The sequence below is a fragment of the Mustela erminea genome, chromosome 2 (genome assembly GCF_009829155.1).
Source record: "Mustela erminea isolate mMusErm1 chromosome 2, mMusErm1.Pri, whole genome shotgun sequence".
Lineage (NCBI taxonomy): Eukaryota > Metazoa > Chordata > Mammalia > Carnivora > Mustelidae > Mustela > Mustela erminea.
Window position 1 is genome coordinate 75879856 of NC_045615.1, and position 72089 is coordinate 75951944.

At 37.2% G+C, this 72089-nt stretch overlaps 2 protein-coding genes across 2 annotated transcripts; both read right to left on the minus strand.

Moving 5' to 3' along the window:
• Positions 1–1766: 1766 nt before the first annotated feature.
• Positions 1767–32161, minus strand: LOC116584651 (rho GTPase-activating protein 20-like). The gene is made up of 14 exons (XM_032333304.1): positions 32021–32161; positions 30714–30884; positions 24173–24322; positions 21895–21936; positions 21183–21267; positions 16704–16781; positions 14251–14317; positions 11539–11697; positions 8941–9116; positions 7433–7594; positions 5801–5910; positions 5074–5263; positions 3225–3336; positions 1767–2167 (listed from the first exon to the last, which is right to left on the minus strand). Exons 1-14 carry the CDS (start codon positions 32083–32085, stop codon positions 2037–2039), a joined length of 1698 nt encoding a protein of 565 aa, XP_032189195.1. The 5' UTR covers positions 32086–32161; the 3' UTR covers positions 1767–2036.
• A 15926-nt stretch (positions 32162–48087) lies between these two features.
• Positions 48088–55134, minus strand: MAD2L1 (mitotic arrest deficient 2 like 1). The gene is made up of 5 exons (XM_032333305.1): positions 54919–55134; positions 53841–53987; positions 50690–50810; positions 49609–49712; positions 48088–48915 (listed from the first exon to the last, which is right to left on the minus strand). Exons 1-5 carry the CDS (start codon positions 54989–54991, stop codon positions 48743–48745), a joined length of 618 nt encoding a protein of 205 aa, XP_032189196.1. The 5' UTR covers positions 54992–55134; the 3' UTR covers positions 48088–48742.
• Positions 55135–72089: the final 16955 nt, after the last annotated feature.

Below are 72089 nucleotides of genomic sequence, written 5' to 3' on the forward strand. Positions count from 1 at the left end.
TCAGAAAGGCTTTGTGAAATTTCTGGGAGTGGAGAACCCAAATGGCTACCTCATTAGTGTGTGGAAATGTAGAGACCAAGGAGAGGTGAGAATTATAGTTAGAAAAGTACATGTGACTTGTTCAGGGATGAGTGAGGTGTCTGACCTAGCTAAAGCAAAGGACCTACACTGGGAAAGAGGTGGACAAAATTGATTACTAGTGCAGGTTGCATTGTGGAGGTTCTTAAAAAGGACATTTTTTCCTGAAAAAAAGAAAAAAATCCAAAGATCTATTGAAATCCATTGATGGCTTCTTAGCAGGTGAGTGAAATGGTAAAATCTGTGACTTAATTCTTAATTTAAGAATAAATTAATCCAGAGCAATGTTTATTAGTGTATGTTCCCAGGATCCATTAATTAATGGGGTTACTCCAAAAGGGTTAAGTAATGTGGAAAAAACTGAGACATTTGACTTCCAGAAGGAAAATGCAGAATTTCCCAAACCTATTTGTCCAGGGAATGCTTTCTAGGAAAACCATGCATGGATCATATATTATATATGTATTGATACCAATCTCAGTCTATACATTGATATATTTAAGAAATGTCCAGTTCTGTATTTTTCAATAATTCACTTGATGTTTAGTTTCTCTGTTCTCAGATTGGTAGAAATTCAGGATCTCTTAATTTCCCCCACGAGAGTGTCTATGTTCTGGAGTCTTCTAGTACCGTGGAGTTAGGAAGCTGTGAAATGGTGAGGTGGCACTTATCTGGTGCTCTGTGTCATTGATGTATACTAGCATCTGCTGAGACGTCCTACTGCTCTCTGGTCCTGGGGAACTGGTCAGTACTACTGTTGCTGAAACATCTCTTTCAAACCCAGGGGCTCTCTTTATTTTTTTCCATACTATTCTGGGATTGATGAGCATACTTTTACTTACTGATCTGTTCCATGCTGAGGTATAAGAAACAGTGTATGGTTCCACAGGGCCCCCATCTTTCTTAGATGTGTCAGTTAGCTATTCTGTGAGGACTTTATTGCTTTCTTTTGATTTCTATCCAGCAAATGGTGCAGATGTCCCTTGTACCTAATGGTTTGGGGCTTTTCCCATGAGATTTCCACCTAAATCTTCTACTCTATGCCATGAATCATTTTTGTTTCCTAGAAAACTAAATTTTTAAAACTCATAAACAACAAAGAGCTCCCTTTCCCTCTTATTCTCCTATAGCTTCTATTCCCTGAGGAAGTGATTTAAGAAAGCTTAAGACAGGGAGAAGGAGGGGGCAAGGAATACCTGCTGTAAAAAATCAGTTATTATTTCAAAGATGTTTCCTACCACACTTGGAATGCCTTTTAGGAAATGCTGGTGTGCAGAACTGAGGATTAAAAGCTGATGAATAAAAGAATATGTATAGTATTGGTGGTGCCTTAAGTTTGGATTACCATGTATGGTCTCAATAAATAATGAATGCCTTGTCTTGTAAATCACTATCTTTGGCATAGTCCTTTGCAGTCCTCTCCCACACTAACTCTTGCAAAATCTTTCCTGTTTCTAAGAACTCTTCTTCCACCATATGAAGGTGGTCAGTCTAGCTTGTTGAAGACATGAAGACCAGTTGAGAGATAGCACCAACAGACACATAAGTTAGCTCTAGGTGAGCTGCATGCTGACTGCAAGGGTACAAGTGACCTCAGCTGAGACCAGAACTGCTCAGATGAACCTCCACTGAAGGTTTGATATGAATCATAAGCAAATAAAATGGTTGTCTAACCCACTGAGTTGTGGAATGATTTTTATTACATCATTATCAAAATATGCGGTACAATACAATACTAAAATATGTAATATGATATGCTAGGCATTGAAGACAGAGGAGATATTTTATGGATAGATTTCCTCAATATGGATATATGGGATGAGGGAAAAGAAAAATTCAAATAGGATGAGCTGGTACCTTGGAAGGGGCTCATTTTTTCATTCATTGGAAAAAGAGTTCTTATAGGAAATAAAAAGGAAGTGTCAAGTGTCATTATGGAGATTAGAGTCTTCAGTGACTTAGGTAACTGTAGACAGGTAGTTGGGTGGATCCATGCAAGATGGGGTCTTGGTATCATTCTGCAGTTGTGCCTTTTTGTAAATCACTATCACTCTCACTGGCTTGGATTCAAGAGGTTGTTCTTCTGTCACTGATGAAATGAAAAACAAACAGTTCTCTTATATAAGCATAGTCTCAGACATGACACTATACTCATCTTAATTACTGATGACAAGTATTTTCCTAAAGATTTCCTCAAAGCAATGAGGTAAATGTCATAAAACCAAGAAATACTAAAAATATGGAGGGATTGATAACACACATCTCCAGGTTCTGAATCTAAACTCTAGCTTATAAAATGGACTGCTGCCAGTTAGCTGTGATTAGTTAGGTTCAAATATTATTAGCTTTAGTCTCACGGAAACTTCTCCTAGTCCTACTAATAGCTTTTTTAGAAATTTATTTTACATTCATCATCTTATTTAATCTTTACAACAATTCTAAGATTTAGACATTATTTTTATCCACATTTTAGAGATGGATAAACTGATACTAAGCTAAAATAATTGGCCAAAGACAATATAGCTGGTCAATAGGGGTACAGGAGTTTACACTCTGGAGAGGTTCTTTGACTTCAAGTCAAATCCTTTTTTCTCAATGATGCCAGTTCTTTTCAACCATTTCAAAGAGCACCGGAATCCTGTGGTGCCTCAAGAGTCACTGAGCAAAAAGAGGAGGGAGGGGGAATAAAAACCCTTCACCGTGGTTTCAACCAGAGCACATCATTCATATATATATATATATATCTGTTTATGTATATATATATATATGTGTGTGTGTGTGTGTGTATATGTATAATATACACATACACACAGACACACAAACACATATATGTATATGGGACCCATTTAAAATTTTGTTAGAAAAAAATTCCCCAACACTGCATCAGACCATCATGACTCCTAATGCTGTTATGATCTACACTAGAAACTTCTTGAAGTCAGAGACCTCATCTTATCCTTTCTTTGGTCTCACAATGGTGGGAAACCTCCCTTGACCTGTAAGCCAGTCTTTGGAAGAAGGAGCCGATGGAAATCATTGCCCTGTGGATGCTCTGGGCTCCAGAACAGCGCAGTCTAAGCATCTCCCATGACCCCTGTCAGCCTTGCTGTCTGCTTCTCTAAAGCCAATTAAATTATTCACGGTACCTTCAGCCTTCTCGCTGTTATCACAGCTCACTGAGTTCTCTCCCAAGAGGGAAGTGATATCTTCTCCAAATATCTTGAGGCAATTTTCAATGAGAAATTCTACAAGAGAAACCTGTAACACAAAAAGACAAAAAATGGGGTGCTTTTTTCATAGGGCATAATTTCAAATCACATTTTGTATATAGAACTTGGACCTAACAAAAAAATGTGAAAGACTTCCAAGAAAAATTCATATATAAAAATATGATAAAAATATATAGAAATAAAAGTTCTCTAAGAAATAATCTAGAAAGAATGATACTTTCCAGTATACTTTGGGTACAGATTTTAAAATACTGTTCATCAGTGGAGCAAAGTTATATAATATATATAATATAATATATAATTTGTAGATAAGTTATAGCCTATTTAAATAGCAAACATTTTGATATTAATGGTTATGTCATTAAAACTGGAATAATTTTGGGGGTACCTGGGTGGCTCAGTCAGTTGAGCATCTGACTCTTGATTTCATCTCAGGTCATGATTTCATGGTGGTGAGATTGAGCCTCACATGGAGCCAGCACTGGGCTCCATGCTCAGTGGGGAATCTGCTTGGAATTCTCCCTCTCACTCTGCCCTGCTCACACTATCTCTCTCTCTCTCTCTCTCTCTCTCTCTCAAATAAATAAATATTAAAATAAAATAAAATAAAATAAAATAAAATAAAATAAAACTAGGATAATTTTCAAAGTAACCTACTTTATTAAATTTTACTTATTTTTGTTTGTAAATTTTGTCTCCAGTTTTATTGAGCTGTAACTGACATATAACATCTTATTAAAATTTATAAAGTATAAACAAAAACTTATGAAATCCATTTCTTAAATGAAGAAGTATCTTAAAATTGGAAAGCAGAGATTTTTGTGGGTTTTTTTGTGAGGGAAAACCCACACAGTTGGAGAAAAAAACATGTCTGTCTGTCTAACTTCAGTCCTTTCTCATGCATTGCTTTGCGGCATGCTGGCTTGGGGAAGAGCTGTCATCTTATTAGGCATGTTGCGGTTCCATTAGGATGTTCTCAAATCTTTTACTAGTTTACTAGATGTAGCAGAGGTGAAATAGTAGCCAGGTATTTTTCTAAATGAGCCACAACTTGCAGAGGAAGACCAATGTGTTGAGCCAATGAGCCATGGGTGCTCATACTGCCCAAGCCACCTAGGATGTGCCAGTAGATCGGAGGAGCTGGATGTTGTTGCCATTGTGTAATGAGGAAACCAGGGCTTTGCCCAAGATTACAAGTCCTTCAAGGATTAGGCTGAGAGGGACGCCTGGATGGCTCAGTTGGGTTAAGCAGCTGTCTTTGGCTCAGGTCATGATCCCAGCGTCCTGGGATCGAGTCCCACATTGGGCTCCTTGCTCGGCAGGGAGCCTGCTTCTCCCTCTGCCTCTGCCTGCCATTCTGTCTACCTGTGCTCACTCTCTCTCCCTCTCTCTCTCTCTGACAAATAAATAAAATCTTTAAAAAAAAAAAAAAAAAAAAGGATTAGGCTGAGAGTTGAACCTTGACTTGTCAAGCTCCAAAGCCCAGGTTCTTTTCTATTGTATCACATGATTTTTCTCTCTGTTTAGTCAAGTGTTTAGTTTCCCGGATGGGGAAGAAGTGACTCAACTGCTCTGAGTTTCCCGCCTAAAGACACCCCTTCCCAGACCCCACCAGAGTAGGATAAAGAATTCTGACACTCCAGTGGAGCCTAATGAAAATGTGCATTTTACAAAACAGATCCATCAGAGTTACTACTGCACATTTCAGGTTCAGAGCAGGGATTCTACAACCCCACCGGGGAACAAAAATGAGAGCCCTCATTACCTTTTTCATGACATTTTCTTCCAATTCCGAGCTGCAGGAATTAGGTGGACAAAGGATGCTTGGAGCTATACACACTGATAAATTATAAGCCGTCATCTGATTGGATGAGGATTGTTGCTGAATGTTGTATAACACTCCAAAAAGGTATCGCAAAAGAACAACATTCGCTTTTGGCAGCTGGGCTAAAAGTCTAAGGTAAAAAAAAAAAAAAATGCACTTTTAAATAAGACAAGTCATTCCACTTAGGAGGTTGGAAATACATAATACAGGGGACAGGATATATCTTTGTATATCTAGTACACAGTCTGCTGTAGCAGAGTTGCAGGCATGTGTATATACAAAAATATTTCACTGAATTCAGTTCCTAAACCAGATAAAAACTTCTCTGGTTAATTAAATGTTTGACAAACTTAAGGTCATAACCCTGTCAGTTGATGCTCTAGCATCTCCCTTAGATCAATGGATTTCATCTACCAGTTTCATACATCCAGAAGGTGTAAAATGGCCAAGGATTCCATATTAATAAAATCAGGAGAAGAACAATAATAGCCCTAAGGAATGCCTCTATTTTGAAGCTGGTCTCCATGGGTGTCAAGAATTGAAACTCTTTGGCATGGATCATTATTTTAGTGGACAAAGCTGTGAAATTTAAGCCAGTATTTTCCTAATAGTTTATTAGCTGTATTTTTGAGATGTGACCAGAGTAGAGTAACTGTTTCATCATTACCTCTGGGCTGCAGTTATTTTCTCCTCTTCATTCCCTTGATCAATAACACCAAGCCATTTGTCATAGAGATCAGATAAAAATATACTTCCTGGGATATTTCTAAGAAAATCCTTATGGAGATAAAAAAAAATATATATATATATAAAATAGAAAATATAGATTGGTAATATTACAGAGAAAATATTTAGTTAAAAAGTTCAGTCGCCCCCTCACTTCCTTCACAGATACCCAAACGATGACCCACACAGAGCTTGGCTCTCACTCTCCATTGATTTGCACATGCAGAAGCAGGTGCTTGGATTTTCTCCAACTAAAACTTAGAAACATAAAAGCAGAGCTCAGGCTGTGGTGTAAATTAAGATAAAGATCCCTTCTATCATCTGGAGCGTGTGTGTGTGTGTGTGTGTGTGTGTGTGTGTGTGTGTTTTGCAAACTACCACAAACTCTGAGTCTGGCTATAGACAATCCTAAATCCTATTAGTTTCTTGGACAGAAATACACATACTCATTTTGCTTCTTTTAGACACAGTACTAGCTCTTAATTCTAGCAAGAAAAGTTCTGAAACAGAATATAAATAGGTGTGCTCTTGCACACATATTAGGAAAGAACTAGGTCTTCTGACTTGGGGTGTATGTGCTCCTTGGAAGAAAGCTACTCTCATAATTGCTTCATTCTTCCTTTTCTTAACTGTTTAAAAGTCAAGATTCTATGGCAAACTCATGTGGTCCTGAGGATATATTCATTTCTAGCTTAGGCCAATTCTCCAGTTAGTTTGACATGATATTATCAAGTCCAAGTTTGCAGAGTCTGATTCTCCATCAAGAACAGTTAACTTTCAGAAGAGAAAACTTTAGAAATGTGTAAGAACTATACCCACAAGTGGTCACCCTCTTCCTAGTCTGTGCTTATAACATGGAAATAGGAAAGAATCCACTAACTCTTGCTAGAAAATCAATTCCACGTGTGCACTCTGTAAGAGGGTAACACTCATCTTGCTATTCACATACTTAGTGCATCATCATTCTTGATGCCTATATGTATATTACTAGTGTATGTTATTATGACCCCAGTGTAATAGTGGTTAACTAAGTCATTTCTGGACTATTGCTATTTATCATATCTTCCAGCACTGATGGGGGATAAGGAAAGACCGAATGTGACTGAGATTCTAAGATTGTAGTATTACTACATTAACCTAGGTTTGTTCAGAGCTGTTAATATGTGCTAAGATGAATGAATTAAATTCTTCCTCTCTTCCATTTCTTTTGGAAACTTTGCCTTCATTATGAAGGTGGTGAGGATGTTTGCTTTGATAAGCATTGTGTACATGTAAGTGCATATTTAGAAATTTGTTATCATTACTAGTAGTCATTTTAGTATTAGTATTTTGCATGGAGTCTTCAGGAGTGAAGGTAGGGAGGGCGGTATGTGGTGAAAACGGAAAGTATTTCTAACATATGGGGCTTTTAACTCCTAAAGTAGCTTCCTTAAATTTTGATTTTGTCAAGTGTTTTTCAGTTTGTTAGGTTCTTAATCTGTTATGCCCATTATTGTTCTTGGGCAGTCATGATGAAGGACACCAATCATAGTTTCAGTTACTTGTGTATGGATAATGCTAGAACTTTCCCTACCTTTAGGACGGATGCTACCACAAGAACTGATTCATCATCCAAGTTCACTTTGTCCCCAGAATTGAGTTTCTCCTTTAGGATTCTGCATGATTTCATATTGGCTGATTTTCTGAAGATGCCTTCAGTGAGTGGCCCTTGTTGATTGATAAAGCAAAGCATATCCTGTAGGAAGGAAAGAAAAGTGTATGACAATTCATATCCACAACCACAGAGCACAAGCTTGCCTCCTTTTTGAAGGAGCAAGAGAATATGAAGGTACACTGTTTAAGAGCTGGAAGAACTAAAGTCAGTTTAGATTTTTTTTCAGTGTGTCTATATATTTTCTACCCAAAAATCAATTTTACAGTCATACACTGAAACATTTTAAACACTTATTTTAATCAGATTTTCCTTTTCATTGAATTTACACTTTTAAATCAAACTTCTCTGCTTCAAGGCCTTTGTGGAACTACCATCTGTTTCCTTTTTACCATTCTTTTCTCATTATTCCCTTACATAGATGCTCTTTCCTAAATATGGAAATCTTTTGCCATACTCATTTCCCATTTGTTTATTTCTCTTTAAGTGACTGTGTATTTCATTCCTACTACTTCTATTTCTTTCCTTTTTGAAAAATCAGGCTCAAAAGCTCTCTTATCCTTCTCTGATTATATTCCCTTCTCATGAGTCTTTCATTGTCTTTTGTTCTATCTTCATGTCCTCTCCCTGCAGTGCAGAAAGATAATAAGGACTGGAGTCAGGTAATCCAAGGGATCTGAAATCTGTTACTTATCTATTGTGTGACCTGGGGCACACACATACTGTACTGAGGCCTTTCTAATTCATTTGTGAAAAGGGGGGGATGATAATCCTCGCTACCCCCTAAATTTGCTGTGATGCAAGGACTGGGGTGATAGCTAAGCATGTAACTAACATGATAAATTTCTTCATTATCTAGCAGAACATTCCCTACATTGAGTACAGTGCTCGCAGGGATACTGGACACTCAATTAATGTCAACCCTGACAATTCAATACACCAATTGGAGATAACATGGGCCAAACTGTGGCTTTTGTTTGACATATTCTGTTAGGGTTAACGGATTCATATTTGCCAGAGGATGAGTCTTTATGCTTGTGTGAGGTGTTTGTAGTTGTTAGATTGAGTAGATTCAGCTGAAGGAAACTTGAGACTAATGTGAGTTCAGGAAGGCAATGAAGGGGAGAGTGTGAAGATGATGTGGCCTCTCAGAGACTCATACATAGTGTCCATTTTGACTATTCTGAACAGGACTATGTGGGTCTTAGTGGAAACAAGAAACAAGTGGAATGGACAAGAATGTCTTTTCCTGTTGTATTTGCCTCATGACTCTGTATTACCTAACTCAGATTCTATTCTTTGAGATAACAGAGAGCTTCTCAGCCAAAGCCAGGAGCTATCTAATGACCTCTCCATTTGGGGATAGATTTGGATGAGAACACTTGACCTCTCTGAGCTTCCCCTCCTCCAGAGGGCTGTAGAAGACCTACCAGAATTGGAGAGGGCAAGTTGTCATTATCACACACATCCGTGAGGGTAACTCCAAAGAGTTGTCCAGGCTTTGCAGAAGGTGGGACTGTGCACTGGTTGTTGTGGCAAGTACTGGGGCGCCGCCAAAAGGCCCAGTTTCTGAAAGAATACCTTTTATCTTTCTTCTGGTCGGAGTCTAAGGAAGAAGTGAGATGATGATTATTATTATTAGTAGTAGTAGTAGTAGCAGTTTAATTAGCTTAACCTTATTTTCACAATTGCCATTTTACAGCATGTTCATTGCAATGGCTAGAAGAGGGCAAACTGAGTCACTCATTGTGTAGAATTCTCCATTATCTGATAATGGCTGATAGAATCCTTATGGTGTTAGTGTGTTCTTCCCCAGATCCTGCAAAGTAATGGTTAAGCCTAGAGACTTGATCAGATTCAGGGTCAATACTTTCAGTGCCATCTACTGCCTATTGAGCTGTATCATGAGGCATTCAACTTGTAGTTGTTTGCTTCCTATTGGTAAGTATGGTCAGTGGATTCATCAGGTGTCAGATCTGATTTTAAAAGCTAAAAAACAGGGGCACCTGGGTGGCTCAGCAGCGAAAAGCTGAGTTCAAAGTTTCTATTGGTCAACTATGAATATTTTCCTTGTAAGATACCTTAACATTTGCTTACATAATCTGCTTAAGTCACTAAATTCTTTAAAGGTCCACAGAGGAGCCAAGCTGCAGAAGGATAAAACAAATGAGCAACATTTCACCAAAAAATCCTTAAACACCTGACTGCTAGGCTTTTCTAGGATGTAATGAGTGTACCATCGTGTCCACTTACATGGGTGGCAACACTCACGGTGCTTGACTGGAGAGACCAAGTCCCAAGACCAGAAGCATCCTGAGTCTGCTACTTGGTTAGATTACTCAAAAATTTTTAAACGTTGGTTTGTTCAACTTCAGCGTAAATGCTCCTGCCTACAACTCATTGAACTAAATATAATGTACTACTCAGCACAAGACATGGTTCATGGCAGCCTTGATAAAAGTAATTTCCTTGCTCATAGGGCCTCAGGCAGTCTAGAGTCAATCTCTTAATCGCTTCTCCCCCAAAGCAGACATCACTCCCATTTTCTATTTGATTTTGCAACCTCTAGAAGGTAGGCAATCATGAAAGACTGCCACCATTTTGCTTAACTAAGGCTCTTTCTTCCTGCCCTGGAATTGATACCCTTACCATTTCAAAAGGAGAGAAGAAAGAAAGCAAATACATTCTTAAATCCAGGAGGAAATTTCTGTACATCAAAATGTACATATTTGCTTAAGTTAATACATAAATTGAGTTGCTGTATGCAACCTGGGTTCCCTACTTTTACCCTAGTTTTATTATTTCTAAAACTACCCAAATACATTTTATTATCCAACTTTAATAAGAAGAATGCTCTTAAGAAGAATGTTGTATCCCTTGATACAAAGCTGTATAGCTAACTACTCTAGGAGTACATACAGAAAGCAGGTAGACATAGAGCCCTATACTTTCTCAAAGGTATATTTAGACTTAGCCAGACGTTTTGTAATGTATGCTATTTGCTGTCAGAGTTCATGTTGCCTCTGTGACTAATAAAAATATACACTATAGCCACACAAATACAAGAATGATTAAATAATGTATGTATGCTATTTGCTGTCAGAGTTCATGTTGCCTCTGTGACTAATAAAAATATACACTATAGCCACGCAAATACAAGAATGATTAAATAATCATTCTAAGTTTCTAACTTTATAGAAACCTATCCTTTCTTAAACAGCACTGGCAAGATTTAGGTTAATGTTTCCTAATGCTCAAATTAGGGTATGGATATTAAAAAGTAAAATTGTTAAACTTTGTGCTTATAGAATAACAATCATAGCAATAAAATACTTTCTTTTTTGGCCCCATTTCTTCTTAGATTAACAACATATTTTCATTAGAGAAAGAACTATCAATGGGAATACTGGAATGGTAGGACAAAAGATAGCAAGAAGGATGATTAAAACACTCTGATCATAAACATTCAGTCTAGCTCCAGGCTTAACCTGGGTCTGAAGCAGACATGGAAAGTGGGGGGCAGAATTGAGAGTTGAATTCTAACTGGAACCCCAAGACCTCTTCACCCTAAGCTCAGAATAAAACAAATTCAGTTCCATAACTCTCTACTCCACTGGAGTTCTTCCATTCCAGGTGTGTCTAAGCCATGCAGTCATTTGATCCCACCCTGTGATGGCCTGAGATACTAGACAAAACCCTGGAATGGAGAACACCTGTTTCCAGGCCACAAACAGCTTGTGCTCTATTAAGTCACACATAATTACACGTAGAAAGTGCTCTGGGGATACACAGAAAGGAGTTACGGTCTACCTAGAAGAATTAAAACAAACAACCTTCTTAGAAGAGAGGTGGGTCTTGATTTCAGACCTTTGGGTTTCTCTAAGCTTGACTCTGCATAGTTTGTAGTTTTTGCCTATACTGTTCCTCCCCAGTCCCCACAGAGAGAGTCAGCTCTGTGTCATGAATTTGTGGTCAAGAGTGGAGACACAAATCAAGAGAAGGCACTTGAAGAAAGGGAGGGGACTCACCTCTCTCTTGCGGGTTCTGGGTTGGGTGTCTGGGCTTCAGGATGAACTGGTCTTGCACCTTTGTGAATTTCTGCTCCAGGAGGGACTCCTGGAGGGTGGAAGAAGAGGTGGAGTCCTCGGGTGTTTGTGGCAGCAGTGTAGTAGATGGATGTTCATGTCCTAAATGGAAAAAATATATATATAGATTCAGGTTGATGGTGATGGCTGTCATCAAACCCACCTTCACCATGAGTGTACGCATCACACTGGTATATGCTGTTATTCTTCTGGGGCTTCGGGATAAAAAAAGGCTGTGCCTCCTGAGTGAGCATCATATTTGCTCCTGTTGGGGACACGCTGCAAAAAGCAGGTGCCCAAGGGAAAGATTTTAAGAAGAGAAAAAAAAATTTAAAGCATGTTACTTTGCTTGGAATACATAGATTGTTCAGGGCATTGCACAGTGCTGACTTTTGCTGTGTTACCATCTGAGAATATTTAAGGCCTTCTAGTTTCTGCCTTGAAACTAATAAGATCTGTACATCTTAGGGAAATTACTTGACCCCTCTAATCCTTACATTCATCCTTTGAAATGCTTGCCCTCACACAAACTTACAAGGATCAGAGTAAATATATTAATAAGCATTAGTGGTTTAATATTTTTTAAATAATTGGACCATTTATATTAAGAAGTGCTATTCTCTCACACACAATGTCAGTTGAACAGATTTTTTTTTTTCCATTTCCTTTTGTCAGTTCTAGAGCCAGAGCTACGCATGGGTGGTGGGATCGGTAGACTTTATGCTTTATGCTTCCCTCCCACAGGCTGCCCTTCCTCCAAAAGGAGTCCTGCCAGGCGATGATCAGAGGGAAGGCTGCACAGTATTGGGAACCCAGAAGCAAAGGGCAAAGCGATGTTTACAGAGTGGAAAACTGCACCCAGCCACAGTCAGTGAGAATTGCCTGGCAAGTGATTTGTTTTGTTCTTGGATGCTTTACATTGTTTCCTCTCCATAGAATTATCAAAGACCCTGTGCTATATGATATGGATTTCATTTTTGAGAATAGAATGAAAGTTCTCTTTCTGTCATTTCTGTTTATTATTGAATGTAACTTGGGGAGCTTTTGCTGTTTCTTTTCATCTGTCAGAGATGCAATGTCAGTGCTCTGTTCACAAGAATCACAGTGATTTCCCTCTTTTAAGGAAAAAGAAGTTTCTATGACAGCAACACAACCAAGTCACCAAGATAACCAGGAGATAATCTGCAACTGAGAATTGAGAGCATTGTTTAAAATGGAATGCATGTGGAATGCTGCTAATGGATCAGCGTGAATGACAGGCTCTCCAGATTCCTCAGAGATGCCTTTATGTGTGAAACTGCTCAGTCTGAAAAGTTATCATCTACATTGTTTTACCTAAATTAATGCAATTTATTAAAATAAATATATTTCAGTATCTTTTTTCCTTTTTATTGTTGACCAACTTTTACAAAGATGTCAACATTAACACAGAACATGAAATGGGGTGTAGGCTTTGTCCTCAGCTATGCGCTTGGTGACTTTCTGTATTCTAAGTGTGGGAATATACATTCCACAGAAAGAAACTGGTTGTTTAGATTTCCAGATCATTGGAAAATATCCTTTAGATAACTTTAAAAAGAGTAATACCCTCAAAGGATTATTTTCTTTTTAAGACTCTATTTATTTGTCAGAGAGAGAGGGTACGCACAAGCAGAGGGAGTGGCAGGTAGAGGGAGAAGCCCGCTGAGCAGAGAGTCCTAACTCAGGACTCGATCCCAGGACCCTGGGATCATGGCCTAAGCCGAAGGCAGACACTTAACTGACTGAGCCACCCAGACATCCCACCTCACAGGATTATTAGAAAGATAAAAAAAATTGCATATAAGAAGGAATGCTATAAGATTTCTAGCAAAAATCATTGTTGCCTTTACCATATGTTACTACTTCAAGGTCTGCTACATATCCTGTCCTCTTTCTCTTGTTTTTTATTCCTTTTATTTCTAGTAAGCACTGAACAATTTTGTTAATCCAAAGATCTATTTTTTTTTTTTAAGAAAACTTGTGCTAATAACTATCTTAGGAGAGGTATAAAAGGTTTATCAATAAACTTAAGACTGATGGAAAAAGCCTGAGAAACAGCAAAGTGTAGGTAGTTTAGTCAGTGAAGACTTGAGGAGTTTAAGCGTGATTATCTCATTTTCTTTATGATGCTGAGAAGACTTCTGGGCACATGGCAGGTGTTAAATAGATACCTATACCTAGATTCACAGCCATGACTGGATTTTAGAGGATTTTCACAAAATAGAGGCTATTTAGTAGTTAGGAACTGGAATTCAAGACTGGAATATGAAAAATGAATGTATGGGAAAAGAAATTCCAATCCATTTTGTTTTCATACCTAAGTGGGTAAATAAGTAAGCAAATAATAAATAAACAAAAATTTTTCAAGACAGCTCTGTTTGTTGGGTAAAAAGTAGTAGAAAAGAAAAATTTACTAGGCCTAACTAGGCCATAAGCTGCTGAATGAGGAGATGTCATCAGTGCCTGGGAAAAAGTAAGTACCTGGCAATTATTTAATAAATGTGTGAGTGAATATTGCATGTGATTTTTACTTTTAAGGGTATTTAAGCTTAAGACAGAACAAGCATTACTTTGAGATGTAGGGTTACAATTTTGAACCTAATCAATCCCATCTTAGGTTTTCCTGACACTTACCACTGAGTGGGTGCGGGGCCGCTTTCTTGCCAGAACTCACCCACAGCTGGTAGTCTTTCTCAGAGCCCTTGGAGACAAAAAGAACGATGCATCATAACAAATCTTTAACAGTACTTGAAGAACACATTTCCTTAGCATTTCTGTGTTTCCAGAAAGAAAGAATTGGCACCAGTATAAATGCTGTTTGGTCCATGGAGGTAGCTATAGTACTTGTTCACTTGATTCCCTCACAGCCACCAGTAGACCATCCCACATTCTTGCCATTTTTTACAAAGGCCAGGAGACCACAGTACAATCAGCTCCTCACTGTATAGGTGGCCTATAGCATAAGAAATCACAGTTGTGCCCCCTCACTAAGGAGGAAAGGGCTTATCTCAGAGTGCTGCCTTCTGTTGTCTCTAGACTCCTTGGGTATGTTAGCTTTTGCCTTCAAATGTCTTGCCCAGACATGCATATTGTCCAGAGAGACCTATACCCTGCTATGACTATTTCTGAGCAAAGTAACTTGAAAGGCATCAATAGGTCAGCAGCCCTGAGCAAAAGGAGATGAATGCCCAAGGGGCCTTCAGGAGATAGTGGACTGAAGTTAGCCACTGGTGGCGGCAAGCCCCACTTCAGGGAGAGAAAGGAAAAGGAGTCTACCTTAGACAACATGTCAGATGCAGAAAACAATTACTCCCCAGCAGAATTACTGCCTAGTAATACTGGAAATCCCACTTGAAACAAACAAGTCTAAATTATAAAGATTGCTGAACTTAAAGAGCCATCCAGGAGACTAAAGCAAAAAATGTTTGAAATGGTTGTTGGTGATAGGTACTATGCTTGTCCTTGACTCCTGATTAAAAATCATGGCCTTGCCCTTATGAAGGAAGGTCATAGGTACAGACACAGATACAGAGCTAAATTTGCTCAAAATTGTATTGCAAATAAGAAATGAGAGCTAATAAGGTAGGTAGGGTTTGGAAAAATTATTCTGTAATCCTTTTAAATCAGGTATACATAAAGCCAAACAACCCCAGTTCTTCATTAAAACAGCAATTCTTTGTCTAGTGAGATTGATCACTTTGTGCAAAGGAAAATCACAAACATGCCATAAAATGAGATATATCATTAATTGATCTCCCCAAATTTATCCCTAAAACCACTCACTCTCTTTCCAAGATTTAGTTCTTATTTAGAGTATATATATCATACAGGTTAGAAATCAATGTAGAGATGTGCTTTACCCAGTACATATAAATACAATTTTATTTTGGATGTATTATTAAATTTTGTTTGTTCAGAAATCATTGATTTCTTATGCCAAATTCTGGTTGCTCTGAGTTTTTAAGGGGCTTAATTACACCATTGGGTCAGATAGAATTTAAGTAGGAATCTTGTAATTATGTCATGTCATGATAGCAAGACATTTTCAAATTTATAGAGGATTTTTAAATTTTATTTTTCTAAAGGTTTTATTTATTTATTTGACAGAGAGAGGAAAAAAGAGAGAGAGAGAGAGAGAGCACAAGCAGGAGTAGTAGCAGAGGGAGGGGGAGAAGCAGGCTGTCTACTGAGGAGGGAGCCCAATGAGAGGCTCAATTCCAGGACCCTGAGATTATGACCTGAGCCAAAGGCAGATACTTAATGACTAAGCCACCCAGGCACCCCTACAGAGGATTTTATATAAGAAGTTGTGCTTTACAAATGCTCCCTTCAGTTCTGTCCAACCATTATCACTCTCCCTCTGTTTTTCCTCAGAAAACCTCATCATCAAATATGTCCATATCTTTCATAAAAAAAAAAAAAAAACCCAGCAACTCACACCAGTACCATCAAAACATAAAGGAAAAGGTAGTTAAAACCAAAACAAGATGAAAACGATATGTTCTCATGGTCTTATTCAGAACTTGTCTTCTTCCTTACCAGTTCAAAATGGGCGTGACCCACCTCATCCCAAGGAACCGCATCAAGAGGAGGTAGCTTCTAGCCACGTGGTGTTTATGTCAAAATGTACAACCAAACATGTAATTCAGGGTTCATCAAACTGGGATTGACTCCTTGGGTGAGAACCAGGGTAAATAGGGATGGGAAGGAATCCGAAATGAAGACACAGAAAGAAGAGTCCAATAGAGGAGGAAATATTTAGAAACTTAGAAATATTTTATTGTCTATGTATAAAATAAATAAAATAAACTGCATGTTGTTATTAGCACTCTAAAATTATAGCCCAATTTTATTCTATGACTTTGAATTTGCAGAAAATTAAAAATGGGAATGCAAGAATAGCACCACGTATAGGTTAATAATATAGCTTTGCTGCCTTCAATTTCTAAATTTGGAGGACGAAATAGGACTATGATATCTATAATAATCAGCTGTTTTATAATGGGAGGTACACAACACATGCACATGCATGAATTTCTAAAGTCAAAGTTGGTTTTTAAACTAAAAATAGTTTGCAGGCAACTTACAGTTATTCCTAGCATTCGTAGTGACATGTTGATAATGTCATTCACTGTGTCTGAATTTGTTGCTGTTACAGTTACAGACTGGAAAAAAGAAATAAGAAAGATTGCTATAAATTTTTAAAAATTTAAAGCAGGTGACCAAATTATTATTGCCAAATTATTATCCATACTCTAAAGGCAAAGCTTGTTCAGGTAATGACAAAGTAAAACATAAGTAGAGCACACACCCATAATTATATTTTCATTTCTTTATATAACATGAAACTAGTAGGAAACATTTCAGTAAAACATATATTTCCCTTCAAGGATTTGTGGCACACAAAATATAGGAGCTTAAACAAGAAAGAGAAAAACTGAGAATTCCAAAAGGGGACATGGCCTGACCCTCGGCTCCTAAGGCTATTTCCAAAATGGAGGGGGAAGATAGTTTAAAAAGGAGGAGCTCTTCCTGAGTTATGTTTTTTTTTCGTATGGCTTTCTTTCTTTGTAATTATATAATCAGTATCAGCAAAATCAGAATAAGAACTGGCTATGAAAGACGTTTTTTTAAAAACTACTATTTAGTCACTACTTTCTCTGTATCAGGCATCATGGTTACTAAGCTTTCCATTGTTGAAATCTGTTGAGACAAATAAAACCAACAAGTCTAGGAAATGAGACTGAAAATGTTAGAAGTTTATATTCTATTCGCAACTCTGACAGTGAGTAGTTACTTATAATAGCTCTACCTTACACTGAGAAACTGCCTCATACAACTAGGAAAATAGTTTACAGAAAATTACCTGAAAGAGATTGATAGAAATCTGAGGTGATACCTGTAAAACTATCTGAATTCCAAAAGACATTTTAAAATAAGACAATATGTAACCAACTATGCATACAGGTTTTATAACATTATTAGGCAAGGAGGCCTCTGTCCTTTGAGAAACAGTGCATAAAGAAGACAAACAGTACAAGTGGACACCCACAGGCCTTAAAAAATATTAAAAACAAAGTTAAAAGAAACTTGTCCTTTCATTGTATTTTTCTTCTTTTGAATTGAATGCAATTGTTTGATATGACAGATGCCTCGAAAGTTGTTTGAAAATTGGACTTTTTAAAAAATTTTTTTATTTTTATAAACATATAATGTATTATTAGCCCCAGGGGTACAGGTCTGTGAATCGCCAAGTTTACACATTTCACAGCACTCACCATAGCACATACCCTCCTCAATGTCTATAACCCTGCCACCCTCTCCCTACCCCCCTTCTCCTGGCCACCCTCAGTTTGTTTTGTGAGATTAAGAGTCTCTTATGGTTTGTCTCCCTCCCGATCCCATCTTGTTTCATTTATTCTTTTCCTACCCCCCAAACACCCCACACTGCATCTCCACTTCCTCATATCAGGGAGATCATATGATAGTTCTCTTTCTCTGATTGATGTATTTCGCTAATACCCTCTAGTTCTCTGATTGATTTATTTCGCATAATACCCTCTAGTTCTATCCATGTTGATGCAAATGGCAAGATTTCATTTCTTTTGATGGCTGCATAGTATTCCATTGTATATATATACCACCTCTTCTTTATCCATTTATCTGTGGATGGACATCTAGGTTCTTTTCACAGTTTGGCTATTGTGGACATTGCTGCTGTAAACATTTGGGTGCATGTGCCCCTTCAGATCACTATGTTTGTATCTTTAGTGCAATTGCTGGGTCATAGGGTAGCTCTATTTTCAACTTTTTGAGGAACCTCCATGCTGTTTTCCAGAGTGGTTGCACCAGCTTGCATTGCCACCAACAGTGTAGGAGGGTTCCCCTTTCTCCACATCCTCACCAGTATCTGTCATTTCATGACTTGTTAACTATAGCCATTCTGACTGGTGTGAGGTGGTATCTCATTGTGGTTTTGTGAAAATCGGACTTTTATAAACAAAATTGTTCATTAATTTCAAACTACTTGAGCTTCAGGGATTATTAAAAAAAAAAAAAAGTGTTCAGAACTCAGCATTAGGACTCAGAGCACCCAAATTCAAGGATATCCTATGTTAAATTGTCTAGAGGATTCAAGACAGGGTCTTAGCTTGAAATTTAGTTAGAAGTAATGGCTCTGCTATTTTTTTTTTAATGGTGTCTGAAAGCCTTTCAATACAACTTAAAAACTCTCCCATGAAATATCTATTTATTTATTTATTTATTTATTTATTTATTTATCAGAATGAGAGAGAGAGAGCGAGCGCACAAGCAAGGGTAGCGGCAGGCAGAGCAGGTAGAGGGAGAAGCAGGCTCCGTGGTGAACAGGGAACCTGATGTGGGACTCCATCCAGGACCTTGGGATCATGACTGAGCCAAATGCAGAAGCTTAACTTACTGAGCCACCCAGGCATCCCTCCCATGAAATCTTTTTGAAGTAAAAATGGAAAAGAAGGGGTGCCTGAGTGGCTCATTGGTTTAAAGCCTCTGTCTTCAGCTCAGGTCATGATCTCAGGGTCCTGGGATTGAGCCGCATATCAGGCTCCCTGCTCAGTGAAAAGCCTGCTTCTCCCTCTCTCTCTGCCTGCCTCTCTGCCTACTTGTGACCTCTGTCAAATAAATAAATAAAATCTTTAAAAAAAAAAAAAAGGAAAAGAAAAAAATCTCTTTTGAAATACTAATAATCACTCCTTAAATTTATCTGGTCTGCAAGATAATAGTTTTCATGGCATAAGGAACACACTGTGGTTAAAATAATAATTTCAAGGATGTTGTAGGTTCTCCAAAACAGATAAATTCCAGTAGATAGAGCTCTTTCTAAACAAATAACTTCAGAAAAATAAGCTGTTTTCTGAAATAATTTAAAAGAAATGTTACTTTCTTTTTTTCCTTTGAGTCAAAGTTTTACTTAATATATGAAGCAGGAAAATATGATCAATTCTCAAGAGCTGAAACCAACCCTGAGATGATCTAGATGTTCAGACTGTTAGCCAAAAAAAGCTATTATAATAATTCTTTATGATCCAAGTGAAAATATGCTCATAATAAACAAAATAGAGGCATCTTAGCATAGAAATTAAAAATATTTAAAAATAGATTTTTTTTGAAAATATCTGAAAAATATCTTAAAGGATAAATTTACTGACTAGGCTACATTGCATAATGGAGATGACAAAATGAGGTCTTATCTAACAGGAAAAAAATGCCATTTAAAGATACCCAAAGTATCTTGTAAATGTCTTACCTACTGCACTACAATTTCAGAAATCAAATTTCACACAAATAACTGGAGCAACTGGCTTGATTTTTTTCCCCTAAGAACATAAAGAAATGAGATAGAAATAGGGTGTTCCCTTAAAAGTGTCATCCCTCTCAGCTCAATTTAACCCTGATTTTCCTTGGAACAAAAGATTGTTTAAAATTCCTCTGCATGGGGCTCTTGGGTGGCTCAGTCGTTAAGTATCTGCCTTCTGCTCAGGCCATGATCCCAGGGTCCTGGGATCAAGCCCCAGATTGGACTCCCTTCTCCATGGGATCCCTACTTCTCCCTCTCCCACTCCCCCTGCTTGTGTTCCCTCTCTTGCTGTGTCTCTCTGTCAAATAAATAAATCTTAAAACAAACAAACAAACAAACAAAAAAACCTCCTCTGCAGCTGACCTAACTAGTAAGTGAAATACGTGATCCTTGAGTAGATCCCGTACTAGAAAGGAGGCATTATTGAGGTCTACTGACAACAGATGGCAGAGTCAAGTATTATACTGGTGTTAGGTTTACTGAATGATAACTGTATGTTGGTGATATAAGAGAACATTTTATTCTTAGGAAATACTTAGGTTTAAGGATAAAGGGCCACGGCATATGTATGACCCTCAAAAATAAATATACACATACACTTACTAGAGACAGAGAAAGAAAACTAATGATAAAGTAAAATGGAGTAAAAATGTTACTAATTGGTGAATCTAGGTAATCTAGGTGAATCTAGGTGAATCTATAGGTGAATCTAGGTAAAGGGTGCATGAGGCATAAATTTTTATATTTACAACTTTTCTGTGAGTTTACAGTTATACCAAAGAAAACATCATGAGGGAGGGGAGTGGGGAAGAACTGTGGTGTGGAAACAATCCAGACCATTCTGTTTTTAAGTAGTGACCACTGGGGAAAAGTTTTAATTCTAATAAGAAATACCTGCATGTGTAAATCACTTTATTACAAGCCAGTATAATTGCTATTAGAAGGATCCAGAGAAATATTATGGACATTTAACATGCAATATACTCCTTCCATGCTTAAGTACTGCAGCATGGGTTCCTCTCGTGTCATATGACCTAGGATTCACTTTTTAAGTATACCTGTGGATGGGAAAAATGGTACTTTTCTAAATTCTCTCTTCTTATCTTTTGCTCTCTTTTTCTTACGTACCCATCTCCCCCTCCCCCCATCTATGTCCACCGCTATCTCCATCTCTTTAATTTTATCTGAATCAGGAACATGGAATTTAATTTTTGGTCTTAAAAACACTTACAGAGGCACAGTTCTTGATGTTCTCAGTGAAGATTTTTAGAGGAATGCCTTCTGGTTCGTCCTTCTCTTTGGCTAGATTGATGTACCTAATCAAATTCAATGACAACCCAAAATAGAGGAGGATGAATTAGCTATTAGCTCACTTTCAAATCGATCTACGTGGCTAAAATTTTCAACATACTCTGTTATTTTTAAATTCATATAAATAAACTCAGCAAAATCAAATTATGGGTTGGAAGAAAGCATGCAATACTATTTCAGGAAAATAAGACTCTGAAAACAACAGGTTGCTCTTGTCCTGTGAGATCTGAGTAGCCCATCCAGTCCTCAGAGCTTTCCTGCCAAGACGGGAGGGCCAGCACCCTCAAGGGTAGGAATGAGCAGTTGCTTTGAGCATCACTCAGGAGAGTAAGCTGCACTTAACAAAATCTAATATATGTTTTGAGAATGATGTTAGCTCCAATCACTGGGTCAGAGAGAAGGGCAAGATGAGAGTGATAACCAGAATTTCATAAAAAATAAGCAATATATGCATGTAAATAAGGGCGGATTATTTGCAGTAGCAGCCAGGGTGCATCTAAAGAAGAAATTATTTGAGGGTAGTCTAACAATTCCTACTCAGGAGAGGGAGCATAGTGTGGGGGCACTGCTTTGAAGAGATTTATTCTTTTGTCATGGGTTAAAGATTTATACTATGTATAGTGACAAAATACCTTTGAAGGAAAGAATGCCATTTTTCCTTTATTTCCGAAGAGCTGCAATTTAAAAAAAATGGGGAAAAAATTAAGATATATACAATATTTATACTAACAAAATAAGGTCACCTTTCCAGTAAAAAAATATATATATATATATTTTATTTATTTATTTATTTATTTATTTGTTTGTTTGTTTATATATATATATATATTTTTTTTTATATCAGCAGCCTGTTGAGAAGGATGAGGATGCATGTGTTAAATCATCCTCTCCTCATGGTTGGGCTTTTGAGGGAATCCAGTCTTTTATGAGAGGTATTAAAGCCATTGGAAGTGGATCCTAAAGTGGAAGAAAATTTGGGTTCAAATATGAACACTTAATTGTGACTAGGTGATGCAAGCTATGTGACCATGGGCAGTCACATTGCTTAACCGCTCTGATCTTCAGTTTCCAGAAGAGGAAAAGGGTTAATTATACCCCAGAGTGTTCCTGCAGCTGCTAGTGTTATTCATGTTATTATTCAAATTAAATCATACATAAGAAATTTGGCATTTGGATGAAACTACCCTGGCTCAGAAACAAGAATATCTTTTAGGAACAAACACCTGTAATATTTTTATTTCTTTATACACATAACTGATTGTAATACGTTAAATTAGTTCCTAGAAAACATATGTGATCCTCTGAGCAAGAACAATGCAGCCAGGACTAAACTACTGCAGATTAGTATTTTCTCTGCTGAAGTTTTCACAGCATTTAATAGCCAAAATTGTGACTGTTTTAATTCTCTTCCATACATGGCTTTATCACTTACTAGCATTTTGTATTGTGGTAAATTACACAAAATAAAATTGACCACTCATGCCCTTTAGTACATTCACAGTTTTGTTCAACCATTGTGACTGTGTCGTTCCATGTCTGAACATTTTTATCACCCAAAAGTGAACCTGTGTCCATGAAGTCATCACTCTCCCTTCCTTCCTGTTCCTAGCTCCTGTACAACACATTTTGTGTGTTTGTTGAGAAACACTTGGGTTGTTTCCACCTTTTTTGGGGCGGGGTGGGTGGGTGGGTATTGTCAACAGTGCTGCTATAAACATCTGTGTTGTTTGGACGTATGTTTCTCTTGAGTATATATCTGGAGGTGGCGTTGCTGGATCATTTGGTAACTCTTTTTAACTTACTGAGGAACCACCAAACCGTCCACAGTGGCTGACACATTTCATACTTCTCCCAGTAGCACTGCTCCCCTCACCCCCCCGCCATCACCATTTTAGGGTCCCAGCCTGCCTTTGTGTATGGACACAGCTTCTAGTTAGCCATACCCATCAGAACAGTAATAAACAAATAGCAAATCTAGGCACAGGTGTTGTTAGAAATGTTTTCTCTATGTTTACACAGCTTTTTAGCTTTATAACATATATAAACCTGGCTTCCACATTTTCCTCCTCATTAGGGAAAAGAAGTTTCTTGGAAACTCCCCTGTCAAAGGCTTTTTACATTTCCAACTGAAACGGTTTCTTTCCATTTGGGTGTGGCTGTTTCAAACAGCAGATATAAGTGTTGCATGAGCCCTGTAAACCCAGGAGTGTCTGCTCAGCATGTCCAGGGTAGAGCACCACATTCCCTGATCCTCATGTCTCTTCACGTCCATTTAAGAATGTGGAATACTATTCACTAACCTCTACTCAGTGGAATTATACTTATGATTTAGATGGTCACCTCTCTAGAGACACCAGCTAAGATAACTGGTACAAAAAAAAAAAAAAAAAAGATAATCGGTACACAGCAATTCAGGCCACCTCCTATTTATTGACATGATTAATTTATTTGCCTACTTATGTACTACTTTTAAAGGAATGAACTTGGGAGTATAAAAGCAATTTCTCAAAATTTAATTGGACTCTTTAATAGTACTTGCTCAAGAAAAATATGCCAGTGATTTAGAAACACAGATCCCTCCTGGGAATTAGGAGGCAGGATATTGGAGAGGGGATCTAGAACGTCACTCTCTTGATTCTCCTTCCACATATCTGGAACACCCAACTCCTCAAGTGGCTCCTAGAGCCCATTTGGGAAACCACTGACCAAAACCAAAGGAAATTACTCCAATAGTTTCCACTCTATGTTATCTACTTGCTCACATTTGTACATACATTTTTGGGGAAAGTACAAGCAAACAAGTGTCATTACGGGAGGTCAAAAAGTGTGTCACTGGCTTTGATATACAATCAGATTAAAATGTTTTTCTTTTTAACCCGTGTAAATACAAGACAAAGTGGTAGGTCTTACCCAAAGGTGGCCACAAAGTTTTCCGTGGACCAGCCCATGACAAAGGACCTTTCAGTGTGGACGTTGGCATGTCCCTCTTTGTCCATACAGTTGGCAGTCCACATGGTATGCAGTGGTATTTTATTTTCTATCTTGAAGTTTTTTTCGTACCTAGAAAGATACCCAAGCAAGACCTCTGTTAGTTTATTTCATAAATGTTATGGGAGCAGCTGTGCTCATAAGAGACCAGTTCTCACAGCTCCAGGGCAAAGCATGCCTCCCTCGTCGCTATCACCCTCTGTCCACAGCACAGCAAATGGTGACATGGGGTTTACAAAGTGCATGTTGAGCAAGGTCTGGCCTAGGAAGGTCCAGAAAATACTTCCTCGAATGGCAGCATGTAGACATTTTTCTGAATGTTGAGTGCTGAGTAAAGACTGTATCTTTTAGAGCTTTTTAAGAAAACCATTAATTTACTTATTACTGTAGGTTTGTTGCTTATTATATATATTTTTATGGTTATTATTATAGTGAATTATTCATTTATGATTTGCTTACTTCAAAAAGTATTTGAGGAGCTAACAAAGGTACCTGATACATGATTTCTAAAAAGACTAATACAATTTTTTTCTTAAGAGAGACAAACCAGGTGAGTGCCTGGGTGGCTCAGTCGGTTAAGTGTCCAGCTCTTGGTTTCAGTTCACGTGGTGATCTCAGGGTCTTGAGACTGAGTTCCCCTGTAAGGCTCCCCTCTCAGTAGGGAATCTGTTTCCTCTCTCCTTCTGCCCCTCCCCCTGCTAATGCTCACTCTCTCTAAATAAATAAATCTTTAAAGAGAGAGAGAGACAAACTGAAAACAAAAAATAAACTTGGATCAGAAGGATTTAAAAGTTACTTTCAACCTTAATTAAAAAAAAATTTTTTTTTCTAGCCTTTAAAGCATAGGTTATTTTCTAATTTCCCTTTCTTAAAATTTTGTCCATATCATTTTCCCACAGATTTTGGCTAAAATCTGTTAGCTTAGATTGAGGCCAATTTAAAAATCATCAGTCCATTAATCAGTCAATCCCAGATCAGTGGTCAGGAGGTCTTATATGTGAGTGATGGATACTTCCCATTTCTCTGAGGAGTCAGAAGGTAATCAACTTTGTCAGTGGTGAAATTGCTTTTTTATAATTTCTGCCTAATCTTCTTTGACCTCTAACATGAAAACCACCATATTGATTAAGTTGGTTAATTCACAACTTTAACTCTCAGGTGGGCTTGAGAATTAAATAGTTATAAGCCCTGTGAGGAATGCTTAGGGAACTTGGGACACACCACTCTGGAATTCCTTACTGTTCAGAAACACACATGGAAACACTAAACTAAAATGAGATCAAAGACACCTCATGTGCAAAAATCCCTATGACTTCACTGATTCATGGAACAATTAAAGCTATAACTCTCCAATGGGATGTATGAAATAAAAATAATTTTGCCGGAAGCCCACTTGAAGGATAATTAAGAGTCAAAGCTTATGACACAATAGATCTAAATTATCAGGTATCTGACTATCAGATAAAATCCTTATTCTAGATAATAACTCCAAAGGCACTGTCAAGCTAAAAATATATGGCCAATGGGAAAGATAGACATGTATCTGTTGGTTTTTACAGGGTTTTTTTTTTTTCTAATGTAGATATAGACACCTAAGGTACTATGTGGAAACTTCCAAATACATTCACCTGGAAAAAGCCATTTCAGCAATTCTGTCCTGAGTTCAAGAAAGCCCTAAGATTATCTACTCCAAACCAAGGAGTTATCCCAAAGCCCAGAACATGGTTTCTACTTTCCTATAACATTTGGACCACTTACCATATACCAAGCACTGTTCTAAGTATTTTATAAATACGAATATTAAAAATTTAATCCCCAAGCAACAACACTAGGTGGACTCTATTAGCTCCATTTTACAAATAAGGAAACTTACAGAAAGGTTAAATAGATTGCCAAAAGCAAGAGACAGGGTTTGAACCCTGACAGCCTAACTCATGAGCCCATGTTTATAACCACTTGGCCTCTGTGGTGCTGACCTATAATGGTTCCACGAAGTACCCTTCTCATCTTTCCTACCCTCAGCCTCACTTCGGTCCCCAGAGCCATCAAGCTTGCTCCTGGGATTTATCTGGGGAATAAGAGGATAAATCTCAAGACATTGTATTAACAAAGCTAGTTGCTTTCTTGGAAATATTTAAAATGTATTACAACAATTGAATTGCTTTATACAATTGAAGTTTTACACTTCAATGGATTCTTCTAGGGTCTTACTGTGTTTCTTCACTCTCAATCACTGACCCAACTAGATTAACTCAGTAAAAATTAAAAAGTACAAGTCTAGTGTAAACTGACTCGAGCAGAAGGAAGAGGAGAACTGCAGTTTTTACTTTTAAAAATAGTCCTTAATATTTTTATTTACATGATGGATATCACTCTTGCTTTCTGCTACCTCAACCTTTATGCTGGAAGGGAAGCCCCAGCATGCTATGGAAATTTACAGGAGTCTAAGGAGATTCTTTCTGTTCTAAGATAGGAGTGTTGTCTTACAGATATTGGGAGTAGAGAGCACGGTATATTCTGTAAGTAACTCTTTGTAATTTCATTGATATTGAGTTAATAGTCATTTTCAACTTTTGACCTAAAAAATTTCATTTTTTGTTTCATTTTACATTCTTCAATAACTAAATATGAGGGATGTGATGTCTAAAGAATTAAGTTCAGTCCCTTCCTTTATGTAAATTCTTCATGGGCCTCTACTAGTAATAATATTTTAATATTTATCAAGCAATGCTATTCTTTAAAAAAGTAATAATTTTATTTGAAAAATAACTTATTTGGTATTTTAATGAATATCAAAAGTTATAAGGAAGATTCCATCTAACTTCAATTCTTGAGAAATTTCTAAAGTCATGTGAAAAAAAATGAAAAAGTCCTAATTTTCACTACTATTGACATCTTGTACAAGTAGAGAAATAACATTTCTTTGTGAAGAAACAAACACTTAATTCTCTTTATTACTACACACAAACTAAATTCACTAATTTTGACTGAATAAACAGGTAGCAATTAGTCAAATACTTAGCCAATTCGTGTTAATTTCTATAGAATCAACCTAAAGATGAGAGAGTTTCCCGCTGAAGCCTGAAGTGAGCTGAGGTAAAATGGAACCCGGGTCACCCACCCCCTTCTTATGGCTAACTGGAAAAACTAGGCACCAAATCAGATTACTAATTTGAACAGATCAATTCAGGGCATAACAAAATCCTCCAACTAAGAGCAAGGCATGATAGCAATGAAATCAGTTTATTATTGCAGGTGTTTCTTCTTTTTAGTTGTTTCCCTCTAGGAAAAATATATATTTTTTCATATTAACAGTGATCATAAATATGCCCACATATTTACTATTGGAATGATCTCATAGTCCTTTTCTAAAAATTGTGAAAAAACTTGTACACCGCAGCAGCATGAAGTACCGCTCGTTACTGCGATGGACAGAATTGTGTCCCCTTCCCCACTGCTCGCCCGCATTCTTATCCTAAAGCCGTCTTTGCCAATATGATCATGTTTGGAGAGAGAGTTTTTAAGAGGTAACTAAGTGTAAGAGGAGTCATCGAGGTAAGGTCCTAATCCAGTAGGATTGGTGCCCTTGTCAGAAGAGTGAGAGATATCTCTGTGCGCATGTACATGCAGGCACTGAGGAAATGGCCCAGGCACAGGCGTGAGGGCAGCCGTGTGTAAGCAGAAACACAGCTCTCACCAGAACCTGACCCCAATGGTGTCCTGAACTTGGACTTTCAAAAATCTGTGTTCTCTCTGTATCAAGGGTCTTGGTTTTATAAATCAAATTCAAGTGTCTCAGATCACTTACATTTTCTAATATTCCTAATGGATGTAAAAAGTATATAAGATACCTTTCAGGAGCTGAAGCTCTTAAAAAAGAACATTATTAAATACACTGATGTAGATTTTGTCACATCATAAAAACCCATGAGTAGACACAAAAATCCATATCAAAAGCAGTATGTGGAAGAAGAAAAATGTTCCACTTCTTTTGTAATAGTGAACCAACCAAAATAAAATGTCAGCTTTTAAAAGGATGCAGATCTCTTGTGGAGAAAGAACACTTTATATAAATTTTTTTATATAAAAAATGTTTATATAAAATTTTTTTATATATAAATTTGTCTTTATATAAAGTTTTTAGCAGAACACCATAGGCTCTGTAAAACCCAATGAGAGATAAGCAGTATTCAGGACAATAAATGTCTCCAGTAAGAAAAGAGAAGTCTTCTTCTTTCCATACATACTGTAATCATTACAAAGATAAAAAACAAAGTAAAAGAGAACATGTTCCCCTTACAAATCGAATGTGAGGGGTCTGCAAGGTCCCAAGGAGCAGGAAAGGAGTTTGCTATTTGTTAGCATATCTCTTGGACTGAACATGGAAGAGTACATCACGGAGTGGCAGGAAGAGCGTGTTCTTGCCAGGAAGGCAGGCCTGGCTTGGAGTTTCTCCCTCCATTTCCCTGTGGATGACAGGCCTGAGACTTCCTCCACCCTCATTTTCATTTCTGCAGCCAGTGGGTGGAGAGGAAGTTACACGAGGCATCTGTAATGCTCCTCATGTGGCCCCAATGTGCATCCCGCGCATTTTTGCCTCCCATACTCACCTTGGTTAAACAAAGAGAATGATAACTAGCCTGAATTTTTAAAAATAATGACTTGGCCCTCTAAGGAGGAAGAGAGTGCTTCATATGGGCTGCATGCCAGGACTTGGACAGTCTTCTCTCTGTCCTCCTCATGGCATCGCCACCTCCAAGGCTACATCTGTAGGCAATTTCACTCATCTCAAATATATTTTACTATTTCTATCTTTGCCTCTGATTTTTTTGTTTGTTTTTTGGGTTTTTGTTTTGTTTTGTTTTGTTTTGTTTTGGACAGCTACACTTCATTTTTCAGTTCATTAAGCATTCTGACCTCTTACCAGGTACCAAACAGATTGGAGTTATTTGTTTTCTCAACATAAATGTTGATTTCAAAGAGTTCAATGATGAAAGAAAATCTAGGTGTTCGTGGAATGTTCAAAGAATTTCAGAAAAATAGAAAGACTAGAAAAAGCACCACATGTTGAATAAAAGCCTGTGCTTTGAAATAAATGGACCTAATTTCAAATGTAGACTCTACTAATTACTAATATGGTGCCCTGGGAAAAACCTTTAGACCTTTGAGTATCAAGGTCTTCTCTAAAACAAAAATAATCCCATCTGACAGGATAGTTATAAGGTTGGACAAGATTGGGTACATGAAGTTCTTGGTACAAAACCTGACATGTAGTAAGCCCCTGGTAAATTATCATTTACATCACTCAGATTGAGTATAGCATTTTGCCACATTAGTACTTGCATGTCTTGCCCCTGGTAGGGCATAACTGGGAGCTGGGTAAGGGCGGCAAAAAAAAAAAAAAAAAGAAAGAAAGAAAGAAAAGCGGGGGGTTAGTTTTTTTCTAGTGACCAACAAGCTTCTTGATATTTGGTTTGTTGGAATATTCTTCGGCTTTCATGATGTTTTGTGACATCAGAGACAGAATGGACATGATGTTTTGTGACATCAGAGACAGAATGGAAACAGAGATGGAGCAAGGAAACAGATGAACTCCCATCTACCTGCCTTCAGATATTTACTGAGCAATCATCAGGTTCCAGGCTGGGTTTGTGTTCAGGACTAAAAGGAAAGCGCGCACAGTTGGTTCTATCTCTAGCATATGTTCCAAATCTGTCTGCTGCCTCCTTGCTTTTACTGCACTCCCACGATGGAGCCCTTGAGAGCAGCCATCAGACTACCGCCCCCCCTAACCAGTTTCCCTGCTTGCACTCTTGTTTACGCATCCATCCATCATGTACCAACTGTCAGAAAAATTTGCTCGAGCTATAAGTCAAATTTGGTCAGTCCCCTAGTTAAAAATCCTTCTGCAAAATATTTCCTGTGAAGACTCTATGAGACTGGACCCCTGAGTACGTACCACATCTGATTGCATGCCCCACGCTTTCAGCCCTAGTCAGATCACCCTTCCCTGAGCCCCCCTCCCTCCAAGGGGTCAGACTGCACCTGCCGGTCCCTCAGCCTTGAAGGTTCAGGCACCTTGTCTACCAATGTGGCTGCTTCTCATCTCAGTTCTGCCACCTCAGAGAGGTCTTCCTAGACTACCCCTGCTACATTCCCATCTTCTCCCCCCAGTCTACGTTCTATCAGAAGCACTAATCACAATCTACAATTCCCTCTTTTATTTTTATGTCTTGTCTGTAAGCCCCTGGCAAGAGACACACTGCCTGTCACATTCTCAGTTGTATTCTCTGCAGGGCGGGCATGGCATAAAATAAGACCTCCATAGACACTTGTTGAATGAATGAAGGATCCAAACACTGGCAAAAAACAAAAGAAAAAAATGTCATGTCTTCCTATGGTAAGGGTTCATGGAAATGTAACTTCGTGATCCTCGCAAGAGCACGTAGCATAGCATACATACTTGGTGTTAGAGATCAGCAACACATCGCTGAACAAGAAGAGGTACCGCTTCTGCCTCCTCCAGCCTCTCTTGAGCTCCACGGGGCTGTGGATAATAAGCAGGGAACCGGCGGCAGCCTCAGATGATGTAGCGCTTTCGCTGTGGGTGTCCACCTCAACAGAAGAGACCTTCCTGCAACCCATCAAAGACCACAGAGCAGCCAGTTACTAGTTAAATATACAATAGAGTTGTATGCTAAATGTCAAGGTTCACACAGCACTAAAATTTAGTCTCCACCCCCAAAACAGGGCACCAGAGCTCACATTCAGGGATCACTGAGTTATAGAAAGCTATTGAAGGAGGTGAGGTGGGGGCGCCTGGGTGGCTTAGTTGGTTAAGTGTGTGCCTTCGGCTCAGGTCAGGATCCCAGGTCCAGGGATTGAGTCCTGCAACAGGGTCACTGCTCAGCTTCTGCCTCCCCTCTACCCCACTCCTCTGCTCCTGCTCTCTCTCTCTCTCTCTCATATATATTCACTCTTTCTAAAATAAATAAACAAATCTTAAAAGAGAGAGAGAGAGAGAGATGAGGTCACTTGGGGAATTGATGCAGATGGGGAACAGTTTCATGGACAAAGACCTTGGGCAGGCCAACACTTAGAGGTGGGGTAGAGAAAGCAGCAAAGCTAACCATAAGCTGTTAGGAAGGGGAGAACCAAGAGGTAAAGTGTATTACAAGAAGGCAAATAAACCACAACAACGAAAAGGAGAATTTGTGGCCTAATATAAAACAAAATGATATGGTGTTTGTGAAGGATTAATTACAACTTGCTTTCATGTTAAGATAAAAATGAAGACAACTGAAGATTCTGGAAATTGAACCCGGTCTTATCCAAATCAATAGTCACATTTGGGGGAAAAATTCTCAAAGTTCGACAAGAATACTGGAAACACCAAAAAGTTTCTGAACACAAGAGTTTGTTTAGCTATTACTTGGCTGAGCTCTAAGCTCTGATAGGACTTTCTGGTCATAACAGGTAAAACAACTCAATTGAACAGAACACAAAAATCCTTTCATAAATAGGACAGATATTTTCATAGACCTGGGAAAATTCTGTCTCGTGGAGCCAAGAAAGTGTCTCCCCCCAAGACTGTAGCACCTGCTCTCTTCTGCTCAGCAGCACTGAATCTTAGGAACCTGAGTAGCTTTTCATGAAGCTGGTGCTGAAGTTAATCACTAGTTTACAAGTATTAGAAGAAACAAAAGAGACAACACTTCCTGTTACCATCAGTCTGTTTGAGGCTCAAAAAGAGTAATATCAAAAGACTACCTTGTGCGGTGAAGCCTTGAAAGACCACCTATGAGTTCGGACGGCTTTCTGATTGACGTGAACATCGTTTTGTCTTCAGTTCTCGGGACTGAAAATCAAGTGAGTCTACAGCTCTTGGCAGAGTACTGTAAAGTGCCTGAAGCCTCAGGATTCCACAGTAGCCTGAGATCACTGCCATTATGACATCACGGATCTAAGGCTCATGTCATAACTGCCAAACTGACATACTTGTTTCCCAGTTTGGCCAGCATGTTTTGATTTTTTAAAAGTAAACCTCTTTAGTTTGAAATAACTATACATTTATGTGAGGCTATAAGAAAGAAGACAGAGAAATTACACCAATATATTACAGATAGAGACTTCCAGACACTTCTATCACCACAAGGATCCTTCCTTTTAACACCACACAAACTTCCTCCCACTTCCATGACCTCTTTAATCCCCGGCAGTCACAAATCTCTTCTCCATGTGTACAATTTTGCCATTTCAAGAATGGTATACAGATGGGATCATAGGGTATGTAAAATTTTTGTGATTTGCTTTTGTCCGTTCAGCATAACAGGAGGCACCTGGCTTGCTGCAGGTGCTTGTGGTTCATTTCTTTGTGTCTCTTAGTAGTATGCCAGAGTAATAGCGTATCACAGTTTGCTTCACCACCTGCTGAAAGGGTTCTGGATTATCCGCAGGCTTGGGCTGTCACTAATAAAGCTGCTGGAAACAGCTGTGTACAGGTTTTTGTGCCACCATTGGCACAAAACGCCCAGGACTCCAACTGCTAGGTCCTAGGGTTAGCTGCTCTGTTTTGTTTTGTTTTTAAGAAACTGTCCAACTGTTTTCCAGAATGGTTCTGCCAATTCACATTCGCACTGGTACTGTAGGAGTGATTCAGTTTCCCCACATCCACCCTAGCACTTGGTGTTGTCATTTTTTATTTTAGCTATTCTGGTAGCTGTGTAGTGATATCTCCCTGTGGATTTAACATGCATTTCCCTAATGGCTAGTGATGCTGAACATCTATTTCCCATCTGGACATCAACTTAGTGTTAGAGAACCTACAGTAGTCTGTTAAAAACATTTTCCATGAAGACGGTGTTCCTTGACCACTGGGAAACTGACGGTTTTACAGTTGAGGCAACTGCTGAACAGACACGTTAGACACTTTCAATCCAAGTGCTGTGATGTAAAATGAAAGATTCAAATCCAGCCTACTCAGGAGGTCACCCAGCTTCCCATGAGGACCCCCCACTCTTCTCACATGGACAGCATCTTTCCTTTGACAACTGTGGAGGACTGAAATTGGAGCCTACTAACAAAGTCTATGGTTTTCCTTGAAGACACCTATACCAGGTATGTAAATTCCCTTTTACTCTCAACTCAACTCTATGGACCTCAAGAAAAGAGTCTATGTCTGATTTATCATTTAATTCTCATAAACACTGGCACATTGGAGGAATTCAAAAATTCTAATGAATGGGTGAATGAAAGAGTTTTCTGGCATGGAAGGAGGGGAAAAGGCATGATTTAAAATAGTCTCTCTCATTTACTTCATCCATTCAACAGATAGTGTTTGAACCCATTCTAGGAGAAAGGCTCTTAATAGGTCTGAGCAACAGGGAGCCAGGCCCAACTCTTAGAAAACCAGGATTTAAATATGGGGGCAGGGGGCAGACATTAAACAGAGTGCCATAAATAACTGTAACACCACACTCTGGGAAGTACTGCAGAGAAAAATTAAAGAGTGAGATGAGAAATTAAAAGAGAGACCTGACATCTGATTTCAACTGTGGAGAGGAAGGTTCCATTGAAGAGCTCATTTGAGGGCGCCTGGGTGGCTCAGTGGGTTAAGCCGCTGCCTTCGGCTCAGGTCATGATCTCAGGGTCCTGGGATCGAGTCCCGCATCGGGCTCTCTGCTCAGCAGGGAGTCTGCTTCCTCCTCTTTCTCTCTCTGCCTGCCTCTCTGCCTACTTGTGATCTCTCTCTGTCAAATAAATAAATAAAATCTTTAAAAAAAAAAAAGAGCTCATTTGAAATAAGCTTTAAAGAGTAATTTGGGATTAATTAGAGAGAGGAGAGAAAAGAGGAAGGAAGAGGGAGGTGACAAGAAGAGAAGTGGGTTGGGAGGGAAGATAAATTTTTCAGGTGATGGGACAGAATGTAAATATGTGACATTTCAGAGACATGGAAGAGTTTGCTAGATTGGAGACACGGGCAGAAGGTACAGGAACATGAAATAAACCTGAAAAAGTAGGTAGAGATGAGAGCACAAGTTTGATAGTCCTTTTAGACTTTATTGAGGCCTCTCATCTTAAAACCAAACTAGCACAGAAGAGACATGTAGATAGTGGTCTTCAAGTCTGTAGATAGTGGTCTTCAGACTTCTTACCACTTTTTTTTTTTTTTTAGATTTTATTTATTTATTTGGGGTGGGGGGCACCAGAGAGAGAGAGAGAGAGACAAGCACAAATGGTGCTAAGCATGGAACCTGACCTAGGGCTCAGTCTCACGACCTTAAGATCATGACCTGAGCCAAAAACAAGAGTCAGAAGCTTAACTGACTAAGCCACCCAGGCACTCCTTCTCACCACTTTAAAAGGGGTAAGTGCTACTCTGGACATGCTTCACTGTATTATAACCATGGAGGCTCATTGCCAACACTTTCAGGCCTCCCATCAAGCATCTGTCAACATTTATTTAAGGTAAAAATGTAGGCAGACTTATCTCTGAACCTTCCCCAGTTCCCAGATTTTGTCCCATTCTCTGCCTCTTCCTTCAGAGAGGTTACAGATTTAGATGCCAGGAAAATTTCTCTCCTTCTAGAATCTAGTTCCTGCTTATCAATTCTGACGTGCATCAGACTTATTTGGGGGAAATTTTCAGGCGCTCCTCCTAAAACCTCCTCCCCCAGAGGTTCTGATTCATCAGACCCGGAAAAACCTGTATTTTAAAAAAGCTTTCTGAATGATTCTTATATGTAACCAGGATTGTGAGGAACTGGTTTCCAGGAATTAATTGAGAAAGATGTAGTGTTCTGATACTATCCTTCCCTTGTAGTAAAGCAAAGGAAAGTTTCTCTTAGAAAGATAAAGGGAGCTTTCCTTAGTCATGTAATAGTTACCTTTACAGTAATAGCTTAAGCTTCATTTCTTCCAAAATACCATTGCTATGTGTGTTAATTTGTTGAATGAGCCCTAAATAGAGTAATAGTGATAGGGTCTGTTTTCATCAATTTCACTGAACACTTAACTTTTCACCCTAAATATCAAATAGAAGAGAGAGTATAAGGTGGTCCTATGCCCATAATACCAACATTTTTAAGCATGTTGCAAAGACAAGACTATTTTCTTAATTCAGTTTTTTTCTTTTAAATTTCCTGTCTTTATTTTATTTTAATTCCAGTATAATTAACATACAGCATTATATTAGATTCAGGTCTACAATATAGTGTATACAACAATTCTTTTTTTAAAAAAATATATTATTTATTTATTTGGCAGAGAGAGACACAGCGAGAGAGGGAACACAAGCAGGGGCAGAGGGAGAGGAAGAAGCAGGTCTCCCGCTGAGCAGGGAGCCCCATGCTCGATCTCAGGACCCTAGGAACATGACCTGAGCCGAAGACAGACGCTTGACAACTGAGCCATCCAGGTACGATTCTGTACATTACTCACCACTCATCATGATAAGTGTACTCTTAATCCCCATCACCTATTTCACCCATTCCCCCCACCCACCTCCCTTCTGATAACCATCAGTTTGTTTTCTATAGTTAAGAGTCTGTTTTTTGGTTTGTCTCTTTTTCTTTATTCATATGTTTTGTTTCTTAAATTCCACATATAAGTGAAGTCATATGGTATTTGTCTTTCTCTGACTTATTTCACTTAGCATTATACCCTCTAGATCCATCCATGTTGTTGCAAATGGCAAGATTTTGGTTTTTTTAATGACTGAATAATATTCCATTATATATATATAGATATATATATATCTATATATATATCACATTTTCTTTATCCATTCATCTATCAGTGGACACTTGGGCTGACTCCATAATTTGGCTACTGTAAATAGGGACAGAGGAAGAGGGAGAAGGAATTACCAGCAGACTCTGTGCTGAGTGCAGAGCCCAATGTAGGGGTCAATCCCACAACCAGAGATTATGACCTGAGCCAAAATCATAAGCCAGACTCTTAACCAACGGAGCCACTCAGGTAGCCCATAAATTAGTGTTTTTCTATTTGGGGGGTAAATACTCAGTAGTGGATCATATAGCAATTCTATTTTTAATTTTTTGACTAACATCCATATTGTTTTCCACAGTGGCTGCACCAGTTTGCATTTCAACAGTGCATAAGAGCTCCTTTCTCCTCCACATTCTTGCCAAAACCTCTTGTTTCTTATGTTGTTGATTTTGGCCATTTGGACAGGTGTGAGGTGATAGCTCACTGTGGTTTTCATTTGCATTTCCCAGATGATGAGTAATGTTGAACATTTTTTAGTGTGTCTGTTGACCATCTGTATGTCTTCTTTGGAGAAATGTCTGTTCATGTCTTCTGCCCATTTTTTAAATTGTTTTATTTGTGGGTTTTGGTGCTGAGTTGTATAACTTCTTTATATTTTGGATACTAGCCTTTTATGTCACTTGCAAACATCTTCTCCCATGCAATAAGTTGTCAACTAGTTTTGTTGGTGGTTTTCTTTGCTGTGCAGAAGATTTTTATTCTGATGTAGTCCCAATAATTTATTTTTGCTCTTGTTTCCCTTGCCTCAGGGGACATATCTAGAAAGATATTGTTACAGTCAGTGTCAGAGAAATTATTGCCTGTGCTTTTTTCGAGGACTTTTTTGAATTCAGTTCTCATATTTAGGTCTTTAATCCATTCTGAATTTTATTTTTGTGTATAGTGTAAGAAAATGGTCCAGTTTCATTCTTTTGGATGTAGCTGTCCAGTTTTCCCAACATCAGTTTTTAAAGAGATTATCTTTTTTGCATTGTATATTCTTGTCTCCTTTGTTGTACATTAACTGACCATAAAATCGTGGGTTTATTTCTGTATTCTCTATTCTGTTCCACCCATCTATTGCCTATTCTTCTGTCAATACCATACTATTTTGTTTTATTACAGCTTTGTGATATATCTTGAAATCTAGGATTGTGATACCTCCAATTTTGTCCTTTTTCAAGATCGTTTTAGCTATTTGGGGCCTTTTGTGGTACCATGAATATTTTAAAATTATTTACTCTAGTTCTGTGAAAAATGCTATTCATATTTTGATATGGATTGCATTGAGTTTGCAGATTGCTGGTGTATGAGGCATTTTAAAGTATTTGTTCTTCCATCAATAAGCATGGGATATTTTTCCATTCATGTTGTCTTCAATTTTTTTCATCAGTGTTTTAAAGTGTTCAGAGAGAGTATAGATCTTTCACTTCCTTTTTCAAATTTATTCCTAGGTATTTTACTATTTTTCATGTAATTGTGAATGGGACTGTTTCTTAATTTTTCTTTCTGTTCCTTTATTATTCGTGTACAGAAATGCAGTGGATTTCTGTATATTGATTTTGTATTCTGTGACTTTCCTGAACTCATTTATCTGTTTTAGTTTATTTTTGGTGGAGTCTTGAGGGTTTTCTATATATAGTATCGTGTCACCTGCAAATAATGAAAGTTTTACTTCTTCCTTACCCATTTGGATTTTGCTTATCTCTTCTTCTTTTCTGATTGCTGGGGCTAGGACTTCCAGTACTATGCTGAATAAAAGAAGTGAGAGTGGACATCCTTGTCTTGTTCCTGATCTTGGGGAAAAGCTCTTAGTATCTCACCATTGAGTATATTTGTCATAGGTTTTTATATGATCTTTATTATGTTGAGGTATGTTCCTTCTAAAACTACTTTGTTAGCATTTTTATCATGAATGGATGTTGTACTTTGTCAAATGCTTTTATGCATTTATTAAAATGATCATGTGTTTTTCTCTTGATGTGATGTATGATGTTAATTGATTTGTGAAAATGAATCATGTTTGCATCCTAGGAATAAATGCCACTTGGTCATGGTGAATGATTTTTTAATGTATTGTTGGATTTGGTTGGCTAATATTTTGTTGAGGATTTTTGCATCTATGTTCATCAGAGATACTGGCCTGTAGTTCTTTCTCTCTCTCTCTCTCTCTCTTTTTTTTTTTTTTTGTAGTGTTTCTATCTGGTTTTGGTATCAGGGTAATGGTGGCCTCATAGGATGAATTTGGAAGCTTTTCTTCTTCTGTTTTTTGAATTGGTTTGAGAATAGGCATTAACTCTTCTTTAATGCTTGCTAAAATTCACCTGTGAAGCCATCTGGTCCTGGACTTCTGTTTGTTGGGAGTGTTTTGATTATTGGTTTAATTTCATTGCTGGTAATATGTCTGTTCAAGTTTTCTATTTCTTCCTGATTCAGTTCTGGGAGGTTATATGTTTCTAGGAATTTATCTATTTCTTCTACTTGTCCAATTTGTTTCCATACAATTTTTCATAATACTCTTACAATCCTTCATATTTCTGTGGTTTTGGTTGTCATTTCTCCTTTTCACTTCTGATCTCTTTTATGTGAGTCCCCCCACCCCCCAACGCTCCCATCTTGCTCTCTCTCTCTTAGAGTCTGGCTAAAGTTTCATCAATATGGTTGATATTTCTTAAAAAACCAGCTCCTGGTTTCATTGATCTGCTCTATTTTCCCCCTAAGTTTCTATTTCATTTATTTCTTCTCTAATCTTTATTATTTTTCTTCTGCTGGTTTTGGGTTTTGTTTGTGTTTTTTTTTTTTTTTTTAGCTTCTGTAGATATGAGTTTAGGTTGTTTATTTGATATTTTTCTTGCTTCCTGAGGTAGGCCTGGATTGCTATAAACTTCCCTTGTAGAACAGCTTTTGCTGGATTCCAAAGTCTTTTGCTGGATTCCAAAGTTTTTGGACTGTTGTGTTTTCATTTTCATTTGTCTCCATGTATTTTTTAATTTCTTCTTTGATTTCTTCCCTTAAAATGTTAAATCTTTGATTAAGTGTGCATACTGGAAAACATTCTTTAGTGTCAGGAGCATGAGCTCTAGAATCCAATTACCTAGTTGTAATCCTTGCTCATGATTTATTATCTACATGTCACTGGGTAAACCAGTTACACTTCTAAAGCCTGGATGTGCTCATCTATAAACTCAAGATGACAATGATAAAAGCACCTGGGTTTGTTATGCAAATTAAATGAGATTATACTGCAGAAATGTTAGAATGATACCACACAGAGTAATCCTTCAAATAATTTAGTTATGCTTATAGGAGACAATGAGACTTTTTATTCAAAAATAGCAACAATATCATGGGCATTTTCCCCAAGACCAAAGGCAGAGAAAAAGAACAGGTAGTAATGCCGATTGAGTAACAACAAATTGCCAAGTTCTTTGCCAGGCAGTTTATGGGTATCATCTCATTTCCTTGCAGCAGATTTGTGAGGTAAGGATCATTATTTCCATTTTATAGATGGAAAAACTGAAGCTTAGTAAAGTTAAGTAACTGAGAACAACATACCTGATATCTGTAGAGTCAAATATGTCAAATTTCAAAGTCATATAGTTTTTCCTCACCTAAACAATGTTTCCCTTCTGGGGGAGGAAAGATAATATATTTTAAGCCACATCCCATTTAGGTTGGCTCCCATGTTATTTAATTGACAAATGTGAGTGTTTTTACCAACTGTCAGTGTTTGTATATGGTGCCCATATCCCACTCTGTCTCTCCTCCCTGAAATGGCTGGTTGTGGAATCCTAAGCCGCTGTTGGTTCCATGTCCTAACTCTCAGATAGGAAGTTTGCATCAGCTCCCAAAGTGGACAGGAGACTCCTGTTATTTTACGGATCCAGATCTTAGGCTTTAGATAGGCGGGGAGTAGGAGTCAGGACTGTGAAAGTCTAATGATTCCCGTCCTGATGTCTAGTGGTTCACATCCCTATGATAGATACCAGGCTGTAAATTGTACTTCCTCAGCTTGATCCCCATCCTGGATCGGTATCCCTATGAGTAATTTCTCTCCTGAGTCTGGCACTCTGGACTTTCTCCTACCACGAATTGATTTTTATCTCTTTAAAGAGAGGGAAAAATGTATGCCCAGGCCTTGGCAGTGACTGCTCACTCTACTACCCTTTGCTGCCCTCTACTGACCATACTGGAAATACATTTAACCTTTCAGGCCCTTGGCCCAAAGCAGACACTACCGTGAGTGAAACCAGGCACAAAAAATTGGAGATGCACCAAAAAACTAAGTAAATAAGAGATGATATTTTAATGTAAGTTTTTAAAGATTTTATTTATTTGATATATATAGAGAGATCACAAGTAGATAGAGAGGCAGGTAGAGAGAGAGGGGGAAGCAGGCTCCCTGCTGAGCAGAGAGCCCAATGCAGGGATAGATCCCAGGACCCTGAGATCATGACCTGAGCCGAAGGCAGAGGCTTAACCCACTGAGCCACCCAGGCGCCCCTAATGTAATATTTTTAAAAGTCAATTTTCAAAATGTACATGGTGAACAAAATACCTAAATGTACCCCAAAATAGTACTACTAGCTTATATGCACATAAACCCTGCCATCCATCTTTTCATTCAAGAAAGAGGTCTAATACCACAGTGGCAAATCTTACTACCAATACTGGTCAACCTTTCTCATCATTCATGTATATGGGGGGGGGGACCTGTAAAATTAAGAGTAAGTGAAAAACAAAGATGAGAAGATCCAATTAGAACAGATATTATAACAGTTGAATCCTAAAGAAAACAAGTAAGAGAACAGGAGAGAAAAAAAAAAAACTGATTAAGAAAACAAAACCAACTAACATCTTCAGAGTCAAGAAGGCAAAGAACGGGTGGCTATGAAATAAGAATAAAGATAAAGAAAGATTTTTGGGAAATTAAAGGTAACATCGGCCAAATTAAATTTAATAGAAAGTCTTAAAGATTGAATTTAAATAATCCCATTTGAACTTGACACTTGGAACATTCATCTTTCAGTTTTAATGACATAAGATTACCCTTTCTTTCTCCATTATGTTGAGCTATTTCGTCCTTCGGTAAGGAGTAATTTAATAATTGGAATAATGGAAATGCTATTTTAATCGGTAGAATCAACATATAAACAAAACTTGGAAGACAACAACTATAAAAGAGAATCTAATATTAACAGAATCAACATATAAACAAAACTTGGAAGACAATAACTATAAAAGAGAATCTAATATTAACATTGATAATATATAAAAAATGGAAGTCTGAATATTAAGGCAGCAGAGAGATGTGAAAGATAATGTCACAGATTTTTTTCACCTATTTAGTTTTACAGCAAAAAATCAAAATATACTGTCCAAAATTGATGTTAAAAAATACAGACTTAAGCTATACTTTAAAATGATAATCATGAGAAAAACCAAAGCAATGTAACTGGAAAGTGTAGAAGTGGATGGATAAAAGAAATAAATTTCTCATCTTTCAGTAGATGCTATTTAAAACTGATAGAGCAAGAAATGGAAGTATTAACATAGGTTTCAGAGGTATTGTGATAACCACCAGCAAAACAGAAAATATTCAAAAATAGGGAACAAGTTCAGGCAGAGAATTTACTTTTCATTTGGTACCACTCTGTACTGCTTGATTTTTAAAAATGTGTGTATGTATTAATTTTACACCATAAAAGTTAAAAGAAAAAAAAAAAACTTTTTGCAGCTGCAGCTCTTGGCTTCACTTCCTGTCCAGCTGCAGTCCTTCTCCTTACACGAGTGGTCAGATCCCACTGGGACAGGAAGGAGTGAAAGAACAGAAAATTTCTGCACTGAATTTAAGTTTGGAATCTTTTTTGTTTGTGCTTGTCTTCTATCTTTTCAATGGCGCAACTCTTTGGAATACTAACTTTTGACTACTTTAATCTGTGATCCCTAGAATCTTCTAAAAGTCTTGCTAAACTTTGTTAACCTTCTGTTACTTCTTGACAAAGAACAATCCTGGCTCATTGGCTCTTACTGTGATCGTGGTATTTTATTTTCTTAGAAACTTGGTTCTGGACAACCGCTTACGAGCCAGGTCCAACTCAACCTGCCCAGGTAGAAATGAAAAGTCTGTGGAAGAGTGATGACAATTACTATTCTCAGAATAAATAAAATGTGGTATATGACGAAGTTAAACATTGTGCTAAGGGAGTAGGGTGACATTCATTACCCCATCCCTCATGCATTCACAGGGGAGAGTGTACTTTACTCCACTGTTCTGGAGAGAACACACTTGGAGGAGTTTGGGAGTAAATCCTTTCTCTAGACCACCATCTTGCACCCAAGTGCCAAAAGCATGAGACACGAGACACGAGACACAAGAACACGAAGAAACCAGAATATCTAAATTTCGAAGAAGGCATTGATGTCTCAAGGGTCACTCTCTGAGAGAAAGTAGGCAATACATATGGGAGGGTCCCATACACGTCATCCAAACAAAACGGTAACAACAAAAACAAAGAAATACACACATGTATTAAAGATAGAAACCCAACTGTTGCTGGGCACCGTCTGTTCAGAGAATACGGACTTAGAGAAGCTGTGTACTCAACACTGGTGCCGCTGGCTGGCATGTCATGGGATGAAACCCAACAGTTTCAGGTCCTCCGTTGTCTCCAACATAAGGAGAGCTAAATTACCTGCCTTGCTCTTTGGCTGAGAACAGCAGTGTCAAATGACATTACCTATTCACTGAACTGGAGGACCAGTTTTGTTTGTGACAACTTCTATAGTGAAGATGCGGTTTCTTTTGTGACTGTTGACCCCTAGGAGACTAGAACTAATTAGAGAGTTAAACTAACTTTGAAGAGGCTGAAGAAGCTACACCCATTTCTGTGAAATCCCAGGACATGGCTGCAGCCTTAGGAACCCAGGCTCTGAGTAAAAGCCTCTGGCTGACACTGAACCAACTGTATACAACTGAGAATGAAGTCATTTGGACTTTCTATGGGTTTTTATTTGTGAAGGGATTTAGTCTGAGGGGAAGTTGAGTCATAAAAGAGTTTCATATTGTTCAAATTTGGGACATTTTAATGTGGATACAGTCTCTGTGTTCATTTCATAAAGTCTGGTGAGCCACTTTGGACAATGTGACTGGACATATTTTGTCCCAAGAAATAGAAGAGTGAACTTTCAGCTTAGGCTGCTGCATGGAGTTCTGTCTGACTCATAGTGCTTGATTGAGTCTTTTGTGGCAGAAAGCAAGATGCCCTCCAGCAGTTCCAGGACTCCATAGGGAGAAGCAGAATTTAGGAGTGAGCGCAGCAGCACCGTGAGCATGCTCAGCTCCTTTGAGGGGGGCGGCTGCCCTGGTCCTGCCCCCCACCGTGCTGGAACACGATGGGTTACAGCACTGTTTCGCAGCCTTCCATCATGTGTGCGCGGCCATCACACCTTGTCTACGTTTGCACCATCCATACAAACATTGAAATGTTTTTCTTTAAGTATTCAGTGTGGACTTCATAATCTTTGTGCATGGTAATGTGTTAAAATGTGTTATACATTTTTCCAAATACAGATTAAAATACATGACTAAAATTATTTTTTTAAAAAAATGCCTGTGAACATGCTACCTACAGCAACTCACGTGACGCCAGTGGAACAAACAGTGTAATATACTAAAAAGTTCAAAAAGCTGGCAAATGTTGGGAGGGATGTACCTTACTCTCCAGGTTTCCTCTCTGATCCTGATGACAGAGGTGGTATTGGGAGAGATATTTTGGGCTCTCCCACCATCCCAAGCAACACAGAAAAGATCTTTCTAAGATTTACAGGAGCTCGGTAAAGTGCTTTCTTATTGTGTCCTTGGCATTCAGCACGCAGGGCTTCTTACTCCCATGTTGGAGTGGGCTTGAGTGAGGATGCCTATAGTTGCCTGGCCATTCCCCGGCTCATTTCCAGAGGTGTAGTAGCAAACCCTGTTTCTGCTTGAGGCCTAAGCCTCACTCCACCCAGCTTGGCTAGGGAAATCCATGATTTGGATGAGAACATACATCTCAACTGCCTTCTGTCTCCTCTATTTCTCGAACTGGTTGAATTCCAACACAGCACATAGTTAGAAAAACAAGCAAAATACTGTGTATATAAACAATTAATGACCGCTTGTTATGGAAAAAGTATTTTTTAAAGGATTAACACAACTTGGTACTTAATATTGTTGAGTTCTCCTTCCCCAACTTGGGGTTACAATCAAGGAGCAGTCTAGTCTTTTTAGCTGAGTCTGTGCACTGGAGCAGGGGCACCCTCCTTTGTTCCCTAGTCTCTGAGAAGGGATGAGATATAATAGGAAGAATATTGGCCTTGGGGTCAGGCCTGGGGACAGATTCTGGATGTTTAAAGTTGGGCAAATTACCTAGCCTCCCTGAATCTCAGGTTTTACATGGGTAAAACTCCCATTTTAGGGTTGTCGTGAGGATCAAAGAAAATGTGTGTCAGTAAGACTGCCATTCAGAAAGAAATTCAGATCCATGTCTAGGTATCCACTGGGCATGTCCATATCTAGATAGCTTTTAAGAGTTTGGGATCTTTCCCTTGCATGGAAGTGGAGCATGAGTGGTCATGCTTATATTCAGAGGCCTTTTTTAGCACAGATAAAATGCCAAAACAATAAAGATTTTGATCTGATGTGTTCGTTTGTGCAAACAAGCTGCATAGCAAAATGGTGCAGATAAACGCAGATGAAAATGGAATTTATACAAATAAATGAAATTATGTTTCTCTAGTATAAAAATAGATCAAATGGTAAGAGCACAAAAATAGGTGAAATGGTAACATAAACTGACTTGTGTAATCAGAGGGTCAACTCTTGACATTTTTCTCTCTAGGCCTTTTCTAATAGTTTTGTTGCTAAGGCTACAGTGTTTTTGCCAGATTGGAACAGGATTGTCAACTCTAATGAAGATTAAGTAGCTTTCTCAACTAGATTTTTTTTTTTTTAATAAGCATCAGTTAATACTGCTGGCTTTCAAAGCCATGTTCATGAAGAATGGAAAGATCTTTAAAGATCTGTTCTTAGAAAATGTAGCTAATAAAATTTGAAATTTAGCAGCATTTCTATTCGACAGTTATTCCAATACAAATTTTTATCATGGTTACACTGAACAAAGTAACTTAAAATCTAATTTCATATATTTAATAAAAAAATAAATTATTTATCTTAGCCAAAAATTAATTCCCTAAAGAGTGACTGAGGTTACTTAATGAACAATTCGTTTGACTGGTGGGGAAAGTGTTTCACAACTGCTCACAAATGCACACTTTATTCTTTGAACAACACAGATAAGTTATAAGATTAAGTCCTCTGTCTTTTGATTCCTATCCTTCATTGGTGAAAGTCATCTGAGTGTTAAGTGTAAATACAAATGCACCCAAAGAAACATGGGAGTTTTGTAAAGCACGATAAATGAAAACCATTGGTTCTGGACACTCAATTGCTAAAAGGATGTAAAAGTAAGAGCCATTAAGAAACACGTGAAGAAACACTCCTTTTGATGAGCCTGCTGAGAAGCCCGTGGATCTTCCTTGGTCATGGACAAGAGACCATCTAAACTCTAAAAACTGGTGCAATCTGCATGCCTGTTGATCCCGCAATTCTACTTGTGCACTAAAGCATGAGCTTTAAATGAAATAATTCATGTTAAGTGCCTAGCCACTAGCAGAACCTGTTTTCCTCCTCTGATCTCTTTATATTTTTGTAGCCAGAAACCCCAATGTTAATTTCCAATAAGAAAAGCTGAATATTATCAAGTCAAAAGTTCACCTTAATTTGAATATTGCAGCATTAGTGACATCTGGTGGAAAATACGAGTTACAATGTAGCATTATTATAGCTATTCTGTTCCTTCCTTATATCATTTTCATCACATTTTCACATAATCTTCCTCCAAACTGTGGGAGGAGTACACTTCCCTTCCACACTGAACTTTGGTTTAGCCACAAGACTTGCCCCCATCAGTGGAATGTGGGCAAAAATGTCAGTGTGAAAGTATGGAAGCTAAGTTTTAAGAGTCCTGGCTAGCCTTTTCCCCTACAATGGTAGAATGAGACATGTGACCTGCAGATTTGCTAAGAGTAAGACAAGAACCCCACATAACCCACACTTAACAGGAAAAAAAAAATGCTTATGGTTATTCTGTGGTTGTTTCCTATGAAGCAAAACCCAACTAATACATGAGATCATTTATACCTCTGTGTAAAATTCCCATGAAGGCTTGACTTCTCTGTCCAATTGATGACACTGCAAGAAGAATCCTGAAGACCAAGTGTGGTTCAGTCCCTTCTATTTCTATTTCAGACCTTGACAGGCCCAATCGGAACATGTTTTCATTCCTCTACCTATGGCAAGCAAAACTGAGTCAGAGTCCAGGCCAGGCCTATAGACGCTCTTGGAATCTTGGCTTCTCTGGTTTAACATGTTGTGGAAGTAAGTCATGCATGCTTTTTTTCCCTCCCAAATTTTTATTTAAATTCTAGTTAATTAACATATACTGTAATATTGGTGTCAGGAGAATTTAGTGATTCATCACTTACATATAACACCCAGTGCTCATCAGTCATTCACAATTCTTGAACCCGTTGGTTTAAATATCTCCCTAAGGTGAGCTTCAATGTATAGGAAAGAGGGTGAGACAAGTATAGTTGGAGCCATAGGCCAAAGCTTTTCCAACTGAGTTTTACCAATAAAGCTCATAGCTTGGCTCTTACTAAACTTCAATATATATATTTCCTGATTGATATAAAATGTATACAGGGGAAAAGTCAGTAGAAGTCAGTAATGTTAGAAATCACAAATTAAAAGTGATTAATATTAGAATCATTTAATTTGGTGAATAAAAACATAAATGACAGAAATTTGAATATTATCAATGATATATTAAGAAAGTTTCTACCAGTACGCTTTTTGGGGGAAGAACCACATTATTTCTGGTCATTTAGCAGAGGCAGTGTTTCCAAAAGCACCTTGGAATTTCTTTCTAAAAAGAATTTCAAACTTTTATCCTAAAAGTAGTTTCAGGATTTTCAACTCTCTTCATATTTTTACTAACTTTCCATTTCTGCTTTCCTTCTCAACCTAATGTTTCATGTTGAGAGGTTATGAACAGCCCAGAATTCAGTATTAGTGTCCACTTTGTACTACATCTTATGCTGGAAAACCAGACTCTTGACTACCTAATTCAACATCACTTCCATTTCTGAGAAAGACCTGTGGGTGGACCTCAATTATAGCTTCAATTCTCAAGGAGCTTGAGACAACAACAACAGCATTCATTACACCTATCACCAAATATTGGTACCTACTTGTCTTGCACTGAGAGAAGAATTGCCCTTTATTCTTAACAAGCAGGCAACAGGATCAAAGAGATCAGATTATTCAGGTGAAATAACAAAGACAAATACATATGAGATAAACCTGTGCAGTTACTTTCTGGTAGCTTGCCATGTATTTTCCTCTCCTTCTTATCTCAAACTTCAGAAAAGCCCGGACTCTGTTTCGTTCATCCCATTACTTAGCACATTAACAGTTGCTCACTTTGCAATTCTTGATTGAATGGATACAGGCTAGTGTTTTTACTTGACAGTGAAGATTAATGAGTTAATACATATAAAGAGCTTAGTATAGTGTCTGATACTAAGCACATAATTATTTTAAAATGAGGTAAGATTTAGAACAGAGACTAGAAGAGTCTTTTTAGACGTTTGCCTTCAACTGACCTTGGAAAAATAAGGAAAAGTAGGCTGGCAATGAGGCTAGGAGTATAGAAAAGTTCTACAGGCCAAGGTATGCTAAAACAAATTAATTCCAAATGACATGTATTATTTTATACAAAGAATGATGCTTATTTTAAGTCCACAGTTATAAGATTAAAGGGGTATAATCAAAGCTTGTTCAATAAATTGAAAGTACCTTCAGATTTTAGTAGGCCCTGGTAGGCACAATATATTATTTGCTATACTGAATCCATCCTATTTAACTGTGATAATACTACACCAATAGAAAAATATGTTAAGACAAATTTAAAACATACATATTTTAACTTTATTACATCATTATTTAAAGCTTGATTTTGTAAAACATAAAAAAATTCTTAAGAGTTCTATATCACGGGAATTTAAACAGTGGCAATATACACAGCTTTGTAGGTTCAAGTTATATAAATTAAAATCAAATAATTGGAAATGTTTTCAATATGGAAAATATACAAATGAAATAAATGGCAAAAGTATCCAATAGGAACAATATTTCATTACTTACAGATTATCATTAGATAATTTCAGGATCTAAATAAAGACTGTGAATATTGAGACTTCTTTTGTTGTATTTTATATTGCAGTATCTCTGTAACCTATATTCTGAGTCAAGGTACTTGACCAAAGGCATTTAGCTTTATAGCAATAGTTTTCCATCTACAGTTACCACCTTCAAAGGAATTGACATAACAGTGCTGATGTAATCTGCAAGTTCCCTTTTGAACAATGTGCAATAATTTATGTCAACCCTGTATAAAGTCATACAGGTACCAAAAAATGGAACAATTATGCACAGTTCAATAGAAGTTTTCCCCACCTAAAAATTAACCAACGAAACAAAATGTATCAACTATAGTTGACTTGGTTTCAGGAAAACCACATCTGAGAATTACAAGTACCATCACTGTCCTTATCTCATCCTCAGTCATTGACAGGAATTTTGTAGGCCACCATGCTATTTACTTTGTGGATTGTAGTAGTGAATGAACGAAGACGGACTTCCTCAGAATTGGTAATAAACTGTGGTCCCGACTCTTCCCATTTTTCAGGAACAACCAAATCTTTGTCTGTATAAATCAGTAGATCAAATGAACCTAAATTGGGGATAAGATCATTAAAGTACAATTATTTTTTCAAAACCACAACTGCCCTTCCTGTCTCTTTCACATTTGAACCACCTATAGTGTCAGAAAAGCTAGGTTAGTTTGATCTCTTTACCTAACTGCTTTTCCTCAGTGGAAATTTTAGTACAAAACATACTGTACTCCTTTTAGTTTATTTTATGAAAAACTCGATTTTCTTTTCTTTAAAGAGAAAAACCACTAAAAATATTTGCAGGAAGTGTATCATTAATCATGAGACAGAATGAATCTAAGCCACAGAAAAGATAACAACTTGGTACTGTGATTGCCATATCCCAGTACCCAGAATGGCATATGACATATTGAAGGTATTCAGAATATATCTGATGAATGAAGGAGTAACTCAGAAAAGACACAATTACAGCTATAAGTCTTAATTATAAACACAGAAATATGTAGAAAATAAAAATAAATTACATCAAAATATTCAAGAGTGACTACTGTAAAATACTTTCATTCCTTTCCTTTTTAGCACTTCTAAATAAAATGCAAATAGCATTACTTTAGCTTTACAACATTTTTCTAATTCACGTAACATGACATTGATAATTAAGAAAAAATTTAATAAAAGCGTTAATTCTTAAAGTAGTAGCTTAGTCTTTTCCACAACAAATTTAAGCCAATGTGAAGTTGTAGCATACTTACAAGAAACTTCCAGCAGTGGCAGAAATGTCACCGTAGCTGTGATCTGTCTGATCACTGAACGGATTTCATCTTGTATAGCTTTCTGAGACTTTTCTCTGGGTGCACTATCAAAGAAACCAAATTAATTAATTCATTTTAACTTTTAATAAGTAATTTAAAACACTGGTAAAATTATTTATCTGATTAAGTGCTTTCAAAATCAAATAAGTAATGCATTCAAAATGAGTTTTTTAACATGAATATAAATATATGTCCTTAAGAAACATAGTAGGCACAATATGTATCTCTATTGTTTCATTTACCCTTCCAATGATTTTTTAGGGTTGATCTTAGTATCAGGTCATTAAATAACAGATGACTAGAAAAGCTGCCAAGTGCTTCAAGTCAAGAAAACTTCAGCATGTCTTAAAGATAAGAAGTAGTATTTAAAATACTTAATCAGTATAATCATTTGGCATTTTTAGTAATGCCTAAATGTCTAATATCCTATTGCCTCAAGTATGTTAATTATGTATGGAGTTATTTTTATAATTAAACATTTTCTAAAATAGACCAAAGACGACTTCAGGAGCAAACTTCATTACATTATGAGAGACAGTTTACAGGTAAGCATGCCTAGGACAAGGCTAGAAATTAGCATATAATGATGGGCATGTCCCATCCAGAGGATCTAAAAATTTCAGTTTAAGAAATGTCTAAGGAAGTTTGTAGCATTAAATGAAATAGAGTAAGATGGGGAAAAGTTTAGGATAATAATTCATGGTTAAAAGTACCTTTCAAAATTCATGAAGTGGCCCACCTAGGATAGATACCATGTGTAGCTGTATGTATAGCACCATAAATAACTGAAGTTTGAAATTTATGGATTTAGCCTATGGGCAATTATGCTAAAACTCCATGATAGCCATAATTCTTTTGTGAGCTCAATCCTTCTCCACAGGAGATTAAAGATCAAATCTAATATACTTAGAAACAAACGACCTTACATGAAACTAGTTCAATATAATTAGAACTCATTTAGTAAAAGAAAACAGTTTTGGAAAGAATCTATTAAAGTGGAAGCAATTTATTTCATACTTACCTGTCATCTTTCGCAGTCTTGTCACACTCAATATCAAACTGCCACCTTTCAAGGACCTCACCACTTTCAATATTTGAGATGACTACCACCAGTTTCTGAACTGAACACTTGTATAACCAATCTGCAATACATAACAAGGCATCTTTTTTGGTTCACTGCATTACAAAACAACTCTCTTCCCAGGTCTCACTTTCTACCCTCAGCAAATTCCTACCACTAGGTATTTTGGAACTCTGCCAACTTGTACTGAAAACCTGTCCCACAATAACCTAGCTCTGGTTTTCGAATTCTCAATACTTATACCAGATGTATATTACTGAGTGCTGAAGACAGAGTAGTGAACATGCAGTACACCCTAATCCAAGGGAAGATGCAGGATACGGCTATTAATCTAACCATTGCACTAATAAATGTAAAAATTATTAATTGTGATAAATGTTATAAAGTACAGTATATGATGCAATGAGAGAATACAGGAAAATCTGACTCAGGGAGTTTTCACTTGACTTCAGCTCTACAAATAAATACCATTAAATATGCACAAGGATACAGAAAAGGGCACAGGTCTTAAATACTGAAAAGGGAAGAGCATCTGCCCCGATGATTGAAAGAACGGTAATCCAACTACAGGAAAGAAAGGGGCGAATGAACAAGTTCAGTTTGTGCAGGATACATATGGGTCAGGCCATGTAAGCCCATGTGGGCCAAATAAAAGAAGTAATACTTGAACCAGGAAAGTCATTACTGTATTTGAAGTATGCTGTGATGAAATTAAACTTGTATTTCAGAACTATCCTTCTGGCTGTGATGTGGAAAGTAGAGTGGAGGTAAAGAGAGGATCCAGAGACATTTATTAATTAGCAATTCAAGCAAGAGGAAACAAGGCTTACAGGATAAACTAGTAGAGATGGATCAGTAGATAGAATCAAGAGATTTCATGGTTAAAACTGTTAAGATTTACTGATTACTTATGAGAAAGGAAGGGGAAAGACTCAGGGATAGCTCCCAGCTTTCTGGTTTATAACATTAGTTGGATGGTTGATCCATTCATTGAGAAATAGACTGCAAACTGGAGAGGATGCTTAAGTTTTGTTTTTAAGATTTTAAGTAATCTCCACACCCGACATGGGTCTGGAACTTATAACCCCGATATCAAGAGCTGCATGCTCCACTGACTGAGCCAGCCAGAAGCCCCTTAAGGTTAGTTTTCAAGTATCACTGGGATAGCCATGTGAAGCTATCAAGGGAGCCACTAAATCTATGAGCACAATAGAACTGGGCTGGATGTATGCTTGTGAGTCAACTAAACAAAGGCTGTTGGTGAAGCTATGTACATGTCATAGATCATCTAGAGAGAGATTATAGTAAGAAAAGGGCCTCAGGACGAGGCCTGAATTAATCTTGGAAATTGGGATAGCATGCTCAGGAGTCTGCAGGTTTTTTTTTTAAGACATAAAAACAATTTTATAATATTTAGGGCTTGTGGGCCACCTAGGTCTCTGTTGCAGAGTCTTAAAAAAAAAAGAGCCCTTTAATAATCTGAAAACATTTTTAGTTTGCAGGCAGTACAAAAATAGGCCACTTGCTGGATATGGGCTGTCAGCTTTGCTTACCCTTTGACATATCAACTTTTTCTCAATTTAGCTCTGAAAAGGAGGAGATTGGGTAGCAACTTAAGGATTGGGATGCGTGGACATTTTTTTCTTTTAAAACTGAAGACAGATGAAACCAATGAAAATAACTCAAAACAAAGAAGTCAAAAATACCAGAGAACTGAAGTCCTTAAAAAGGCAAGAGGGATGGAGATTCAAATATACTGAACAATTTGCCTCTAAGAAGAGTAATTCCTTCATTTTAACTAAAATAAAAGGGCGAAATTGTAAAGGAAGGTCTGCATACACCTGAGGTGAAATATCCTCAGTGCAGTCTTTTTTTTTTTTTTTAAGATTTTATTTATTTGACACAGAGAGAGAGAGAGAGAGAGAGATATCAAAAGTAGGCAGAGAGGCAGGCAGAGAAAGAGGAAGAAGCAGACTCCCTGCTCAATCCCAGGACCCTGAGATCATGACTTGAGCCAAAGGCAGAGGCTTAACCCACTGAGCCACCCAGGTGCCCCTCAGTGCAGTCTTAAAGGAGACAACCCAAAAACCAGTAGCTTAGGTGGGGCTTGCCTCTCCATTAAATTACGATGACATAAGATTCTTAGTTGCTTACAGGTTTCAGGCTAAATAATCTAAGTACAGCTCTATGAATGAGTATGGGTGATTTAGCCCTGAAGATAATAAAAATACAATTAATCTAATTTTAAAAATAAAGTTCTTGATAACAAAAAAAGTATGTATGACTCACAAATTTAAAAAAAAAGAGAGATGACTACTCTAAGTGTTTTTTAGAACTAGTTTTGGAAGAGCAAATGGGGACCTAGAGAGAAATATTCTACAACATAGAAAAATTACAAGTGAGAATACTAAGTAGAGAAAAATATTGGGGGGGGGTAGGAATAGATCGAGAACAAGTACTGATTCAATTCAGTAACTTCTTGAGCTAAAGAAAAAACAATGAGTGTTCACATAGAAAAGGCTGACTGACTTCTAAGAAGGATTTAAAAAAAGACAAATGAAAATATGCAAAAAATAAGAAAACTCTATTAGGTGCTCTATTACTTAGTAGTTCTTTTTTTTTTTTTTTTTTTAAGTTTGGCTCCTAGGTTGGATCTACTTTTATTTTTCTTTATCTTAAAGTAACGATGGCTTTAAACTCTAGGCAGCTACAGAAAATATATCATGTTAAAAATATATGGTGGATTTTTCTCCAATAATGACCACCACCATAGTACGTAAAATTCGAACTTGGTTCTATCTGGCTACATGAACTGCAAAAATCATTTCTAAGGGAGTGGATGGAGACAGTTCTGTGAAGCCATATCAGATTCCTAACATCAAAATATTCAACCCACTCACAATGCAGTATGGGAAGGGTGGACTTTCTTTCAATTTATGTATTATCTGTTTCCTTCCCATTAAGAATCACTGTATTTGGGATTGTAGCGTTTTACACCTCTTTGTACAGAGCTGAAAAATGACCACCAAGATGCTAGAAAACAGTCCTAAAAGGCCTGCAAAACTCAAAATGGTTTTCAACAATTAAATACCTTTCAGTTGTTCCACCACATTATTTAGGTATTTTATGAGCTCAGGATCAGTTGTTACAAGCAAGGTGAGTCCATATTTCTGCACTCTAGTAAAGGTTTCAGATGGATATATGCCACGCTGATACAAAATGCTGTTGATGCCAAATGCTGAAAACAACAGGAATGTTAAAGAAAAGTCATTATCACATTGTAACTCTGGAAAATAAAATACTTTCAGATGTGGCTGCCGTTTCATTAATGGTATAAAACTGTAAATGCCTGTAAACTGTAAATAGTAGTAACATGTGTTTGGGGGCATCTTGTTGAAAGCACAGTAGGTAAAAGGTGGCATTAAACATCCTTAAAATCTTGCTTCTAAGTAAGAGAATATGATACCTACATTTCTGTGGCAATAAAAGAAAAACCTCTAAATGCATTTATCTACTGTCGAAGTAGTACTACAGCTCACTGTAATCCAAGTCCCAATTCAGATTATGCGGTTCGAGGGGGTCACAATAGGCTTCTGCATCTGAGTTAGCAACTAATTAACTGCTCCCTCCAATGCTCTCAGCAAGCTTTCCTCTTTTCCCCGCCTTTCTCCTCACAAGTCCTGCCAGAGTCTATCTGAAGGTACAAGTGGCCTAGTCCAAAACAGCGTTTCCTAAATCTAATCCATCACCTCCAATACCGGAATCAAAACGCGGCTGAGGGGTTGTCAAAAATATAAATGGGCCCCACCCGGCAGTACTCTGCCTTAAGTCGCGGAGGCCGGGGTTGGGGGCGGTGGTGGGAAGTGCGGAGGCTCTGCAGTTTAAAGCAACGCTGCAGGTGGAGGGGCTATGCCGCGAGGCAGGCCTCAGCAGCACCTAGGCCTCCTGCTCCACCATTAGCAACGCGTCCGGGGGCGGCGCCTGCATACGCTTCTTCCTAGATTCTCCCGCCACGCAGGAGGCGGAGGCAGACAGAGCTTAACGGGAGGCATCTCGGTGGCCCCCCTACCCCCCACCGCCCCCCCCCTCCTCCGTGGCAGAGCCACGGGCCTACCCGGCGGCCTGGTCTCAGTTCTCCCCGCCCTCCGGCCTGCGCGAGGAGAACTTACAGAAGAACTCAGCTACGATTTCGGCGCTCCCGCGCAGGGTGATGCCTTGCTCCCGGGAAAGCTGCAGCGCCATGGCCGGTCCTACAGACGAAGGAGTGAGCTTCCACCCGGCAGAGAGCGGCAGCAGAGATGTACACACCAATTCCCCGCCACTCGTTTCAAAAGTAACGACGCAGCGCGCCGTCCGGCCCTCCGCGCAGGCGCGACGAGCCTCTAGGCGCCGCCCCACGCGGCGGGTCCTGCAGGTCCTCTGTGCGCCTGACGGAGCAGGCCCCTCACGCAGGCGCAGTGGGTGGGCGTGTTCACGGCGTTCCCGGTCGTCCCGCTCCGGAGAGTCCTGGTTGAGCACTTAAGAGTTGTGGTCTGTAGACGACGCTGTGGGAAGGAGACGCGGAAACCTGACTTTAGTGGCCGCTCCGTAGGCGTGCGGAGTGAGCGACCAGGGAGCACAATTGGTTTGTTTCAAAGCTGTTTTCAAAGTGATACGAACTGTCCGTCAGCTGCATCTTAAGTGGCCTCAGTGATCCCTAGCCGGCGATTGAAACTTGCTAGATGCTTTGGGAGTCAGTCAAGAAGCCGCGTGCGCGGTAGCCAAGCCACCGCTTTAGAGGGCCTGATTACTGTATGGGAGCGCGGCTTTTCTTGAGAAATTGAGTTACGCTTAAAAGGACGAGCCGCAGCGCTTTTTTGTCCTGTGTCGGTCCTGGTCTCAGCCTTTTCCCCCACAGTCCCGCAGTGAGGCAGTCTGGAGCGGCAGGGGCTGCAAAGGGCAGTCAGACTTGTGCGGGGTGTACCCCGCGCACGCTGCACCCACAGAGGCCGATCAGGAATAAGTTCACCTCATACAAAAGACCCACGTATACTGAAGAGCTTTTCAGGGAATTTTGACTCTCAAACTCAATGACTTCATGTTAGGATGGGAAGTACTAAAGCGCACCATTAATGTTCACGTCAGTTGTGAAACAATTTTATTCTCAAAGCAGTTAGAAAAATTATTTGTAAAGTGACGTCTCAAACACTGTGTACCACACACATTATGCTATTTAGTTATATGAGAAACGCCTTCGTGTCTTATTTTTCTATTATTGCGTAACAAATTCCCACAAATTAATGGTTCAACACCCTTTTGTTATCTCAGCCGTGTAGATCAGGAGCTGTTATGATCCCGCTGAGTGATCTGCGTTAAGAGTCTCACAAGGGTGAAGTAAAGGTGTCTGCAAGTGGAATCTCATCTAAAATCTGGGGTTGTGTTCCAAGCCCGTTGGTTGCTGACAGGATTAATGTCCTTGTTTCTTGGACTGAGGTTCTCAGTTTGCTAGTTGTTGGCCGGAAGCAAATCTTGTGCCTTTGCCAGGTAGTTCTTCCACAGGCCTTCTCATACTTCCGGTCCCACGACTTCGTGGAGATCCCTTTTAAGGCTTCGTCTAATTAGGTTAGACCTTGTCAGATAATTTCCCCTTTGATGAATTTAATCTGGGAAGTGATACCTCATCATATTCACAGGTTCTGACCACACTCAAGCAGAGGAGATTATATAAAATGTGCTCCTTAGAGGCCATGGATTTTGTGGCCATCTTAGAATGCTGCTTATGACAGTGTTATGTATCCGATTTTGATCAGTTTGAAGAGTAAACCATAGGTAATAGGCCAAGAAACCCTAAAATATTCTCCTTACCTCCTTTAGTTTCTTGTACCTGTAAGTGTGTTTGAATCACCATCTTTTCACTCCTTCCACCAGGAACTTAAAGCCAGACTTCTGGCATCACACTGTTAGAGCATGATGCCCACCTTACTACAGATAAAAATTGTTCTCTTTCTGAGAATCTTTATAATACTCAGCACTTCAGTAAAGACTTCCTTCAGTTTCATGGTAATATAGTTTTTAAATTACCTGAAGATATAAATAATTATTAGTATAATTTTGGAGATTCTAGAGCTTAAAAGGCTTGCAGAATATATGTTTTCCATGTATAGAAGAAGTATTTATTACTTTCTTTGTGCTCTGTGAGGAAAAGTAAGAAACAATTAAGTTTAGAAGACCAGGTCTGTACTTTTTGAGTTTTGTTTACTAGTTTTGTTTTAATATGTATACTGAAAAAAAAAAAAAAAAAAAGAAAAATTAAAGTCTGCCTAACTCTTCGGCCCCCTCTCAGGTTACTTTCCTAATCTGTCAATTCCTTTAGTCACTTTTCCACCTCAGGGCTTTTCATAATGTGCTTTTTAATGCCTAGAATTTCTATTTCTATGTTCAAATTTCTATGTTTATACTTTTTTTTTCTTAAATGTAACTGTATTGACCTCTTACACTATAAAATCCTGCCCTTATGTATTCTCATAGCATCTCAGAGCACTATTTCAGAGCATTGTTTTTATTCTTACAATGAAAACAATGACATTATAGTAATTGTGCAATGATTTGTGTTATATCATTCCTGTTACTGTAGAGGATCCATGATGACAGTGGCTAGTCCAACAATATTTGTTGAATGAATGATCATTTGAATATTTGCCTGGGAAAATTTCATGGAAGAACCCAAGACATTTTTAAATTGGAGAGCAGGTTGGATGGATGGGTGAGGTCACATTTTGGAAGCTTTGATTATCCATTGGAATTAGGTTGGACATTCCAGGGATTTCTAGACTCTTAGAATTAATATAATTAAAGGGGTATTTTTTTCAAGTGTAAATTCAGTAGTGGTTGTAGAATGGACTGTGTATAGGTCAGTGGAGAGTGGTGGTCCTCAAACTTGAGAATGTGAAAGAATCACTTGGGTGTTTTGCTAAATGTAGATTCCTGACTTTTATTCTCCCTTCTCCAAATCTAATTCAGTCTAGTACCATAGCTGCTAGCCACAGGTGACTCTTAGGCACTTGAAATGTACTTGTCTGAACTGAGATATGCTACAAGTATAAAAATACCAGATTTCAAAAACTTAGTATAAAAAAAATGTAAAGTATCACAATGATATGTTTTTGAATTGATTACATATTGAAATGATATTTTCACATGTATTAGATTAATTTCACTTGTTTCATTTTAGTTTTTTTTAATCTGACTACAAGAACACTAAAATTACATGTGTGACTTGTGTGAGATTTCTGTTGGAAAGTGATGCTCTACTTAATGGGGTCTAAGAGATTACATATTTTAACCAGCATCTCAAATGATCCTTACACTACTTTTAGAAAAGCATTAGACCATAATGGATATTTTAGTAATGCTGGCCTAGGAGGTTGAGAGCCTGGACTAGATGGATGCCAAAGAGTTTGAATAAGAAGGAATATATATATATATTCTCTCTCTCTCTCTCTCTCTATATATATATAAACTCAATTCTTGCCTCAAAATTATATATATATATATATAAAATTATATATATATATATAATTTTGAGGCAAGAATTGAGTTGATGACTTGAGGGAGAAGAATGTACTGGTAGTACAGATAAATCCAAGGTGGCAAGCTTGCAATACAGGCTAGTGTTGGTAATATCTGTGGGGATGTTAGGAAGAACTGCCCAAACTCTGAGCCTATTTTATTTCTTATTTAGCACTTTACCACTTAAGATTCCAGAAGCTTTGGAGAGATGTCTATCCTATTAATTTTAATTCCTTGGTTTGACATTGACTTATCTAAATCATCTTATCTTTACAGAATTTTTTTAAAAAACTTGTTTTCAGCTACTTGAGTTTAGTTTATTTATAATTCAATGAAGTCTTTCTAATATTTGGGGAGGAAGGAGGAATATTTGGATAGTGAGAAGTATCAACATAAATTAAGACTTATTTCTGAAGAAAATTCAAGCAGACAGCATAACCAAACAAACTCATATCAATAAAAGAGATAACTATGAAAAAGTGTATCATGAGCAGGCCTATATTCAGTATTAGGATGCTAAAACCAGAAATGAAATTGCTGAAGCTAGAATCAAATAGAATTTTAGACTGAAAGTAACTTAATTAATGACTTAGTAGAACAATCTTATAACTGAGGAAACTGAGGTCCTGAGTGATACATGGTTAGTGTAAGATTCAATATCTAGATAGAAGATTCAGTAGTAGAATCTAGAGTTCCTGACTTAGACTCTTGTTAAATTTTATCAATTTGAGGACATGCTAATTAATGCTCTTGTTTTTAAAGGCTATTTTTAAAAAATAAGCTGATTTTAAATTAAAATTTTTAAATATTTATTTATTTATTTTAGAGAGCGAGCATGAGTGGGAAAGGCAGAGAGAGAGGGAGAGAGAATCTCAAGCAGACTGCCCTGAGCAAGGAGCACCCCATGGGGCTCGATCCCAGGATCCTGAGATCATGATCTGAGCCAAAACCAAGTGCTGGGGCGCCTAGGTGGCTCAGTGGGTTAAGCCTCTGCCTTCACCTCAGGTCATGATCCCAGGGTCCTGGGATCGAGCCCCGCATCGGGCTCTCTGTTCAGTGGGGAGCCTACTTTCCCCTTCTCTCTGCCTGCCTCTCTGCCTACTTGTGATTTCTCTCTCTCTCTGTTCAATAAATAAATAAATAAAATCTTAAAAAAAAAAAAACAAACACCAAGTGCTGGACCCTTAACCGACTAACCTACCTGGGTGCCCCAAGATTAAGGATTTTTATTCAATAACCTGTACACATAACTTATCAAGAAAACAAGTTACAATCCATAATGCATTTTATGTTATTACACAAACTGTTTCAACTGCCAGAAGATGGCACTGTTTACATGTAAAATAATACCTTTTAAACCTTAAATGTGTATCTGTTTCAATTTGTGCTTCAGTTCAAAGTAAAATTAAGGAAAAATGTATTTAGTGGCTTCTAAGTTATCTGTATATGTGAAATACATCAGAATGAAATATTAATCGTAATATAGAATTCATATCCTTCTTGTAAACACTTAGTATATGGATGCTCAGCATTTGTATTTACACTTAATTTGCATATTAAGTTTTTTTACATGGAAAAAGGAATCATTTTAGTTAATTGAATCGTTATTCTTACAGACTGATGAACGTTTTCCTTCAAATCACTAGGTATTACTTTATTTCTGAGGTCAACATCTTGACATAAAGCAGTTTGTTCTGAACCTGATAAAACAGAGGGATACTTTATGATATCTTCAATAAGAAATGCATTTATTAAATTTTGAAAAAAATTACTGTGCACATAGGTAATAAATAAATTAATTATTAATTATGTCAGTTTGGGGAATTTGCTTTTTTCTTTTTAAAAAAATATGTTGTCATAAAGACCTATTTTCCTCACATACTTCCCAGCTAAGGAGTTTCTTTGATTGTTGCCCCACATATTCAATAAGATAGCACGACAAATTTGAATCATGACATTTTATTAATAAGCAATGGCTTAGTAAAGTGAACAAATATAACCACATACTGGTATAATTTATAATTTTTAATTATCCAGTTGCATATTTAGGATGTTATAATCTTATCATTAGTAAAAATTAAGAACCAAATATTGAAAACATATGAACATATTAATAAATCCATAAGTTCTTATAATGAAAAATATGGGCTATTTCCTATCAGAAAGTATTACTGTGGTTTGTTATGATTTTGTTTTTATATTATAATTCTCTTATGATAATGGCATATAATCACTTAGAGGTCTATTCATGGTTCAGCCATGATTAGGTATCAAAGGTAAACTGGAAAGGTAGATGATAATCTTATTTATATTTAATCCCTAGAGACTGATGGAACGTGTGTGTGTGTGTGTGTGTGTGTGTGTGTGTCTGTGATATATATATATGAAGACTGGGTTCTGCAATCAGTTGGATTTGACAGCACAGTGTATTTTAAAATGTAATTGAACTTCAAAACAACTTAGAACATTTTCATGTATAGAAACTATCAACACAAAGCCTCTATGAAGAATTAAAAAGCCATGGTTGCTATTAAATTAATAAAAATAGATTTAATTTCTTAAATGATTTAATAATTATGTATTAAATTTGATCAAACATTTTATGCCTATCATATTTATAGTTTGTTGTTATTTTCTATATGTAGGGTTATTTTTATTTTTATTATTGCCCATATGTAAGTAAAGATGGATTAGTTCTGCTAAATCTGTCAACTACTAATTAGACTAAAATGTTATCTGAGTAAATAAAGTATTTTTTGAGGAGTTTTACAGACATAATAAAATAAAAAAACCTTAAATTTGGTCTTTCTCAAATTTTGTGAATACCAATTTATAAAATTCTTATGAGAAGAAAGAGCTTTGTGAGAACATGGAAAATCACTTTACTTTAAATTTATATTTTTCTGTTTACATAAACTTGGTTTTGTCAACTGGAACAATTTCTCTTATAAGCGTCCTTGTCTTTATAGTTCATTTGAACAATACAGTAGTCAAGCCATATTTATCAGGTTACAGATCAGTCATGCACATTAATTCTATTATTTCTGCTGGGATTTCCCACTTAAAAATAGAATATGGCAGTGTTTTTTATTCTTAAGTAATATACATAGTCTGTTTAATATCAACTGACAACAAAACGACCTACTAAACCCTAGAGTTTTTGGTTTGATGTTGGAGATTAAGTGGATTAAAAAAAAATGGTGTCTTTTTATTTTTGTTTAGTCTCAGTATAGTTGTAAATAAAGATGCTAACTTTTCACACCAAAATAGATGGCAATTATCTGTTGTAAGGTAGTCTTTTGGATAAACCAGAATATACCTTTTTAAGCCTGCGTTATATTCATATCAAAAGGAAATTTGAAATTTCATTAATTTGTGTATCTCTAAGAATATTCTTGCAAACCCTTGTCTGAGAAACAACAGGCTGGAACATTTAGATATTCAAAATGTATTCACAGAATTTTGATATTCTTAAAATTGAGGTGTGGTTATGAGTTTGTATAACTGAGAGTTATTAATGAGATAGGTTCCATTTTGGTTTTGGAATTTTACATTAAGATTCTTATTAAATTTGAGTTATCTTTAATTTCTATTGACTTAATAAGAAATTATAATGTTTAACTCCTAAAGGCAGCCAAATATACTATTGCAACATGGTTTAGACATCTTAGGGACTTATGTGCTGCTATCCCTTGGATAGCTGCCTGCCTTATGAAAAAGGTCAGGAGTGTGGAAAGGGCAGGCCATTACTTAACGCCCCAGTTATGCCTGAAACTTGAAGGAGGGTTATTTGAAGGACTCTGGAAATGTGTATATCCCTTTCTCTTTTCTTTCTCAAACATCTTGTTTAAAATAGTGTATCCCATTAGTAACAGAAAAAAATGATGAATATACACCAATGTAGGTTTATTTATCTCTAAATTATAAACATTTCCAGACTATTAGGTACATGTAGTATATACTGTACTTTATATTTATATATATTTAAAATATATATTTATGTATGTCAATTATTATATTTTATATATGTTATATTTAAACATAATAAATATATATATTTAAACATACACAAGTTAGAAATTAAAGAACGATGAGATAAATGTTTCTTTTAAAAATGATTCTTTTTGGAGCTCCTGGGTGGCCCAATCCGTTAAGCGTCCAACTCTTTCAGCTCAGGTCATGATCTCAGGGTTGTGAGATCGAGTTTCTACCTCTGGTTCTGAGCTCAGCATGGAGTCTACTCCAGATTCTCTCTCCCCCTCTGGCCTACTCTTTTCCTTTCCCTACTCAGGCTCTCTCTCTTTCTCTATAAAATAAATAAATAAAATCTTTAAAAATGATTCTTGTTATATCACTAGAAAATAATTTATGTTTATGTTCACTAAAGGTATTAATAACTGCATTAAAATTTATGCCATTTATATGCCTCATTTTTTTTAAAAAAGGCTTAATTATTTGTAAAGAATGATTTAAAAGTCTGATGCTAAGTTCAGTTTATTTTGATACTTGTTAGTTTTTTGGTTTGTTTTTGTATTTTTTTGTTTTTGGCCTTTTGACCATCAAAGCTAAAAAAGATACATCACAAAGATATGAAGGTACAAATGGAAGATGTTCATTATTGACTTATTTTTTATTTTTGTCTGTATTTTTACAATTTTAACAAATGGATCTAAAAACAAAGATTTAAGCAGTTTTGACCCATTTATTAAAGATATGAAAACACATCTTTCTATTAATTTGAAACTAATTGCTTCCACCTTTTAATTGCCTTTGGAACTAATTTGTAATTTAGAAAAATTATAAATGGACTAGAAAAATCTGTTTCCAAGTTTTTCGATTGTACAGAGGAAGTTTTTTTTTTTTTTTTTTTTTTAATAATCGATACAAACATGCTCTCTCAGCAGCATGGCTGTCTTTTGAAAACCATTTGCTCATTCATTTAAAAAAGTACCTTTTCCTTTGAAAGAACATACTGAGTGTTAATTTTTCTGAAATTCTTGTTAGATAGCATAGTACTGAGTGTTACCTACGTGGAGAAAAGGTGAGTAAATTTGAAACAGTTGACCTTTATTTCCTCAAGTTACCAACAGTGACCTGTAACTTTCTGATATGTAGACTGTGCGAGGGTGCAGGTGTCAATGCATTTGTTACATTTTAGTACAGTATATTTTCTTAGATTAAAAAATAACAAGAGTAGATATTCTAACAGTTCTTCTTATACCCCCAAGGTACTGTTTTGTGAATATATTCCACATTGGAAATTTAGTTAAAAGTATGTTTACAGAAGCCCTATTGACTGAAGGATAAGGCACCCTGAGCTGGGGATAGTATGGTTCCCTGCTTGCCCCCTCTCTCAGGTAGACATGGAATAGACAGATGTAACTTGGATGACTATCTTGCCTGTGTGGAAATGTCATTCTCAATGCCAGCTTCTGCCAGACCAATCCTGTGAGGAAAATACATTATTGTTATTGGGAAAGGGTGCCCGAGACTTTTGAACACCGTTCATTTTTCACTTAAATCTACCAAAGGCAAAGGCGGTTTAAGAATAAAAACCCTCTTAGGAGTTTCAACAAATTCTTATGTGGTAAAATTCCACTTGGATCACATGAATAACTTTACTACTGGTAGCATAGAGGTGGAAGGTCATGGCACTGTCTAGCAAGCAGCAGTCTCCAGCCCATCTACCAGAAGCTGCATTCATAGGCACACGTGTAAGAAAAGGGTGTCATCCTCGCCTGTTCTAGAGAAACGTTTTAGAGGCGAGATATCCAGACAATGTAAGAACTCCAAAGGGACTTTTCCTCCCTCATCTGTAAAATGGAGGCAACGATAGTACTTGTCACATCAAATTTTTGTGAGGATTACAGGAGATAAGACAACTGAAACTTTGGTTTATTGTTAATATATTATTCTTGTTATTGTTATATTCTTGTTATTATTAATTATTGTTATTATTAATTAGATAGCTTTTCTCCCACTTTCCCAAGCACCTTTCCTGAGTCTAATACATGTGTAGTCAAGGATAACTAGAGGAGTCCTCAGGTAACACAACTTAAGGAAAAAGGTGAGAACAGACCCTCTCTTACCACTACACCCAACAAGATACAATTTTAATAGCTAGCATTTATTGAGCACTTCTTTCCTGCCAGACACTCTTCCAAGTACTTTACGGGAATCTACTTATTTAATCCTTTCACAAGCACACAAGTTAGGTAGTTACCTGTAGTTAGAAAACTTATAGAGCAGGGTGGGTGGAGGGGGCGGACAAAATTAACTTATAGAGGGAAGTTGAATAATTTATCCAAGATCACCCAACTCCAAGAACTGAAGTGAACTCTAAGCAATCCAGATGGTAGCAGGATGTGAATCCCGAAAATGTGGAAGGTTTGGCTATATTGTAGATAATCTATCATGAGATGATGCATAGTGGGTCCTTCTGTCCTGTCCCTCCCTCCATTCTTGATGTGAAATATTAAGTGAAGGGAGGAACAACCTTCCATTTCTCAACGGAGGAGGAGGCAAGTTAGGGAAGAGGGGAGGAAAAAGATAGGTAGACAAGAAAAAAGGGTTGGAGAGATTCTGGGGGCAGCCACTGTGGGGAACGGGAAGAGAATTCAACCAAGGAGAAATAATAGCACAGAACATTGTTCCCCGACAGATGTTTACTGAGTAATATTTATCTCATGATGTGGAGCTGAATGGATGCAAGAGGGGGGAAAACCCAGCCTCTCTTTTCCAGGCGGATCTAGCTGGGGAGTGAATACACCAAAATACATAAAAAGAAGGCATAGGATAACAACCAAGTGAATATACGCAATAAATGCAAAATGAATTCAAAGAATTCATTTGGGAATGTGTCATGAAGGAAATAATAGTACTTGAAGGGTGTTCAGAACTTCAGCAGACAAAGATGGGTGGCTGTCAGGGAAGGTTAAATTGAAAACATTAAGTCTGGTGTGGGTCATAAAGAAAAAGTAAGACAATAACCTTTTTGGATGTAGACATATAGGAAGGACATTATAGGTACAGAACTTAACATCAACAGAACAAAAGTATGAAAGCACCAAACCAGCTCACTTTTACCCAGGACATAGTCTTCATGTAATAAGATCACATTTGTGTCCTTTTTCTAGAGAGCCTTGTGTGGCAGGCTGAAAAGTTGGGACTTTTCCCAGGAGACATGAGAAAGCCATTGGAAGTTTTGGAACTTGGGAAGAATATAATTATAGCGATGTTTTAGTAACATAATGGTAGCTGATGTGAAATACAGACTGGAAAGCTATGTAACAGTCCAGGCAAGAAGCACTCAAGGCTGTTCTTTCACTGTTTAAAGTGCAGCGCGTGCTATAATCATCAGCAGAATCCTTCCTTTTGCTTCATTCTCATAGATTCATCAGTTTCCCCACTTTTCTCCTTATCTTTGGTGTCTTTGATTTCTGGGTCTTTATTTCCTCCAAAATTTCACTCTTCTTCTTAGCTCCTACGCTTTCCTCTTGGCCTTGTTTAGTTTGTCTTCCCCTGTTCTATGTGTGTCAGCCGTTCTGCTCTGATCTGACATGATGCAGAGAGTAGGCCTGCACATTTCAGCCTCACCACAGAAGACTCCAATCAACCGAGGGCCAGACTCACTCCGTTCCTCACGTCATGCCATATCCCACAATATTTGCTTAGCTGTAATGATTCCTAATGTTTGATGTCATTTTATTATTTAAATTCAGTAAAGTATTTCTGCCTTTTTCCCCCATGAGATTATGACTAACAGAGGACCATGTTAAACTTAGTGTGGTTGTATTTTTTTTTTAAAGATTTTATTTATTTACTTGATAGAGAGAAATCACAAGTAGACGGAGGGGCAGGCAGAGAGAGAGAGAGGGAAGCAGGCTCCCTGCTGAGCAGAGAGCCCAATACGGGACTCGACCCCAGGACCCTGAGATCATGACCCGAGCCGAAGGCAGCAGCGGCTTAACCCACTGAGCCACCCAGGCGCCCAGGAGTGTGGTTGTATTTGTGAGGAGAAGATAAGGATAGTAGTTCTAGTAACCCTATACGTTTCTTATTGTTTTATTAGGTTTTCACGTAATTTTATCCAAATTTGAAAGTCTTTAAAACTAAAGTCAGAAAGTCATATACATTAACTTGATCTTGATACTCTCCTTAAAATGCTAAAATATTGCCACTGTTTTCTATCTGGATACATCGTTTTTCTATTTAATAAGCTACCAGTTTCTACTTTCTCTTACAGTGACTTAGTATTCAAAACATAATGAACATTTAAGTATAGAGGTGAAAATAAATAGAAAAATGAATGAAAACGAATAGAAAAGTCTTGAATCTGAAATATGGATATATCTACATACATACACAATATGTTCCTAAGCCATTTGAATCCATAACCTTCCTTTAAAAGCATTATTACAGTGGTTTCTAAGTATCTCAAAATTATTTTTAAATTAAAGCTTTAGGAAAGTAGAAGTGCACTTGGAGTCCAAAAGAAGTTTGCTCTTTTATGGTCTTTTTTTTTTTTTCTTTACAAACCTTGCCATCCATAGTAATTCTGAGTAATTAATGCTTAGAGCAAATTTACCAAAGGCAATAAGAAAGCATCAAGTACATAAGAGTGACTTTTTAATTATGAGATATTTTATGAATGATTCAGTCCTACACTTCTAGCAGACTTCCACATGAAACCTTTTTTCTTCCTTTTTTCTTCAGTGAAAGAGGAAAATCAAACTTGGTTTTCTCTTGAAAGCCAAGAAAGAGCTCAAGAAAGGGTAAAAAATGGATAGCAAGAAGTTCTTTATTGTGGAAAATTAATCCATTTTGAAGTTCAATGGGAATGGGCGATGTTTGAATTTTGTATAGAAAATTTATCTAACTTCGTAATTAACTTGATTATTGGATTTACTATGTAAACAAAGTATAATGTTCCTTAAAGCTTATAAATAACTACTTTTTCTAACCATAAAAGATTAAGTGAAAACAAAGGGAGTGAACAAAAATGGGAGGGGGTCACAGATCTGTATCTGCATGGAGGAAGAGGGCAGTACTTTTGGGGGAGTGCAATTTACATGAGCATCTGGGTCTTTTGTCATGTTTTGGATGGATGACCTGAGTCTGATATATTGGTGAATAGCATTAACAAAGGTCTGGTTGTCAAAGGCTAGAAAGAAAAATGCAATTAGCCACAGCAATGAGGTGATGTCTGTGTTTGGGGGAAAAAACCGACACCTAACTGGCAATAGAAAACACTGAAATGATAACATCAGTAAAAGGCCAGATTTTGTGTGGTGTGTGTGTGTGTGTGTGTGTGTGTGTGTGTGTGTTATCTATTATATACTGATCTTACTCAGTAGGATATGACAAAAATGTCATTTTTTGGTACTGTTTGGTTTATGTGATGAAAGGGAATGTGTACCTGTTATCAAAGAAGTGACATGAACTCAATGCATTTTTAACTCATAAACACTAATTTCACCCACCTGACATTCTCAATACTGTTTGTTTCTATTGAAGAAAATTAGAAATAAATAAAAGTGCACTTGGAGTCCAAAAGAAGTTTGCTCTTTTATGGTCTTTTTTTTTTTTTTTTTTTCTTTACAAACCTTGCCATCCATAGTAGAGAAGCATATCTAATCTCCCAATTAGGTCAGGCCCCAGGATAATCAATCTCTTTAACAGCAGATGCCTTGTTTTAGCAAATGAATGCTTGGTTTCAAAAGCAGTTTTGTGTTGAGAGAGGAGTGCAGTTGGCATGGGTGATTAGAACTCTTTTAAACCCTATAAAAAGCTTCTGTAGATTGTTTTATGCCCACACTTTGTGAATTGAAGTAAATGCTGTATATCTCCATCTTAAAATGAACATGGTGGGGACTTTATACAGCCTGTGAGAACATCTACATGCATATAAATGGAATTATTTGAAGTCCAACAATTTTATGGCCATTTGAATTAAACTGTGATTTTGACAACATCTAAAACTAGTGAATATGCTTTTAGTAAATGTTCTTTGTATAATTTAAATATGCTCCTTAACGAGCATAACTTTATTAGGTTAACAGTTTTTAAACTGAAAATACAATGTCAAATTAACATGATTCTTATATTTATTGTTTGGCCTACATTTACATTAGCCTATAAATGCCTTTCTTCACGTCTGATGCCTTTTCAGTTCATAGTCACAACATGTGTAAATGAGCGGTGTGCAAGCCAACTTTGAAATCAAGAAAAAAATCATTTAACATTAAAGTTTATAAACTGTGTATTAAGCCAAAACTATAGTTTGACTGTATTTTGCTCAAACAACTCATTTAATCTAAGACTGAAATAGTGTGACATACTTTTCATTGTGGTCTAACAAAAAAAAAAAAAATCTCTAGGACTTCAGTAAATTATTTTAGATAATATTGTCCAAAATCTGATGGCTGGAACTCATCAGTAATGCCTGAATGTGCCACACAAAATAATTCAGAAGGCTGCAGGAGTATTTGTTTCCTTTATTAGGAGAGCAGTCACATAATTAGAAGCATTAAGTTGAAACTTTTGTAAGTTAGTTAAGAAAAAAAAAGCATTCACTTGCATATTTAGAATGTTCTCATTTCAACTTTATTGTATAATAGTCAGTTCTACCAATTTTTCTCCCCTCTTAAAAATTGTTTCAATCATGCCTAATCTGTAGAAAGCTAATATTTTCCATAGTGAAGGTGGATAAGACATCTGAGGAAAAATTAAAAGCAGATGGTCTTCAATTTAAGAAACATTTGATACTAATTACTTCTTACCTTTCATTTGACTTAAATGTCGGTGAGTGTATAGGGTTACATTACTTTTTAAAGTAAGTTTTAAGGCTACATTTGGTAGATAAGGTAGAGATCCAGTGAGATGAGATTTTAAAAATGCAGGCATTCTTAATAATACCAAATACCGAAATAGAACTGTGACAATTCACTTGTGCTCATTCTAAGTTATAATAGCATTTTAATATGATTAGTGAAATGGTTTCTGTGCATTAAGATCCCTAAGGTTTTTAACTGGAAAACAGTTTAATGTCCAATGTATTATTCAGCTATATTTAAAAAAACTTTTTTTAAAGATTTTATTTACTTATTTTCAGAGAAAGAGAGAGAGAGGAGAGAGAGCGAAAAGGAATTTTCAGGGGGAGAGGGAGAAACAGGCTCCCCGCTGAGCCAGAAGCCCGACATGGGGGCGTAAATCACAGGATCCTGGGATCATGACCTGAACTGAGAGCAGATGCCTTATTGGCTGAGCCACCCGGCATCCGAGCTCAGCTATATTTTAGATTTAGAACTTTATTTTATTGCTGTAACATGTAAGACAGTTTACATTTGATTTAGTGGAATTAACACTTAGCTTTACATGATAGATTTCGTACTCAGATCCCAGTGATTTTCAGAATCCAGAGATTTCCAGACTAAAAATTTTCTTTTCTTTTTTTTTTTTTAAAGATTTTATTTATTTATTTGACAGACAGAGATCACAAGTAGGCAGAGAGGCAGGCGGGTGGGGGGTGGGGAGCAGGCTCCCTGCTGAGCAGAGATCCCGATGTGGGGCTCAATCCCAGAACCCCGGGATCATGACCCGAGCCGAAGGCAGAGGCTTTAACCCACTGAGCCACCCAGGCACCCCCAGACTAAAAATTTTCTGATCACAGAGCTCTTGTACCTAATTGTATACATGGATTATTTCTCCTTAGACACGCACACATATTCACATGCATACACAAACACTATAATATGAAAAAAAAAGTCTGAAAGAAAACATTCCAAAATATTAACACTATCTTTGGGTGACAGATAAATTTGGGGGTGTTTATAGAATCGGCTTGCATTTTTAATTTTTTTTAATAATTAGGAAGAATTATAGCTATTTTCAGTTTCAAATAACAGACACATTATAATCCCAGCATAGGTAGTGTATAGTTTGACAAGGGTTTTCTCCTGTTCTGTGAAATCTCTGTAACCTGTTCTTGTCTTAGCACTCTCACTTTGGCCCTAGTGTTGAAGTAAACCACTCCGTGAAAGTTACAGTTTAATCCTACATTGGAAGAAGTATGTTGTATTTAAAGCATCCCAGGAATGGGGGCGCCTGGGTGGCTTAGTGGGCTCAGTGGGTTAAGCTTCTGCCTTCGGCTCAAGTCATGACCTCAGGGTTCTAGGATCGAGCCTTGGATGGGTGCCTACTTGTGATCTCTGTCAAATAAAAAACAAAACAAGCAAACAAAATAAACAAACCTTTAAATCATCCGAGGAATAATCTCAAATAACAAAGAGTAACCATGGTAAATAGAAACTGTACCTATTCAGGATCTCAGGAGCACTTTGCAGTTTTAAAAATTATTGAAGCCCCCAAAGACCTTTTGTTTATATTATATCTATGGGAATTTATCACATTAGATGTTAAATCTGAGCTATTTTTTAAATAAGTATTAATACATTTAAAAATAACAGTGAATACCTGTTACTTGTTGACACACATAATATAGTTTTTTGAAAACAAAATAAATTATGTTGAGAAGAATGACACTATTTTCCTATTTTTGTAAATGTCTTTGAGGTACGGCTTAGCAGAAGACCGTTGGCTTCTCTGATCTGCTTTTGCATTCAATTTCTTACAGTGTGGTATTTTGGTTGAAGTATATGAAGAAAAATCAGCTTTATACAAATGTATTGGAAAAGGAGGGACATTTTAATAACTTTTTCAAGTAACTGTAGATATTCTTTTTTAATATTACACCAAATCTCAGCAAGTACTAGTTTGTTTAAGATCACAGGTTATATGAAATCTAAAACTAAATCAAAGAACTTTTAATGCCTTTGAAACTAGCCCGTTTCTCAAGAAGATTTCTAATAGGAGTCTAACTTTTGCTTTAAAAAAATAAATTATAATATTGCAACAATAATAACACAACCCCAAGGTTAGGAGGGTAATGTTTTAATCTGCGTCAAAGTTGTTTCCTAAGAAACATTGCTCACACTTCTGAACCTGATTTCTTTCTTTTTTTCTTTTTGTATTTTTTAAAGATTTTATTTGTCAGAGAGAGAGAGAGAGAGAGCAAGCACAAGCAGGGCAGCAGCAGTCAGAGGGAAAAGTAGGCTCCCTGCTGAGCAAGGAGCCATGAGCAACTAGATCCCAAGAACTTGGGATCATGACCTGAGCCAAAGGCAGATGCTTAACCAACAGAGCCACGTAGGCATCCCTGAACCTGATTTCTTAATTCTTAGGTTAAATCAACTTCTATGTTTACTTTTATTGTATGGATGAGGTCTTAATGCCTTTGATTTTCATCTTTTTTTTAAAGATAACTTTATCTCTATTCATTAAGCAGATATGAGCTGCATGGGAATATCAATACATGTTTGATCAATGGTTGTTGGTATTCTACTTTCCCAGATTTCTGTCCTCACAGTCAGTATAAAAAAAATTTCCAAGCAAAACCTTTGCTTAAGCCCTGAGAACCAAAATATTGATTCCAAATGAAAATATTTGTTTCAGTGGTAAATTTTTATATCAGAAATCAAAGCCAAAATACACATTTCCTTTTATGGCACTCATATAATATGTCAGATACTATTAAAAATAATTCAGAATGTTCCCACACATTGTTTGATGATGTCTCTTTTCCTTGTAAACATTGGTACAAAATGTTTTAATGATGAACTAATTTAAAAAAATCTTTAAAACTCCTTTTCTTTCAAAATTGTTGTCTGCTTGTTTCCACTAGGAAATATAGATATATTTTCATGTTTTTTTTTTTTTAAATGATGAAAACAAT

What these genes read in the sequence shown, in the direction of transcription:
- MAD2L1 (XM_032333305.1), bottom strand. Translation starts at nt 54,991, where the DNA reads ATGGCGCTGCAGCTTTCCCGGGAGCAAGGCATCACCCTGCGCGGGAGC. An exon ending in TGTGGTGGAACAACTGAAAG is followed by an intron (nt 50,811 to 53,840) that starts GTATTTAATTGT and finishes TATGTATTGCAG; the next exon opens with ATTGGTTATACAAGTGTTCA. An exon ending in GCCACTGCTGGAAGTTTCTT is followed by an intron (nt 48,916 to 49,608) that starts GTAAGTATGCTA and finishes TCCCCAATTTAG; the next exon opens with GTTCATTTGATCTACTGATT.
- LOC116584651 (XM_032333304.1), bottom strand. Translation starts at nt 32,085, where the DNA reads ATGTTCACGTCAATCAGAAAGCCGTCCGAACTCATAGGTGGTCTTTCA. An exon ending in TCAAGGCTTCACCGCACAAG is followed by an intron (nt 30,885 to 32,020) that starts GTAGTCTTTTGA and finishes GATGGGTTGCAG; the next exon opens with GAAGGTCTCTTCTGTTGAGG. An exon ending in TGGCATTCTTTCCTTCAAAG is followed by an intron (nt 21,268 to 21,894) that starts GTATTTTGTCAC and finishes GAATTTGATTAG; the next exon opens with GTACATCAATCTAGCCAAAG.